At 35.2% G+C, this 53,095-nt stretch overlaps 2 protein-coding genes and 1 long non-coding RNA gene across 6 annotated transcripts; 1 reads left to right on the forward strand and 2 right to left on the reverse strand.

Moving 5' to 3' along the window:
• Positions 1 to 431: 431 nt before the first annotated feature.
• Positions 432 to 14,768, forward strand: LOC100893200 (cell growth regulator with RING finger domain protein 1). Of its 3 annotated transcripts, none has more exons than XM_011667089.2 (6): positions 433 to 592; positions 7,370 to 7,506; positions 7,818 to 7,986; positions 8,826 to 9,012; positions 9,853 to 9,960; positions 10,378 to 14,768. In XM_011667089.2, the coding sequence occupies exons 1-6, from the start codon at positions 474 to 476 to the stop codon at positions 10,801 to 10,803; spliced, it is 1,146 nt and encodes a 381-aa protein (XP_011665391.1). In that variant the 5' UTR covers positions 433 to 473; the 3' UTR covers positions 10,804 to 14,768. The 3 variants fall into 3 exon arrangements, with proteins under 3 accessions (XP_030855375.1, XP_011665391.1, XP_030855376.1); XM_030999516.1 differs by lacking the exon at positions 433 to 592 and adding an exon at positions 667 to 761; XM_030999515.1 differs by lacking the exon at positions 9,853 to 9,960 and having other exon boundaries at positions 432 to 592.
• LOC115929692 lies at positions 2,647 to 6,198 on the reverse strand. The gene is made up of 3 exons (XR_004066674.1): positions 5,831 to 6,198; positions 3,678 to 3,939; positions 2,647 to 3,350 (listed from the first exon to the last, which is right to left on the reverse strand). It is a non-coding gene; the product is annotated as an uncharacterized LOC115929692 (long non-coding RNA).
• LOC100892959 (protein Smaug homolog 1) lies at positions 14,341 to 47,442 on the reverse strand. Of its 2 annotated transcripts, none has more exons than XM_030999513.1 (11): positions 47,253 to 47,442; positions 38,288 to 38,690; positions 32,470 to 33,027; positions 31,904 to 31,966; positions 30,688 to 30,797; positions 29,890 to 29,976; positions 28,649 to 28,904; positions 24,652 to 24,853; positions 23,153 to 23,357; positions 20,343 to 20,550; positions 14,341 to 18,967 (listed from the first exon to the last, which is right to left on the reverse strand). In XM_030999513.1, the coding sequence occupies exons 2-11, from the start codon at positions 38,490 to 38,492 to the stop codon at positions 18,930 to 18,932; spliced, it is 1,932 nt and encodes a 643-aa protein (XP_030855373.1). In that variant the 5' UTR covers positions 38,493 to 38,690; positions 47,253 to 47,442; the 3' UTR covers positions 14,341 to 18,929. The 2 variants fall into 2 exon arrangements, with proteins under 2 accessions (XP_030855373.1, XP_030855372.1); XM_030999512.1 differs by lacking the exon at positions 47,253 to 47,442 and adding an exon at positions 41,337 to 41,652.
• Positions 47,443 to 53,095: the final 5,653 nt, after the last annotated feature.

The raw sequence follows: 53,095 nt of genomic DNA on the forward strand, positions 1-53,095 counted from the left end.
ATGGGGGTAGTGAGCTTTTTATAAACTTTTTTTTGTTGTTGCCAGGGTTGGGGGCCCGTCTTCTTTTGTTTTTTTTAAAAGGTAAAATTGTGGTTACCATCTTTGTTTTTTACTTCTTTTTTTGCGATGGGGTGGGGGCCGTGCCCCCCACCCCCTTACCATGCCCCCGCCCTGCAATGGATCCGCCACTGGAGTGCCCGGCCCCACGGGATCCCTATACAAGAAAAGATAAGGCTGTTATTTCAAGAAAGAAAACAACTTCAAGACATTTAAAAAATAATGTTTGTAACTGGAAATCAAAATGATACAATCTTAAAACCAACATGCATTTTGGCGCAAACGCCATTGATCGAACAGGTTCCTCCTCCTCCTCGGCTTCCTAGTAGTAGTAGGCCTAGCTAGCTATAGGCTAGCGCTAACGCGCAGCGCGCGCATTAGGTCTAGATGAGAGATATAGCTGATCAGCGTTCGAGATGGGAGAGGCAACATTGGGTGATGAGCTCCTGAATTATTTGAGTGAATTCCCATCAGAAATTATTTCAGTCACCGGAATCATATTATGCGTGGTCATTTTCTATTTTTACATCCAGCGGTAAGTATTATCTCAGTATAATATTATGACATTGTTCAATTTTTCGTTGTTTCCTATAGCAGGACAGAGGCAGAGCTGAGATCGAGTAGCCAGCTAGCCAGCCAGCCAGCAGCTGAGGCAGAGATGCTCGCGCTAATGGTGGGAGACTACCGGCCGCGGACGTAACCGGGTACCTACAGCAAATAATAACAAAGTCAGACTCAAATTTGTTGGGTTCTTTTGTTGTTACCTTTTGGTTACAGTTAGATTTTGCTAAACTTGTAGCTCAGTCAAAGAGCAAATGACACATTTGATTCACAATAAATGCCCTAAAATTGAAATGTTATCCTTTAATTATGAAATGGTCAGTAGATCTAGACCCTATGGCCCGAATTCACAAAGGAGGTTTAGATTTAACCCAGGCTAAATCTAACCCTGGGTTATTTAGCCCAGGCTAAATCTAACCCACGGTTTAAACCTCGCTCGGTATTCACAAAGCGTGGGTTAAATAACCCATGGTCTAAATCTAACCCACGGTTTAACCCACGGTTTAAGCATGCCTAAGAGAGCAAAAAAATAAACTGAGCATGCGCAGAATTGAAGCATTGAACTGAGCATGCGCGCTCAGTACACTTGGTTACTCCACCTAGTTCACCGTCGTCTGCTAAGTCTAGATTTAGTTGTATTTGGGCTATTACTCTTCGCCTACAAGTAGAGATTGAAAACCGACCGATTCTAAGTTGAGATAAGACTTTAAACCACTATTCACATACTAAAACAGTGCTCTGACAGATGTCCTCAAAATATTACCGAATTTCGCATAAATTACCTCAATAATTCCTCACTATCGTTGTTAATTTATGGCCTATAATCGTCCGACATAATTATGATCAGCTAGGCATCACAACACACTAAACATCGACAGTTTTCGTGGAAGAGTCCACAAAAAACTTCTGTAAACGACCCTTATACCAGAGTGAACATTTTCTATGATGTAGTATTCATTTTACAGCTTTATGATCACATTTCCGTTGATTGTTACGATGATTTTAGAGCGTAGGTCACACTTTAGTTTAGCAATTAATCAATCCGAAGTAAGAGTAGACTCGTGTTATATAATAGCGTAGACTCCGTAGAGGCAGCGAAAGCGATCGATGACGTTTAGTCCAGAATGTGTTGATGATGTAGAAAGAAAGGGCTGAAAGGTTACGATAAATACTATCTGATAGAAAATACTGGCATTAATGCATAAAATGCTGTATTGAAGAAAAAAAAACCGGGCTTACTGCTCATATAAAATAGCAGGACAGCAAAAACAAGGCAGTCTTGACATGTGATAAAGAATTATTAGGCCTAATTCGGGGGGGGGGGGGGGGGGGTAGGGGACATTAATTGTTTTCTTAGTGGATGGGTTTTTTTTTTAGGGGGGGGGGAGGGGGGGGGGTTAATTTTGTTCTTAATTTTTCATAGAGGGGAGGGGGCATTAATTGTTTTCTTAGCGGGTGGGCTTTACTGGGGGTGGGGGTTATTTTGTTTTTAATTTTTCTTAGGGGGGAGGGGGCATTAATTGTTTTTTTAGGGGGGCATTAATTTTTTCTGAATTTGTTTATTTGCTGTATTAATTCTTTTCTTAGGGGGGCGTTCACTTTTTTTTCTTAATTTTTCTGCTTTATTGAATTTCTCAATGTCTCTCTTTTTTCACCAGCTCTCCACCCCACCTCTCTCAAATATCTTTTTACTTCGTTAGAACTCCATTTTTTAAAATCCCTCTCGTACCCCTTTTCTTTCTCTTTTTTCTCCACCTCTCTCTCTCTCTCACACATACTCTTTCTCCTTCTTTCTTCATCTCTCTCTTTATCTTTTGCTCTCTCTCTCTCTGTTGGTGTTTGGATTTAGCGAAACATACCGAATCCATTTAATTCATGGTGTGTACTGGGTAATTATAAGTAATAGATAACAGCAAATGGTATATTAATAATTAAACAAGATAAAGAAAGTACGTCATTCACTTGTAAAACGTTTACCTCCTAACTTAATGATTTCACGGCAAAAACCACACCATCAAACAAGAGAAATTTATATTTAAATATTGACGATTTAATATGGATAATCCAAACAAGTATTCAAGGTTATTGACGAAGACAATGTTGAAGTCGATGATGATGTCAGTGATGATAATGATGACAGCAATGTTGTCGGTGGTGATGGTGATGAAGCAGTCAAATAACGAATTCAGTGATGATGTTGATGATGATGAAGATGATGACGATTTCCCTTTCAAAGTGGTTGGTACCTTCTGCAAAAATGTTTTTGGGAGGAACTATATCAACCATTAGATTTCAAATCATACGGACTAATTGTTTCAGACCACAGTACTGCATGGGTGTACGTTTCGTTCAGAGAAACTAAAGGGTGACCCAATGCCATATCGGTCATTTAATTAATCGGATTAAAAGTAAATGGGGAGCATCTCCAAAAAAAGGGAAAATTTTCATTTCATTAATAGAGTATCTGTTCTTCCTATTAATAAAATACAGAGCTTGATCTCCACCAGGACTCCTGATGTAGACATGAGTCCTATCAATTGCACCTAGAAAACCTGGCAACCTGCAGTATTGGTAGAACTGCTGCGGTGTTGCTTCTACTTCTTCTCTTGATGTTGGGAACTTCATGAATTGTTTCCTTCTTCTTGCAAACGCTTCTGACACGTCTTTGATGACTCTGCATACAGAAGACTGTGAAAGTTGTGCCTCATCACCATGCATCTTTTGGAATGACCCTGTAAAAAAAAAAATCCTTTTAGTGAAATATCAACTAGTACAATTTCTTACAAGTTACATGGCCAGATCAAATTATTAAACTGAGAAATGTTTAATGTCCTTAAAATTGTAGAAAAGATTTTTTATTAAATCAGGGCTGTCAACCCTCTTGCATTTAGAGGGAGTCTCACGCCACCACACCCTTCCTCCCGCTTTGATGTAGAATCTCCCGGTTTATGAAAAAACCTCCCGCAAAACATGGTAACCGCAATTTTACCCTTTTGCTTTTTCGCTCAGCCCAGATTAAATAGAAATTTACTAAATACTAAATAAGGTAAATTACTCACCAACAGCATAGAATCGAAGTGCTGTCACTACCTGTATAGGTATTGGGTCGTTTCTGTCTGTCGTCCTCCTTAGCTCTTCATCCACCAAGTTGATGACGTAGAGCGCTGTCTCTTTGGAAAACCAGTACCTGGTCCGAAATGACTCATCATCATACACTTCAAAAGGGTTCATGGGTCACGAAGGCCTCTCTGAGGTCTGCCTATCAACTCTCTGTTCCGATCAAGCTGGCGGAAATGGTGAATATATTCAGTCATGCTGTCTCTGTCACAACAAAATAGAAAAAAGTGAATTAAAATTAGAACATGAAATGAAAAAATATCATTCATTGTTTATCAAATAAATCCTATGATATTACATGTTTTGCATTCTTTGTATTGTAGAAAATCTGATTTTGAATAGCTTTTGCAAACTCTAAAAATATTAACGATACTTTGATTGCATTAAAGAAATGAGTGCTATTGATTCATATTGGGTAATTAGGAAAGATGATGTCACTGAAGTGAACCTCCATAAGAACGTAGGTCGTAGGGACCAATTCCTGTCATGTTTTGTTAAAAATCTACTCATGCTTGATAAAATGTGAAATTAGATACATGTACATGTAAATTAGCATTAGATGTCCCATGTGAAAGGTTGAATTTGACTAAGATTACATGTAGATTAGGAAGAACACACATTGATTTATTGGCTATTTGCTTGCACAGATTTTAAACTTGCTTCAAAATTCAAGTAGGCCTAGTCTACAACAATGTATTGATGTAGACTCTAGGCCTAGACATGATCATGATGTAGTATAAATTTGTAGGAGACGAGTGTAGAGACATTCGACAGTCAGTAGGCCTAGATCTACTAGAGTCTAGTCTAGATCTAGATCTAGATGGGCCTAAAGACAAAGTACCTCTCATTCAGCTCAGACTTGTGCTCGAAATCAGTGACGGTGAGACACACAAACACTCAACTTCTCAAGACACAACACAACAAACCATCGGCGCGGGCTTGGCATGAATTTATGAAAAGTAGGTTTAGAAAGGTCTAGACCACATAGGCTAGACTAGATTAGATCTAGGTCTAGAGCCTCAGGTCTAGATCTATACCGGTAGACCCTACGGCCTAGGTCTGTACTAGTTCTAGATCTAGAAAGTCTAGAGTACTAGACTAGACCTAGACTAGACCTAGACTAGATGTAGGTCTAGACCCTAGGTCTATTTTGAGAAATATTTTATTCCATTTCAATTTCTAAATCTAGAATAGACTCTAGTCTAGGCCTAGATCTAGACTAGACTCTACATCTAGATCTAGGTCTAGATTCTAGACCTCTAGATCTAGACCTAGATCTGCATCTTTTACAATAATTTACAAAATCTACTTTTAATAAATTCATGCCATGGTTTGGCGTGCTTTGACTAATTTCTTGAGACTGAGGACTAGGCCTAGACTCTTGATCTAGATAGATCTAGGCCTAGATCTATCAATCATCTAGCCTAGGCCCACGGCGTGTTTGCGTGTCTCACTGCCACCGACTTCGAGCTCAAGCTCAGGTCTTATTCAGTCAGTACTGAGTGTCAGTGTAGGCCTAGTAGTACTAGAGACTAGTCTAGATCTAGGTCTAGACCAGGCCTCTGTATATAGTAGGCCTAGACTCTAGATCTAGACTAGATCTAGACTCTAGACTAGTAAAATCCATCAGCGTGGAAGAATTTTCATTTTCATTTCGGCATTTTTCGTTCTCCTCCGTTAGTCAGATGAGAAGCAGCATCAGCAAAGCAGAAAATACAAATGGAACTGTCGCTACCCCCCCCCCCCCCCCCCCGAGGCCAGGAATGTCTCAAATGTCATGATTAAAATATTTTTCTTCCCGAATCACACAATTGTGTGATGTTATAACTAATTTCGTATTGTTAGCTGGCACATTCGCAGTTATTGCGAAATTGCCTTGCCTCGCAGGATTACATAAACAACACAACACAAATACACACGCATGGGTCCGAGCTGCGTTAGGTTCTGCGACAATGTTCGCAAAGGCTGTGCAACTTACGATGAAGATTATTATTCGTGCACTTTTTACGCACATAAATCATGTTCAATGGGGCTTCCATTGTAGCAGAACTGAGAATATGGTACAAATATGTTGTGAATAACTAAAAATACTTACAATGTAGGCTATCAAAGTTGAAAAAACAGCAACTTTGTGAAGGTCTCTTCACTTTGTTTCACCACAAATTTGTCAACAAAATTTGTACGATCGTCTGCGCTAAAAAGCCAAAGCTCGCTGGTATGACGTCATATGACGCGTTAAACCGTGGGTTAAACCGTGGGTTAGATTTAGCCCGCTGTTTAAACCACCCTTCTGAGCAGGCTAAAAATATGACGTAATATGACGCGATTTAGCCTGGGTTAAATCTAAACTTCCTTTGTGAATACCAAAATAATGACCCATGGTCTAAAGCTCGGGGTTATGACGTATTATGACGCGATTTAGCCTGGGTTAAATCTAAACCTCCTTTGTGAATTCGGGCCTATATGTTTTGCCACTCAATTTTGCAATGCCATTGGTAGACCGAAAGCTTCAGTCTCTATACCGTCGGTTGTTCCACTGAGACTACGTCTGGCTCCACTAGACCTCCGGTTATAGAGACTGAACGATCGCCTATGCCAGCCTATGTTGAAGATATCACGGCTAGATTTTAGCCGTTAGGCCCCTCCCACAAACATGAACAAACTTGCCACGGCCGTATTGTTATGCCCCCAAAATCCCCCAAAAGAAAAAACTGTGATAACGCCATTACGAACGTGTAGATGGCGCACAGTTTTTCCTTCATAATCATTTTGCCTTCGGCGTAGACTAGAAGGGATGAGATTGACGGCAGCGAGAGTTTAACACGGCTTGCAAGATTTTCAACATGGATGTCGATTTTGACCCATAATTTCCTTAAAAGGGACCATTAAACAGATTATTTCAATCAAGTTAGTAAGTGGAACCGATGTATTATAGCCTAGGCCTAATGTAAAATTGGATATGCACGAGGTAAAATGATATTTTAGGGGATTTTGGGGGCATAACGATACGGCCGTGGCAAGTTTGTTCATGTTTGTGGGAGGGGCCTAACGGCTAAAATCTAGCCGTGATATCTTCAACATAGGCTGGCATAGGCGATCGTTCTGTCTCTATAACCGGAGGTCTAGTGGAGCCAGACGTAGTCTCAGTGGAACAACCGACGGTATAGAGACTGAAGCTTTCGGTCTATGCCAATGGTAGCTCCACCAGAATGATCCAAACAATCGCCAAAAGGAAAACATCTACTTTTATATGCAGGATAGTCCACTATCTTTTTCCAGTTTGTTTACTTTAATTAGCTCTCCAATAATGATGTGGTATTATCAGGCTGTTTATGTTTTTGTTCCTATCTATATTTGTTCCTTTTATTCCATCAGTTCTCTATAATTACTCTTGCATATGATATGAACGTTTGCCTGACTGAATAGCATTTGGATTTCAAGGTTAGACCCTATAACCTTGATCCTGTGTTAAACAACTCACAAGTGGGGCAATGTATCAAAGAAAGAGCTATAATGTTTCCTTACAAGGACATTTATATCATTTAACAAAATTAGCAAATTAATTTGGTAATTTGCTTATGATTTTGAACATAATGTTTTGCATTATCTTCACTTCATTTCATTGTGCCTTTAGGCTGGATATTCAATTTGCCGCAGACATCTCACACCAAGATGACCGTGCACCAATTTATGAGACAAAGGTCATGACCTCAACCCTTCCTTTCACAGTCAAATTTGCAGAAGAATCATCGGCTCCAGCATCATTAAAAGGTGATTTTTCTTCATCCTTTTTTTTGGGGGGGGGGGGGTCAGTTATACAAACATCTTTACTGGATGTATTATAATTTCTAAATCCACTAATTTTGAATCTTTTCATGAAGAAAAGTTTTGAAAATCTTTTAATTTCATGAGAGTATACCCACTATTTCAAATTTTGATAATTAAATTAATTGTCTTATTATGCTGGAACGAATGAGATTGGGGAGAACTTGCTGTTTAGTCAAGATTCAGAATTATTTGAAATATGGTTTCTGTATTTGTTGTAAATAATTGCATTATTTTGTTCATTCCACATAATATAGATGGAGTGGAGCTTACAGTGCAGACTGGAGTACCCTGCTTCCTTCAAGGGTTTTGGGTAGTTGACTGTACAGCCTTCTCAGAAATGTTGAGATCAACTAGAACTGAAAGGACAAGAGACCTAGAAGAGAAGCTGCAGGACATTTCATGTTCCAGCTCAAACAAATATTTGTATCCTTTGCATGTTTTCATGTCATTATTTTGTATACTGTTGAATGTATATCATCAGCTGCAACAATGGGCCTAGCTCTTTTTTTTAATCAGGGTATGACACCCTTGTGGATTTGTTCCATCTTGTGTAATCTGATCAGTGTAGGGTAAAACTTGTATGTAATCTGTTCAGAGCAAGAAAGGTGTAAAACTCCTACACTCTCATACAGAGTTAACACCTTCTGGCTCACAAGAGATGGCATATTTTCTCTCTTGTCGCTTATTTTTTGTTTGTATCTGCCATTCTTATTGCTTTAATATTCCAAGCATGGGAGACTTAAAGGCCCACTGCACTACTTGTAGCTACTTGCGCCCTCTATATAACAAGCCATGCCTAATCGGTGACCATTGGTCCCCCATGATCCTCTTTTTCTTATGTTAGCTGAGAGCTGAGTTGATGAGATAACCACCTGTCTAGTGACCTTGCAGGGCGGTCTAATCCCTCCTGTAAACTATGGCAGATACGCTTTAAGAGAAAATGATTCAAAGGGCAGCAGCTACTTGACATACTGTCTGCAGACAAGGGTAGTACATATATATGCATAATGCTTGAAGCCAAATACAAAATTGCTAACTTGATCGAGTCCTCCAAACCATCTACCTTGGATCCTAGAGGGAAGTGCATTTTACTCAATTTGGACCAAGGATATGCAAAGTCCTGTTGAGAAGACTGTGAGTAGTTATTCTCCCATGTCAGATCTACGATTCCTTCCCTCTTTCATATGGTTTGTCAAGGGGTGATATAATCATATTGATAAGAATATAGTTTCTTTAACTCACGACGAATCTATCAATAACAGCTTGAATGCAGATACATCCAAATCTATTCATTTGAAAATCAGTGATGACATCAGGGGAGACAAAGCAGGATCTGGAAGTGAGACTGACCTCGACCTTGGCCCAACCCCAAGGTCAAAGTATCCTCTAGTTATCCTTGTGAGTCTGCATGATGAAGACTACGAAACCTGGTCACACAATGTATCCATTGTAAGTATATGCATGCATGTGAAATCATAATTATAAATTATGTGTTACGTTGTTAAGTCAACTTGTTCCAAATATAGAGGGAAGTAGGTAACTGTTTCAATACCGGTATGTAAATATATGTTAAAGTTGCTCATGGGTGGTTATACAGAGGGCAGCACACGGACATACGTACGGGAGCTTTATACCCGTTGGCTCAGTGTTATGTAGTGATCGCCAAGTTGCCTACTTCACAAACGACTGCATGTATATACCACGTATGAACATCTTTAAGGTAGGCAATTAGTGTTGACTAAATATGGAAGTGGCAGCACTGGAGTGACTTGGACAGGGGACAGGGAATATTCCTATTCTTAGACACAATAAAGAATAATAGAAGATGAATAACATAAAATCAAATGCAATTATTGAAATTGGGGGTAAAGCTTGGGGCTTGCTTCATGCTATTTCCCGTTGACGTTGCAGTAGATACCCACATATCTGCATACAAAATGTCAACATTTCTATCTGTAGTATTCATTGTTTATGACTTTGGAATTAATTTCTGTCATGACCCCAATTATGATTAATAAATGGGATTATTATTGCTGTAATGGTAGATTACAATGCCTTTTTTCTCTCACCCTGAAGTTTCTGTTATATTGATTTCTTTCCATCTTTTTGAAGGTTCTGAAGTTTCAATTACATGTGGATCATTTTTGTGGAATGTCATTATATGGGAGACATTTTAGATTCCATTCAATTACATTGGTTTGCTTAGAGGGGCAAAACTGAATGTGTAGAAAACATATTTCAGATTTTGTTTGTTTTTAGTGTTCTTTGTTTGTTTTTGTTTTGGCACAGCACACCATGCTGTGGGTTGTCCATCTACCAGACAGCATAATCACCAAACCTCTTCATATCATCAGTCAAATGCTCATCACATCTCAAGGATTAGTTTGTGATGTACAGGTAATCTTCCACTCAGCACCATTCTTTATTATTGTCTATTTGGAAGTGCCTGAGGTCAATGGTTAGGTTATTAGTCTTTGAGCAGGCAAGTCATGGGAATTAAACCAAATTTATAGTGTGCTTTTTTCCTAGGGTAAGACAAGTAATCCTTTGTTACCAGTGTCTAGGATGCAATTAAAGATCCATTATAGTTTTGCTTCATGATTCTCTGGTTCTGGTGACAGTTAAAGAATAATTTACTTTAACAAAATCTGAAATCGTAGGATGAGACCACATGATCATTTTGGGAAGGTAAAAAGAGGTGAGTCAATTGAAGAAAAAAAGAGTTTCGCATTTTGTGTACATTTTTATTGATTTGTATTCAGAAGTCACTTGCACTTTATTTTCCCATGTTTATCTTTTTTCATACTCCTCCAGAAAATGTACATGGCTGCAGATGAGACCAGTTTGTCAGAGGAAACAGGAAGTCTTCCTGAGGTACAAACTCCAGGTGATGATGATAATAGTAGACCCTGCAATGAACACCAAGTTCCACCTGCTTCTCATGGTGGAGATTGCCCCAGTGATGGAGGACTGGATTTCAGTAGGCGCTGTATTGTTTGCCAGAATGCTCCCATCACGCGGGTGATCATACCGTGTAGGCATGCCTGTGTATGTGAGATGTGCCTGGGAGTCTTGAATGCTTGTCCAATGTGTCGAGGAGTCATCAGTAGCCATTTTAGACTTGACTGCACTGGAAACAGAGAGGATGATAGTGATGAAATAGAAGATGGGGAGAGTGACTGGAAAACAAGACTATGGAATATGAATGAGACATTGAACGCATGGTTTGGATTCAGATGACACATGGTCAAGTGAATGTCTATTTTGCAAACTACCAACCATTGAAAAGGCAAACTGAAAGTAAACTGAAAACTGAAAGTAGGAGTGAAGAATAATCAAATTTAAAATCTTGTGCAATTGGTGAAATTCTTATATATTTTGTATTGTAGTATCATATTTTTATGTGATTAAAGAAATACAATTATGGACTTTACTTCATGAAAACATGATTTTTGTTGTTATCATTTTAATAGGAATGCTTGTTATGCCCTTGTGTGAGATGCCTTTACTTTGAAACTATTTCAATTTTTAGCATTGATCCTGCATATTTCACCTCATTTTATCAACAATATACAACCCCCAAGAAAAATTCATCCCATTTCCCTCTCATCCTAAACTTATCTCCAAGCTTTATATAGAGAAATACAAACACCAATTTGTGTAGTTCGTTTGTAGGATTTGATATTAGTTTTCTCTCTTACAAAGCTCATCTCGAGTTCTGGTAATTTAAACACATTTCAAGACAAATTGGCCATATTTGATTCTGAAGATGTACCCAAATTGAATTAAGACATTAGTGAATAGTCCACATCCATTCCTGACTACATCATCATCATCATCATTGGTTTTACAAGATAACACAGAGGAGTCTATACAAAGTTTCTTTAGTGATGTGTTTTTATTAATAGAGGATCCACCTGTATCCACATGACAATGAAATCATTTCAATTCAATAACAATCAAGAAGCAGCATGGCATGTTGAATATCTACATTGTATCACATGCATGTGCACCAATCATGCAATAAGAATTTACAAAATATACTTTTCTCTCCTTGAAATTTAGGGAGACGACACAAAGCAAAGGGTATATCCTATAGGGTGCATTACGAGATATACACGAGAGAAATGGTAAGCAGAAAACAGGATCATTAATTTCTTGAGGATTCTCTACATACATTTATCAATAATTGTTTGAAATGATAATATAACATTTTCCCCTCAAGTCGGTTTTATTGTTAGTGGAAAGAAATCAAAGTACACAACATGACATTGGAAATGCAAGAAAAAGCAGAAATTGTCTGATGTTAACCTTGGGTTCTGATTTTCTTGAGTTTCAGCTGATTGTGGAAATTAGATGTACTTTAATAATAAATCATTCTTAATGTGAAGATGATATATCTTCTATAACTCCTACTCACAGTTTAAGTCTTTGTTTAAAACGTTTCTGTTCTCAACATATTAGTTTGTTTAATTATGTCTTACATTGTACCACCCTTATATAACTTTTATTATTGTAATATGCTTTGTATTGTATTATTCTATTATTGCAAATTATGTCCTGAAGTATGTTAAACTTTAACTTATGTGTATTTTACTTTCTTTCTTAAACTACTTTATGGTCATATGCCCAGAATTATACAATTTCAAAACAACTGTGCCAGGAGTGTCATTTTTGACAGACATGGTGCATTATAAATGTTCACTATTATTATTATTATTATTATAAAGACAAACTGGTAATCGTATTCCAGTCACAATACCTGAAAGGATTGAGTGTGCATATATGGAATACATTTAACATTCATAATATTTAACAAAAACATAGAATACATACTACACTAATAGCATGTACGCATGTATAGTAATATACCTATGATGAAATGTCAGACTACTTGAGAAACACTTGGAAATGGGAGATAAGGGGCATTAGGACTATTTAGCATAAACATGTAAATATGTATCTGACTTGTGAATATGCAGTTATGTACACGATGAAGTTTTGCTATACTTATTTGTTTACTGAGAGCCACAGTAGATTTACCTCATCACATTTTCCAATGATTAATGCCCTTCAATCTCTCTGCATACAGTTAACACAATGTTCAGCTTTGTAATCATGCAATAATACAATATTTCTTTAAAAAACTTACTAGAGGATAAGTGATGAACAAAATATTCTTGCCCAGGAGGCAGGAATTTCATTTGTAACTTGTCCTCCAGTATGTTTTTTTTCCATGCTGGGAGGAAGTATGTAAAAATAGTAATTCATATAAAATAAGTATATGCTTGTTTATTTTTTGCTCCATCACAACTAGACAATTGAAGTTGTATATTTTTAATAGACAAGGCCAAGCCTCCCCCACCCCCAAGGAAAAGATTGGTGCAAGTTGATCAGCATAAAAGCAGATTTCAAAACAAGTATTTACCCTACAAGAGGGGAAAAAAATTGCCTGTCCAGGTTTTGACACGTCAATAATTTGTTTGTACCTACAGCAAACCTAGCACAATATAAGTAATACTACTACTATAGTTATAGTTATATTTAAAGCTGAATTTCTATTAAAGCCTTTAAGCAGCAGCATTTTTATAGAATCTGTCAAAATCTCAGGATACACACCATACATTCACCATTGCTTCAAAGTTCATATAAAAATAAGATTTTTCACTGACCAGTATTCATTGAAAATATAGATCAATTTACGTCATACATGTATATGATTCCTATATCAGACATATTAATAGATTGAGATAAACAATACAAAGACAAAGCTCTCCTGAGTATGATACATTTGAGGTGATGCAAGCGCAGGGTAGGTGACTAGAAATGCAAAATGGTACAAGTACGTATTCCTTTGAAGTGCATTGGGAGCTAGCTATACAGTTATATTCTAGATCATGATGTGATATGTAAGATGTGCGTGAAGTGCAAGAACAACCAGGAGTGAGAACTAATGGTGAAGTGCTGGGACCGAATCATATATCAACACCTCTGTTTTCAACTTTAGAACAGAAAATGTAAGAAACTTAAATTCTCTTTGATTTATCTAAAACATCAACAATTTTCCTTCAGTCTGCTTAGATTGATTTCATTGATGAATAACTTAATATGGATGTTGGTCAACATATACATATATAGTTATCTCGGTTACTAGTCAACCAGTTCACACTTTTGAATTATGGAAGAACAAATCACTTTATACCACTGTTTTTAACCACATATTTGTTTTTCAATAACCATTTGGAATATGGAAAAGGTTTACTAGATCATGGCCAAAAAATGTGACATTGACATTGACTATAAGTGTTCCCATCATATGCCTCAGAAATAAGGTGCATTATTTGTTGGGCAAGTGAGACAGGCTGTGCACATTCTTTAAGCATTGCAGATCAAGCAAGGAAGTGGCCACACTCTGTCATGGTTTTCAATCTCAATTGTCATCAAATATGAACACTCCTTTCCCTAAAATTCTCTTCCATTCTAAGTTACGCATAAATGAAAGAAATATGAATTTTCTAAGAGAGAAAGTAGTAATATTTAAGAAGAGACAGGCATGCTGACACTATTTGGCTAACATGACCTTGGTCAAACTTCAATAGAATTGAGATGTTCAGTGTGTTAAGGCAAAATGTTGAGATTGTCTCCAAAAGGATGAGCCATAGCAAAAGATGATGAATAGGAGTACAAGAGAATCGCATCTAAAATATGACAATGTCTTATTCAACAAACTCAGAAGGAAAATGAATAAAAACAAAACATCAATAACACAAAGATATAAAATACGGGGAATTTGAATAAAACCTTTTTTAATTCTTTAATCAGGATTAGAATATAAAGAAGTGAACATAGCATTACAGTGGGAGAATTATCTTTTGTTTACAGCCAGAATATAATGTAACTGAAGGTCATTGTAGGAAATAGCATATAGAATACATGTACATCAAAATTAGATATGGACGGGAATTTGTTTCGAATAAGATGTTTAAAATAATCTCAATAATAGATAACGGTGATCTTTAATGCAATATCATCATTGATATATTTTGATATTACTTTCTAAATATTTCATTTGGGCACTGCCTTGTTGATTTTAAATCGTTCTTACATTTAAATAATTTTTCTGCCCAAGCTACTTTTTCTTTGCTAACTAATGCAAAATTGTAATCATGTGTACCACTACTCAAATAGATTGAATTCTGTCCAAACAGAGAATATCGAAATTATATGAATGTAGTTATAGAGTGATATATTCCTGATAAGTTTAATGGAAAATGCATTTTTTGGTCGGCACCAATAAAACTAAGAGACAGGACTGCCACTGGGTGAATTTGTATTGTTTACATAGCTATAAGAATTAGTCTTCCTTTAACAACACATCATATGACTGAGAACTTTGAACCAATGGTTACATGAAAACCACCAACATACCTTCCTATTGCAGACATGAATAATATTGATTGAATAATTCTTCATCATCGCGGATTTGCAAGAAGAAAATATTCATGTGTTTTGACACAGCATTTTAAGGTGTGAATCATTCTAATGTCATGTGTCTTTCAACATCTAATGGGAGTGGAAGAAGGTTTAGGTGGTTTTATTCAAATGCTTCTCATCATTGTAACTAATTCTCTGCTAGCAAGATAGTTTGATTAATCTTTTTCAAGACCCAAAGCAATACTTTTTTATCATTTTCCCCAAAATATAAGAATAGGTTTCAATGACTCACATCATTTATTGTAAGAAAATAAACAGTAACAGATACTTGCTTTTTTTCAATATCTAGTTTCTATCTTGTTGGACGTTCCTTACTTTAATTTTCACTTTTTGGTGTCCAAATTGAAGGGTTTCTATTGTCTTATTTTTACCCCTCCTTTGAAAACAAGAAAAATATCCAGATAATGTTCAACATTACTCAGGTGGAGAAAAAAGTGACAAAATCACAATGATCACATATTCCACAAAAAAAATTCTATCTATTTTTTTTTCTACCAGCTTGAGTTTCGAGGAGTCCATCTGCTGTGTCAAACAGCTTTTAAAAATGCATTGTGTTGAATATGGCATCTTCTGACAGCATATGCCTCAAGCATAGCTGTAACCAGCAGATTGTATACAAGAAAAAGAATGCCATAGTTCGGTTTAGACAATGATTTCACAGAAAAAAAATATAATTTCAGGATAAAATCTTGTAGCAAAACATCTGTAATCTGATCTCACAAAGTGCTTTTGTCAGCTGGTGAAATTCCTGCTACACGACTGAACACAATTTCTTCAAGAAATTCACATAAATCGTACTCTATCGTCAATTTTAAAAAAATGCAACTCAAACCAGTTTGGGTTTTTCCAGCATTTTCTGTAAGCATATGCTCTACATATACATGCATTTTTTATACACATTTTATGTTTTATATATATATCATATCAATACTTAAACAATTTTTCTCTCCAAAATAGCACTCTTTTCAAAAGAAATATAGAATATATCATCACCTTTGACCACACACCATTTTAAGTATTTTTCATTGGTTTTGAGATTCAATATCAATAAACATCATTTTCAAATTGTCAAATACAGATCAAATGGTAATGTACAAACCTTTATCTCTGTAAAAATACATTTGCATGTCAAATTTAGCGCTAGATTTATGAAAATAATCAATGAAAGGTATTCCATACATCTCAGACAGACTATTCTAAATATTGTGTATGTGGTCTATCTGATGGCTCACTTTCCATTGCTTGTAGACTGGTTTCATATTTTTTCTTTAATATGACAAAATACTGATTGATTCTTTTCTTTCCCAATTACAAATACAAATCATAGTCTATGATGAACCAAAAGTAACGGTACTCAAAATATGAATGGAAATTTCCATGTGCAGCATGTGAAAAATAAAAATAAAACAGTTTGTGGTTTAAAGGATATATATATATATATATATATATATTCATATATATGAAAAGAAAAAAAAAATGGTAATGCATTCAGCTTCAAAATTGTTAACTTCTAAATTTGTAAGGGTTTCCAGTAACCTTTTGCTGGGTTCCAAAGTTACTAGAGTAGACTGCATGGCCATGACATTTCTTCTACACACTTCTTAGCTTCATGCAGTTTCCAATTTTGAAACAAGTCATTTCTTTCAACGTTTCAATAAAGAGACACATTACATGCTGCCATATATCTATAATAAATGGATTCGCTTATTTTATAAGAATAAATACAAATATTAACATCTTGGTACTCTTAACCGTAAGTGACTGAACAAACAATTGGGAAATAAATAGCCACAAGGAAAATTGAATGCACTACCTATGCATTTTGTTTTCTTCTTTGAACAAGTGTCCATTCACCACTACATGCAATGAAACTCATGTTCACATCATGCACTGGCAAAAAACATATTATAAAAAAAGTAGACAATAAATTTGATACTAATGACAGCATCTTATATAGATATATATATTTACACATTTATTTGAAATCACACATTTCAAATGGAATACCTCTTTGTCTTGTTCTTATCCAAAAATAAAAAAAAATAAACTGAGAATAACCGGCTTCTCTACAAACATCATTTTCCCATACCTTTAAATTTTTGATTCATAAAATAGAAGAAGAAGAAGAAAAAAAGACATCTTGAATGAATATCACTGTATTCTACTCAAGGGGAAAACATAGTAATTCACTTTATATCTATACAACAGGTAAATACTATTCTAGTTCTAGAATATACTGAGTCATTTTTCTATTTGTCAAAAGTTAGGGCCACAAAAACTTTAACCAGGTCAACTTATTGTTGCTAGAAATTCTAGCTGCCACACAAAGAAAAATTAAACAAACAAACACACTATACCCCAGTGTATTTATCAAGATTAGATAACAAAGTAAAAATGCATGTCTGAATTCAAGATACGACGTTCTAGACCTAAATAAGGAGTTGGATTCCTAGACAGTAATTACTGGTAAATGCACATACCGGTAAGCACACTAATTTCGTCACAAAGTCAGAATCCTTTTTTTTTAAATCATAAACAGTGATAGATTACCCTGATCTTTACATAGCACCACCTAGTCAAATCCCAAGGGGGTAGAATTGTGCTGAATTGAAAATAAGCATCTATGCACTATTGCATGTTGGTGCGTTTATTGTGAGATTTAAGACCGAAGTGCAGTGCCCTGATGAGTAGCAAGGGTCCTCTTTCTTCAGTCACTGCTGAGCTCAGTGACTTATGAATGATAAGGACATTTGCCTACACAGTATACACCGAATGAGTCGACTGTGTAATCTGTATACTGCACGTTCACCAACGTGTATTGTCTTGTGCTGGGTGCATGACTTTGTCATAATCCAGTTGCATGTGGGTGCAATGTAACGCTAGAGTTGAGCAATCTATTTTGGTCTAGGATTTATGATTGAAAATTTTATCAAACTGTGCTGGCAATGAGTGGACGATAAGTGTGCTAATTCTGAGATATTAATTGGTTAGAAAATGATTTTCTATATTCTGAGGCATGTTTAATATCTCCTACACAATATTACAAAATACTAAGATGCTGTTACCTAGTTGAAAATTTCTCATAATATCACCAACAGGTAGCACAACATCTCTAAAGTGTCCGGTCCTTTTCTATCAAAGCCAACCATTTTGATCAGCTGGTAACAGTTATATCATACCAAGGATTGAGAGGGTGACTTTTACAGCCTTGTGAACACAAAATGTTGCAAACCTCTCACTCAGGATAGTCACATTCTCCACTGAAACTACCCCCTGAGTTTCTTTGACACGTTAAATCTCGCCTAGGAGGAACCAAAGATGGCCTACAAATAATCACCCTACAGTCTATATACTCTTCCATGCACATATCTCACACAGCTGCTTATTTCCAAACAAAGTTAATACTGCCACCAAAAATATAAAGTCTTCTGAGACCTCTTGCTCAAAGAAACTACTCTCCTATCTAAAAATATCAGGGTGGTGTTTCACAAAACTTGTCATCAGTGACAAATGTTATAAGCTACTGAAATCCTTGCTTCGGATTGGTTATCAGCAGATTTGTCACAGATTTTTGTAATTTTTCATTAAAAAAAGGCTTTGTGAAACGGGTCCTAGATGTCTTGCCAGCCAATGCCCAACATTGTCTTCATGGTGCAGAGTTTTAGACCGCTTCTTGGTGTCATCATGAAAAGCCCTTGATGCCCATATTCCGTGACCGGCAGACATGGAGAGGTGGTTTGTATTGAAGCCACCTTGGGTTCTGATAGCCGGAGGGCAACTGGGAGGAATCCAACTCCTGATGCAGTCTTTATTTGTAGTTCTATCCCCATTATCCCGCTCTTTGTCAGTTCCTTGGTGAAAGGGTAGGCATGTCAATGTCCAGCCATTTCCCCATTGTGATCAGCTTCATCTGTACAGAAGGAAGAAAGAAACAAACAAACAAACAATGTGAAAATGAAACAAAGAAACATATGGATCTAATGAATGTTGCACATCAATGTAAATGCTATAAAGCCCCAGTCCCATATAAAGCCGGACCAGCACGGACGAGCACGGACCACTCCGGACCATCCCGGACCATGGTCTGGGGTGATCCGGGATGGTCCGGGATGTTTTGTTCAAAAAAGTGTGATGATTTTAAGCTACAGTCCCATATACGTCCCGGACCGTCCCGGACCATCCCGGACCCCATCCGGGGTGATCCGGGATTCGGTCCGTGTTGACACCGTGTTGGCACCGGGGTGGTCCTGGATGGTCCTGGGCGGTCAATAACTCACTCCCGGACTGCCACGGATCAACACGGACCGCCCCGGCGCCACTACGGATGACCCCGGACCCAGCATGGTGGCTACACGGATCACCCCGGATCAAACTATTGTCCCGGACCGTCCCGGACCGTCCCGGACCACCCCGGCAGTTTTTGACCGTCAAAAACATCCGGGGTCGACTCCCGGACCGCCCAGGACCATCCAGGACCATCCAGGACCATCCAGGACCATCCAGGACCACCCCGGTGCCAACACGGTGTCAACACGGACCGAATCCCGGATCACCCCGGATGGGGTCCGGGATGGTCCGGGACGGTCCGGGACGTATATGGGACTGTAGCTTTAGACTACGGTAGCGCGATCATGAGGACCTCCCCCCCCCCCCCCCCCCTAGTCTGGATAATAATTTATTTCATTTCCCTTAACCTTTTGGTGATGGATATCAAGCAATCTTCATTTAATCCCATGGAGCATGATTCTTAACAATGAACTTCATATCAATACACAGATAATTGTTATCAAAATACCCGATCATCCAAGGCTGTTTATCTTTTTTTCATCGAATTAAGATTCTATTGAAAAGAGTATCTGCCCTTTGGAAAAGCAAAAACCCCTTAATCCTAAGAAATATGTCTTGAAAATAATTGGAAGTGACATTTACTCCAATACCACTCACCAACAGACATTTATGCCAATCAAAAACACATTATTGTGGATTAATAAGGCTCGCTTTAACATGTTTGGTAAATAGATAAGACAATGGACTTATTAATTTCTTTTTTTAGTAATAAATCTAAAGATTTGAGTGGTATGTCTGGGAAGTATCATGCCTATTGTATCAATAGTCAGGCATAATATGGAACATTGTGAGGAAAACAAGACCACAAACTATGCAACATTCTACATCTATACAGTCTGATCAATAGAGTGAAACAGCATGTAAATATAGCTTCAAAGACTTCAACTGTCATCAATATGAGTTTTAAAAAGCACCTAATCAGATGACCATCTCCTTACCTCCTAACGCATGCTCCGTGACACTCCTACAGAGCATCTCTAATCTATCTGTGATGTCTGGCTCTCCGAGGGAGTGAAGAGGCGTCTCTGCCCTGGTTAGGGGCGGGTGCTGGGGTGAGTAGGTGGGCGGGGCTGGTTGCGATGATCGTCGATGGTTAGGGGCGGACTTGGTCCTCTGCACCAGGGAGTGGGGGTTGCCACCAAGAGACTATGGTATGGGAAGAGAAAGAATCTTCTGTCAGTACTCATGATAAAAATATATATGCGGACAATCGTTCAATAGTGAAAAAGGATGACTTAGCATTTAAGATAATGTAAAGCTAGATCGGTTCAAAGTACTTTTCGTGGCAGGAAAACCAAGAAACAAACAGAGAAAGGTTATTCGCAGTAGGAAAACCAACAAACAAACATTGAAGGAAAGCTTTCAAGGTAGATCATTACTAGATTCACAAACTTGAACACTCTTCAAACACACCATAAGGTAATTTTGTTCTCTTTTTTCCCCAAAATAATTTCCCACAACGTTTTTCCATCATTTCCGACAAAATTCAACTAGAATTCAACCAAAAGATAATGTTTGGAAAAAAAAGCATTTTCTTCATTTGCCGTAGACAATAAAAACTATGCAACACATAAGAGATAGCAAACTATGATTATTGGCAAATGAGTGACACATTGTATTTCATAATAATGGACTGTCAGGAGAGTCATTTCTCTTCTAACTTGTAATCCATCCAATCCCATCCCAGTCACTCTCTATCTCTCTATATCTCTCTCTCTATATATATATATAAATCACTCAAACACGTCCCCCCTCTCTCTCTCTCTTTCTTTCCCTCTTACACATCTACCGCACTTATCTTTAAAGTTAATCATTTCCACTATAATGATTTAATGAGAATTCACATTTTGTAGTCTCCACGCGTTCCCTGTATGTTTCCTGTCTATTCTCACTGGATGGCTGCTCATGAGTTCCCCCCTAATAGCTTAAAGGGATACCCTAACAAACGTTTACAACGACAGCAAAATGCAAATTATTTTCTTAACGAAAGAGTGAGCATACTCTGGTCAACGATGTGCTGAGTAAGTGTAAATTTGAACATAAGTATCAGAAAGTACCAACGGATTGGTGCAAAAATATACCTTCCAAATTCTACTAAATGCACTTCTACTGACGTATAAAATGCAAGACTGACCCCTTATAATGTATGTTATAAGTGCCTTTGTTCCACTTTGTCACTACATGTAGGTCACTTTCTGCAAAATGAAACAAATGCTCATATCACGAATAGAAATGAGTAATTATGTAACTTAAGCATGTATGAATGGTTTCCTATTCTAACGAGGTGCTAAAACGGTTAAGTAAATAGAAAGGGTAACGATATGACTTCACATCTTCCCTCACTATTTTCCTATTTCACCCTTTTCTCTCTTTCATTGTATGCTTTATTTAAGTTTTAAATGGATTAAAATGGATGGATGTCATATCATCTCCAGCAATAAAAATGATCACCCTTCAGTGTGGATAAACCTATATTCATTCCATCATTACCAAATGTTTATTACAGCTACAATCCACATGTTTGCTACTACCCCCAGATAATTTCAATATTTTTTCTACACAAAACTTTATAAAATGAGAGATTTCACTTCAATCAAGTACAAAAAGAAAGTTCTGTTTCTTAAAGTGTGAACAATAGGTGACATTAAAAAAGTAAGATGAGTGACAGACAGACAGCTTTTCTGCCGATATCATTGGCAGCTGAAAGCCTTAATACCACAGAGGTGTAAACTGGGACGTATTTAAGCTCTGACAAGTTCACATGCACAGAGAGAGAGAAAGAGAGAGAGAGAGAGACAACTTGAAGAGAGGAAGATGATTCACATAATACTGGGTATTAGTAATTTTCACTTCCACATTAGCAATGAAAGAGATCCTGTGTTGCTGGGTAGTGAGTAGAGAGTCACATGACGCGAGAGTGCATGTGACATTACTGTCTTTTTCTTTCATTACCCTCCAGGGGGAGCATGTGAGCCCTCTTTCTTAAAAATATAATTTTGCAATTTCTCTGGCATCAGGATTTATTGATTGACCCAATTATTAACCTCAACCATACTCATGCTGTGCTGACTAGTGAAGGGGAAGGATAATGGGAAGGAGGGGAAAGGGGGGGGGGGGGTATTTGACCCTCCTTCCCCAGATCTTGGCAGATAACTTTTTGAACTTTATGCATACAGCATAGTTCATGTAATTTATGCTGAAATCAAGTCAGACTTGATGTAATAATATCAAGTCTACCTCAAACAATGCATTAAGAATTAGTAATATTTAAGACTATCCATTCAGTTTATCAGACTTTTGAAAAGTTTGAAAATAGATTGATCAAAAACAATGCCATGGAACCTGATTTTCTCACATCATAAAACTTCATTGGTTTTTTCATTGTTGATATTAATATATATACAGAATCAAAAAATCTACAGTGGCACAATATCACTGCAATTTGATCTTTAGACTCCCCTTCCCATACAAAATTGATGTGGAGTATAACATGGGACTAATAAATCTGTTGTAATTGTTTTGTTTTGTTTTTTTTTCATCCTTTTTTCTTGTCTTGGCACATTCGGTCAAGCTCTAAAGAGCTCTACCTCTATATCATTTTTTGTTAAAAAGCATCGAATTTAATAATTTCCAACCCATTCTTGGTCATCAAAAGAGATAAGAGCCCATTATTTCTGACAAGGCCAAATTTCAATCCGCACAAAGAATTAAGAATCGAATTGTAATGTAAAGACCAAAGAGGACTTACCTGTCTGTGAAATAACATGTTACTACCCGGTGATTGTCTGTATGCCTGGCTGGGGCTTCCGAGGCTACTCATAGATAGTAGCGGGTTGAGATGTGGTTGTGACAGACCCCCAAAGGGTTGTCGACTGACTGGTCTTCTACCCCCTACAGACACACCCGTGCTACCCCCGACGTGCTCGTTGAATGCTCCTGAATAATGACTCCATCTGTAACAAATTACGAAGGAAATGAGTTGGAGTATGGTCTGTTGCTGGTTATGTGATTTTCAACCAATAAGATATTTCATTTGTTTTCCAGGAATAAACAAAATGATATTCAAAAGTAACCGCCCAATGCACTTAAAGTACTGGTATTAATATCCTGGTCACTAATTCAATCGTGATGTTGTACCTAACATTGCACACTCTCACTCCCATGGAGTGCATATATTATCTTGGGTTGATATCTGATCTTTACTTCATTACTAATTTACCAGTTAAGAATTTGCATGATATATGTCACGAGGTATTAGAAGTTACATGTCTTTGTATGTATTGTTATGTCTCTGCCTCTCGATGACATAACACAAGTTTAAATTTTAAATAGTACAGGGCAATCAATGGAAATGCTACTTAAGGCGTTCCAGAGTTATGTCAAACTTATTCTGACATACTCATGAGGTCCTTCCATAAATGGACGAAAACATTTTCACAGACTAATTACATTCCATGGAAACCTACAGCTCTACATGGAAGTGGAGATCAATTTCTATGATGGATGTGCATTCTTTAGGAGAGCCTCTGCATAATTGGCAATTAAAAATATTCAGCGAAAATAAGACAAAGAATGAATCCATGAACCCTGCATTAAAAACACACTCTATCCAATCCGGACACTCACTCCATAGAATCTCAAGACACACATGCGCACATACACTTCGGAGAGCCTGTAAATGGTTTATATATGTAAATCAGGATAAATCCCCCCTCTCCCACACAATTTGCCTCCAATCCTTTGATCCCTTGCAAATCACTTGTTTATGAGAGTCAGGTAGCTGGGTGAATTGAAGACACTACCCCTGGACATGAAGCAGAGGTGATAGCTAATACATGTCTGATTCAGCATTATATACCAAGTTGCAATATTTTGTTAGGTTATCAACCTTCAAATATCCCCTTGTAGTTTTCTAACAACATTCATATATGAATACCCCAGAACCACAAAGCATTTTAGTCTGCAAATTCACAACTATGGAAACATTTTTTTCCAAGGGTATAAGAATATAAAAAATTGAGTGCATTGATAACTGATATTGTATTAAAGCCCCACTGCACTACTTGCGCCCTCTGTATACCAAACAATGCCTTAGTGGTGACTGTTGGTCTCCCATGGTCCCCTTTTCTTATGGTAATTGAGAGCTGATTTGATGAGATAACCACCTGTCAGTGACCATGCAGAGAGGTGTAATCCCTCCTGGCTAAACTAACGCAGATGGGCTTTAAATTGTACTGTGCAGCTTACCCTCTGGTCTGCTTGCTATCGATAGATAATTTTCTGGCGTATGGGTTTGGACTGAATTTCTGGCAGTTCTTTCTCCATGACAATAGCTTGCTCTTCTGTGCCGATGTGAATGCCTCATGGTTATAGCACTTGTCTAGGAGCTGCAAGTACTGCGTTATCGTTTCTTCATGAGGTCTCGGCGTCATCAGCAGCTGAGTGCACACTGCATGGGGAGGAACAAAATATGACAGTCACTTATTAAAAAGATGAAGACAGCAAACCCAACGCATGCTCATTTCTCTCATGTACATACATGTAGTTGCGATTGATACTAATCGCAAGTTGCGATAAGTATCAACTCGTTATAAAAAGGGGCCCAGCCTGGTGGAAATCGAAATACTTTTTTTTTACTTAGAAGTGGCCCGAACATATACAAAAATACAGTTTATGTAATATGTACAAAAATTTTTTTTTAAAATATTGTTTATGATTTAAGAATTACCCAGTTTCTACCCTAAATACCTTTTTTTAACCTATTATAATTAATAAGTATAGAATCCAAATACCCTGAAGTCATTTTACATGCAATTAAAACGTCTGTCCATATCCCTGTGTCAATAGCTTTTATTGTGCAAAAGATTCACATCATTTCCTTCTATTAAAAACAAATAGCTGTCATTTTGATGTACATGCATTGTGAGAGCTATTGAGTGTGAGGATATGAAGCTCACTACGTCAGTATCCTGCCTGAGAGTAGTACAGGAAACTAAATACTCTAAATATGAATGTTACTCATCCAAATCACATGTCTCCTTATTTACTGTTGTTGATCTTTATCACTATGCTATCACCCACAGCCCCCTCATTAGCATAAAGTTAGATCCTTTGTTTAATAAACAGCATCATTAACTCACTGTTCTTTCTTTACTAGGGGGGAAGAGATGAGAGGGGTTAAATTAGGTAGTGCATGGACACTTGCTTTACTATAAAAAAAAAAAAAGGAAACTAACAACAATAGCGACAAAAATAGAGGAACACCAATCGGGGAAAGAATAATCATAAAAGAGAGGTCATATAATATTTCATAATTAAAGTTCATACTAAGAAGGACAAATAAATAGTTGGTGATAATCATCAAATTTGACAGACTGATTACCATATAATGCTAAATACAACAACAAAATGTTTTAAAAAAAGGGGATTCTGCTTCATGTTCATTTTGTAAAAAAGTAAGTGTTGTAATAGAGTAGGGGGCGGGGCAGTCATTGTAAATTTGACTTGGTTGTTTGTAGTATTGAGTCATAAACAGTATTGATGAATCAAGACCTTTTTTAAGCATGAAAGCCACAAAAGTTTCATTTTGTCTTTAAACAAAAGGACCTCTTCAGGAATTTAGCAACAATTTTGAGAAATAAAAACCAAGACCTTCTAAATAACCAATAACAAAAGTTATGGAAGTACCACACACTGAAATGAATGAAAGAGCATAATCAATGCATGAGCATGATCAACAATTCTACAAGTACTGCTTGTTTCAGGTACCGTATCAAAACCAGTGTAAATAGAGATATCACTTTTTCACAGCATCCAAATCCTAATGTCAGCTCTAATTTTAGTACAATTCAATGTTGTTTGTTTTGTTTCAAGATGAAAGTAAATGTAAAGATGCTGAGATGTTGAAATCTGTACTTTAATAGGTAGTAAGGATGTATATTCATGACACAGCAGTTTACAGCATGCTTTAATCACATCTACAGAAAGCATCATTTCATTTTGAAATACTCATCACTTGCATGTTTGTCTAGATAGTAAAATGTTGGTGGTCCATACGGTTGCCAAGAACCTGTTTTTGCCTTATCTTAGAGTGAAAGCTTTTGGATTTTAGAAATATCATTTCTAGAAGGATAGAATTGATGTCTCTAGGGGATAGAGAATGTATACACAGGAAAAGGAATAATTCAACCATTGGATAAGGCAATCGGATGTGACAATCAGTCATCTCTGAACAAAATTCTGATGAAAAGGCTCACATATCTTCACTATTGCAAATTATGCATTTCAGAATCATTCAGAATAAAGTTTCTCTACATATAAATGAAAGAATTCACATTTTCTTACAATCTCGAATGAATATTGGTTCAATGGTTTGTTTTTAACTGACTGCTAAGAAAGCATGTGTATGCTTGTAAGTAAGTAAGCAACAAGCATCTAATATTATTCATCTACCCATCCCAACCCATCCTCCCCAAAAGATAATGTAAAGAAGGTCAAAATGATTTAAGAATAATTTATAAATTTGATCTAATTTATGAAAAAGAAAAGAAGTCTGAATGAATTTTACCTAATTAATGAAGGTGAAAAGCAAGATATAAATATTAATTTAGATGAACTAATCATTAAAAAAATCATTTCAGAAACTCTGTGTGGAATGGGTCATCAGCATGAATTTACTGTTTTCATATTTAAAAAAAAAAATCTTTCCTTATCAGGTTAAGTGCCAACATTCTCTATCACTAGAGCTCACATGAGGAATATCACGTACACTTGATATAGGGATTATTCTGTCATGAAAAGGAAACTTCGTAACTTAATTTAATCAGGCCTAATATATTACATCCATACCTTTTTGGCATGACTCCCATGGCATTCTATATAAGGTACTGAGCAAACTTTTTGAAGGGGAAGTGACAGCAACACAGTTTAACATACGAGCATCTCGTTTACGCAGTATGGTATGCTCCATGTGTTAAAGAGAGAGGCTGGGGAGGGCTGGGTATAGATAGCAATTCAGAAATGCTGGATAAGGGTTCCGTTGCAGAAACCTAGATATATGGCTTAACAAATCATGGGCTTCATGTGGAAAGATCAGGAGGTGTATGAATTGGAAAGGTTAAAGAGTTTGATGTACTATGTACTAGAGAAATATCATGTCTTTTAAGAGGTACAGACATGTACTTCATGATGAATGCTGTCTTTACATTGGGATGGTTGTTCAACCCTTTGGTTCTTCTCCTGGGTATTTGCCCTGTCATTGAACACTATTTATGAAATATATGTATTCCTATGAGACAGATTTTCTAATAAGACATTCATTTTTTGTAATAAATTTGTATAAATTTCCTCATTGTTTCCGTTTGTAATACTATCGTAATGAATTGCTCTTTATAATGTAATATTATATTTTCATGCCAACCTTTAAGCCATGATACACTATGATGATCTATTAAACCAGGGTGATATACATTATATGAGTATTTCAATCATCAAAGAGGACAGGTCATTATGATAAAACTACTCGTTAATTCAAACAATTTTTTCATAAAAATCTGTATAATTTTGATACTAGAATTTCACACATCAAATCAAGTGCCTGGCTTGCTTGTTCAAACTGTGCATCAGGTTTTATCCATGTTGTTATCAACTCTCTATATTGGCATGAGATTGCAATTATGCAATGTGCCTCTTGGTAATGAAACCAAAAATATCTTGGGCTGGGATCTAAGAAAAAAAGTGTGTCATACTGAATCGAACAAACTATTTTTACGAGAAATGTTTCATGCAGTAATTCTTTCACATTTACCTAAAGCAAGAAGTCATCTCCCAATTTTCTTTTCATACTTATCTTACACGTACCTTCATTAAATCTATGATACATATTTTCCATGGTTGAAAGTATTCATGCATTTTAAAACCTGTCAGCAATAAAATAGACAATTTCCTTCTTTTTTTGCCACTTGGACAATGTACTTGGTACACAAAAATTAACTCTTCTTTGAGTAACTTATCAAACTCTCTATTAATGAACTTCTTCTATACCTTGCACATATCATCATTTAAAAGCGGAAAGGGTTTCAACTCTGTGTTAAAGTATTTGATTTAACACCATTCTGGTTCTCCGGAAAAAATATCAGAATTCCTACTTGGACACTGACAATGACTAGACTGTAGTGGCAATCTGTGGATAAAGACAATATACAAAGTCCCCATGCCAATAAAAGAGAAAAAATAAACAGCTTACTTTTGCCCATGAACCTTGTGATCTGTCCTGGCAAGTCTCCTTCTTGGACCGGCATGGAGCCTTGTTCCGAGTCCGTCCCACTCTCTGGCCTCATGTCCCCCACCACACCGGCAGGGTTGGTACCGATGTCCTCAGACTTGCTGCTGCTGCTTCGGTACTCTTTGGGGTTAAAGGCATGCATCGGTGTGTTGATGATGTTCTTGATGTCGTTGAGAGCGTTCCTCAGGTTCTTGGAGCTACCCGTTGACATGATGTCCTGCATTAGGAGATAAAGTATTCTAGTTACAACCATTCAAAGGGAATTTTCATTTTTAACTAAGTACTCATAACTTTTTTACCAATAACTTTTAACAATACAAAGCAAATGATTAAATATATTCAACAAAATATAACCGATTGAATAGTGCATACACCTATCTGAATTTCACTAGAGGCATATGGGAAAGTTCTAGGAGAATGATTCATTGTTTATTATTAGTGTTAAAAATAAATATTGCTATTCTATGACTTATAAATTTATTTGGCAAATGCATCTATTCTTGACCCTTTCACTGTCACCAACAATGCATAATACCTTTACAGTAAATTAAATATTGTTTAAAGAGGGAAATACATGAATAAGAAGTACACATGCATGACCAATTGAGTGATTGTTTGCCAAGTAGTTCATTTGTTAAAATCAATTATGCTCACAGTGCATTTCACCAACAAGTATTTTTTAATATTTACAGCAGGTAATACATTATTTATAGCGGAATAGAATTTAAAGAAAGGCCTAAATGTTGTTCACCCACAGTAAACTTTATAATTTTACGATTAACATTTTTCAAACTTTCAAAAAAATTATCCCTTAACTTGCTCGGGTCTCCAGCCATCAACTGTTCTTCCTCTAATGTATCGAAAATATAATTGATCACGATGAGATATACTATTTGGCAGCAGTTCCTTAATTACATGAGTGAAATGCACTTTCTGAATTTTTGGCATTTCTAAGACTCTCATTGACTTGAACAATTTGAAATATGCCTACATGTAATTACAAGCTCTTAAAGATTTTGACATCCCTACTTCAAGTGCCTTAATCATCCCTTGGTGTTTATTTTGTAAATATATGTAGCATTGAAATAATAACCTAGATATTAAAATAGAGTACTTCAGAAAACATTTTAAATGAAAGTTACAGACAAAGCGAAACATGAATGCGGTTGACATCACATTTTATCAATTCAATCTTGTCTGACCTTTTCTAGATTTCTGAGAATGGGTTGCCTCTCTTTCAACTTGTGTATACTGAGCATGATCTTATTCCTCGCTCCTTTCGTCACATCCTGTGATAATATAGACACAATCACCATTCAATCAGTTCCACATCACATGATCATGTTGTCAATGATGTACGGTAATGTACATGAGAAAGTACAGAGTAAAACAAATACCTGGAAATACTGAAGGGTATCATTCACTAGGTTCCACATCACATGATTTACTGAACAACGTTAAGAACACCACATGATAAGGTATTAAAGTGAATTAAATATACTAGATACCAACACACAAGGATATCATTCTTTCACTGTCAGATCATATGATGTATTCAAGGATGTACATAGTATATCAATATACTGTAGTTTATATAGTACATGTACATTGCAAGATAAACTATAAGTCAGAGCATAGGTCATTGAATTAATAGTTTGATACTTGGGGTTGTTAAAGCTAATGGGTGTGCCTAAAATTCTTTCAAGATATTGTAACATAAACATAACTTTTTTTTATCAATTAAAAAAAATTGTGATTATAGTATTTATTCAGCTTCACATCATTTCCATACACTGTACAACACAAAGTAATCTTATGAATTACTCTATGAAATGTGAAAATAAATATCACTAAAATTTGCAAACTGATAATCACAAGGTCTAAATATTAATGAAAATCACAAAGTACAATTTAAAATTAAATCCCCCCCCCCCCAAGGAAAAAAGGTAAAAATAAAAGTAAGAAAAATTAATGATATCTATGGAGATAAGGTTCTTTACCATTTCTTCCAGCTGCCTTTCAGAAAGTGCCATCATTTCATTATAGTCTATACTTTCAAACAGACTGGTATACTTGTGTAATCTCAAGCTTTTCAGCCATGTTGGTACATCTGTCATGATAAATCAAACATCAAATGTTAATGCACCAATGCTGAAATGTGAAGACCAATAGGAATTCAATAATTTTCATAAAGATATACAAGTGTTACACTGAAGTAGGTAAACAGAGATGTAAGCTAAATGCTTTAGAGATACAAATGCAAAATCACATTGAAATATAAATCGAACACTCAATTGTCAAACTTGCTATAGTTTTTTTCACAAGCATTTGTTCTTCTTTTAACAACAAAAATAAGAGTGTCAGACATGCAACGCCATTTAAAAAAAGAATATAAGTATAAACATTCCAACTTGATGCCCCTTTTCACAGGCCTTTGTTCCTCATTCTATTGGATTAAAATTATCTGATGTGTAATCATCTGTACGTATTGTGAATGAAACTTCTATATCTCCATTCAAACAGGAAACTATCAAGTGACTCATCAATTTGACCTAGCCATAATACAATCAGCCATGACCTATCTATTATACAAAAATACTACTGTTTGAGGCAATCGTTGTCTATAAAAAAAAAAAAGAAGGGATTTTCCTCATTTGTGTGCATTGCATATTTTTTTTTATTGTGCATAACATAGTGCAACATACAAAGCTACACAACATGTGCAAATTAGACATTCATGTAAGATTGACAACATTGACCTTTTACAAGCAAATATAGATTTCAAATTTGCTAACAAGGTCACAGATTAATTCATTCATAAAAGTAAAGTGTCTTCATAAAAACAGGTGCGTGTACATGACTAAGCTTCACTAACCCCTCAATATAAATATTTCCATGAGTTCAATGCTCATTATCAATAAGAAAAGAAATCACAAACATTCCTTATTTAGATTTCTAGAGAGTTTCTAAATTTTAAGCCATATAACCAGGTTATTAAAGATTCAATTTCATAGTATTCAAATTAATAATAGAGTAGAGTTCATCATGAAAATACTAATAAAAATGTGATTACAGAACCTATGGTGTTAGAGGAGGGTTTCACCAAAAGAACTCGTATAATATATCAAGAATTTCTTGTACACTGTATGTACATGTATATAGGTTATGGAACCATGAAGATCAGAAAAATTAGAAAAATTAGAAAAATAAACTCACCTTTCATTCCACTCTTTTCTTCTAAGAAGCTATTCCTCTTTCCTTTGCCAAGAAGGCAATCATCTGCAAGATAACAACAACAATCCTATTTGGATGAAATATGAGTGATTCAACCTTCTTCCTTGGAAACAGCTTGAAATAATTGACGTATATTCAACTAACAGGAAAACATGACTAAAATTAGACACAAGAAATGAAATAGGAGCAGTGTACTTCTCAAATAAACTGCAGCTGCATTCAGGATATATACAAATTTATCGACCAAAATAAATGGAAAGTGCATCCTGACAGGTGGAATCTGGAGAATATCCCCTTAATATCAAACATTTCATTTAAGGATAAGTAGTAAAACATAACATGAATGCATGTAAATTGTCATGGTTCTCAGTAACAGTCCATTTACTGTGATGGTCATAAAAACTTATTTTTATTACAGGGTTAAAGCAGGACCCATTTTTCTCATGCCTTAATATAACCCCTGACAACATTGTTATTAGGAAGTCCTGAAAGAAATTATTAATATACCAATGATTAATGATTGAACAAACATGAAATATGTTACATACCTGATGAAGGCCCTGTTACATTGACAGCTGGTGGTGCAGACATGGTTGTTGTGAGAGGTTGATGAAAGGAGTTTGACCCCACCAGGAGTCCCCCTCCTCCTCCTCCTCCTCCACCACCCCCATCACCTCCACCACTCCCTTGATACCAATCACCACACATCCCCGTTCTCAGGAGCCCCGTTGAGGACCCCTCCGACCCCACCTGGGAGGCGTAGGGGGATGGTTTCAGGAACGGCGACACCAGCTGGTCTGAGCCCAGCTGACTGGAGTAGCACGATGATGGGGAGAAGGACTGGTGATCGTCAAACTGGTTGAAATATTTGCTCCTTGGGAGTTGTTCCTCGCAGCTGAGAGCAGGGTGTATGACTAGGTATGTGAAGAGTTGGTGTGCTTCCTCTAGGAGGATGCCTTTGTCCTGCATGTAGCTCAGGATCTCTGGGATGAGCTTGAGGTACTCTGCCTTGGCCTCCGTACTGCTGGGTTGGAGGAGTGGTAGGTGGGAAAGAACCTGAGCCATGGCTTCCTCTTTGCTCTCAAGGTTCAAACCTCGTACAAAATCTGCGGGAGAATTACAAGAAAGAAAAAGATCATGTTTAGTGACAGTATCATGATTGCTCAGGTCCGGTTTGAAAAAGAACTGCTGCATCATAGCCATATGAAAATTGGCAAATTAAACTTTAAAGATTACCATGCTTTTCCACTTTGTGAATATACATGTACAAAAAGCCCTTGTAAACATAATTTGCATTAACCAGTTTAGTATTAGAAGCCAAGAGCAATTTCAGTGAAATTTAGCCCTCAAAGTTAAAATCTTCTTCTTATCACCATAATACTTTCACTTTATTTTAGCTTTCTATTGTAACCTCATGACATAAAACTCTACTGTAAGCATGCACATAATGTACAAAACCCCCATCAACTTGTGGTTTACTTTGCCACATCAATGAACCAGGATAGAAAAAGACAAAATTATCCTCTACATGTGTACATGTAATGGAAATTATACACTACAAAAAAAAGTAGAGTTACCAAAGCCTGAAGCATACTTTAAAAATATCACACCAAGGACCTGATATTAAGTATTAAGTAGCCTACACATATTAGGGCTGTAGTCCTTGGGGTCTTCCATACATACATGTAGGCCCCTCCATTTGAAAATTTGTCATATATCTATAATTGTCTACAGTACAATTACAGCTAATATTGAGTCAATATCAGACACGTACTCATACATGTACAGGTTATTACATGCATTTTGTAGACTGCCAGATTTTAATATTTTAAGTCTATCTTTACATATATGAGTATATAGCATTACATATAATGTTGAACTTTACTAGGTTCCAGACGTGCATGAGCGGAAACGTGAATAAATTGCAGAGGAGGTGATTAATATCAGCAGGAGGAGGCTTGCTTCTCGTTCTCAATTCAACTCAAGATACAGCTCATAAGCCTATAGTTGTCTGATTGCTAGCTATAACTTCTGAAAATACCAGGCATCTATTATAGAACCCTGGAAAACCGTGATTTGAAAAGCCTTTCAAACTGAGCTTTTGTATCCGCAGCAAAGGATGATATGTCAACAGCATGGGTTCATATGTAATAAGGATGCAAAGATGCCACGAGTGAGCAACCTACTTTATAACCATCCAATCACATATATGCATATAAAGCCCTGATTTTAATTTGAAGATGCAACTATAATACTTTAATAACGCCCCTGCAAAAGAATCAACTCCCATTTTTTTCATTCCCATGGTATTAGCATGTATTGGCCTTTTATACATCAGTTTCTAATTAAATTGTTCACACTTTTGATTGCACTATATTGACTAATACAAAGAGAAATTCTGGCTATAAATCCAAACCCTGATTAACTGAAAAACACATGCCTGGTCATTGTAGGAATCATTAATGTAATAAGACTTTACTAAAAAGACAGTGATATAATTCAAGGGTACATGTTTGTGGTACGGTATGGTATTGTGGTTTCATGTTTGGATTACAATTGGAGACCTGATTATCTTGAACCCATTTGAAATGCCTGGAGAACAGCCCATTTCTACAATGAGCCACGCTTCATTTCTAACCGCTAAATCTCTGTTTCCTCCATCATGCAATTACTGTCAAAGCCCCCAAACTGCACATGTATACAGCCACATGTGCATTCGTATACATGTGATTTATTATATACATCCTCATTACGGTAAGTATGGCTGAATCATGAAATTCCATGGTAACTACATAGCTACAGGTAGTTTTACTTAAGCACACCAAAAGGACCGATAGTCACTGGCAAAACAAGCTATTAGAATCAGATGCACAATGACTGCCTCTAACAAAGCTGGCCTTGCATGATGAAGATTTAAATTTGTTTGACACAATCTGATTAGAATTATATCTTCATCTATTTTGCTGTCAGATACCTTATTATTGAATACAGAGCTAAGGGTTATACTGTCCAAGCAAACAGAGAATGGACAGTGATGCCCATCGAAAGTATCGTATCTAATCTAACATAAAAGTGGAAGTGAGAGTACTTTGTATATCTAGCAATTGAAACCTCATTTATCAATTCAAATATAAACAGAACATTCTTAGAAACTCTAACAATACTTGAAAGTAACCTCATACATTGTATGCTTGCAAAATACTTTTTGTTTTAAAGGGGGATGGGTTGTGGGTGACCAAACTCCTGGTAAGTCTAGATTGATGGTTCAAATTTTTCACACCTCATTACAAAAAAAATTGGGTTTATTTTTTATTTCACTATTTTTAATTTGTATTCATTTAATATATTTTTTTCAAATTTGACTGGAATTTTGTTATGTAACAGAGTATGAAATGTTTTTTTCCCCATTCTTTCACCCATTTTCCTTTAAATTACTATTTTGATATTTAAATTTCCATTTTTTTCTCCAAAATTATTTTCATCAGTTGATTTTTGGTGGGGAGGGGGTGGGGGTAAAAAGGAGTATGGATGTACAAACCTAACAACAATAATATCAATCTTAAATACCACCTACCCATGTAGGTTTCAAATCTTTAAAGTTTTCAGTGGTTTATTAAAATGAATTGATTTGAACAAAAGAGTGTGGGTAATACTGGGTGTGGGATTGCACAGTGCAGTCTGGCTGAAGTGAACTATTTCCTGACTGGAGGTCATGTCAAAATGAGTCACACTCAACATGTCCTGGCTACTGAGGAAATAATAATCAGCCCTTCAAAAACTCTCTAAAAGTTTGCAAGAGGTATTTTTGTCCAACAGGTTACAATCAAAGTATTTAAGAGCCAAATAATAAAGATAACAATGTAAAAAGAGTAAAAATACATCATTAAAAAATAATTACAAAATACATGAAAATATAAAACTACATTCCTTTCTAATTCCATGTGCATCTCCTATTTGTATGAATGAAGGTAAACAAGTAGCCTGGGTCACTAGGAAGCCACCTATGCATAATCATGTAGAACAAACATAATGGAATAACTAATGCAATAATACCACAACAAAATTAAATTCCAATCCAAACTCCCACACAAATGTAGATTTAACAGACAAGGATCTGATCACGTTAAACTTAATTTTATTCAGTTTCATCTGTAGATAGATAAAAATCACATGACTGATTTGGTGACACAGTTTCATCCCAATTAAGTTGCTCAGAATGCATAAACTTTTTAATTCATGTGGGAATTGTACTGTTATCAAATTTATCAACAAAATCTACAGACATAATTTATCACCAATTATGATCATATTATGTATGACATCCCAGTCCCTGGATTCCTAGCTATTAGTGTAAGTCAAATCTTAAGATATATATATATGTCTGATTATCTGGACCTAAGATAACTGCACAAGGCATACATGTCAATGTACATACAGGGTAACACAGTGTAAGAATGTAGATTAGCTCCAGAAATTTGGCCTACAGCTTTTAATTGTACCAGTACTTTTCACTGGTCTTCAAGAAAAGAGAAAACATTATTCAACATTGTACTTTTGAATTAGTTGCCTCACGAAAAAACCCAGTTCATACGAGGATCAATTGATCCCTTAAAAGTATTTGTAATGTCATCCACCTAACCTGAATCTACATATAACACAATTGGGTGAAAAAATCCCTAATTTCTAAAAGTTCTGTCATTCCTTTAAAGGGGGATTTCCAGGATGAATATAGATAAAATATGAATTTCGTGTGTAGATAAAGAAAGAAAAAAAAAGATAAGTGAATCATTATTAAGAAGATGTACCGGTATGCTACATGTATATCTGGAACAACACAATCACTGAGATGCCCTGAAAAGAAACTAATTGCAATATGAGGTCAAAAGATGCTAAGTAATCATAATTTGGGTTTGCAAAGTTGAATGCTCTGAATTAGTATGAAACTTTATATTTTGTCAATTAAGGTTACTATGTAGTACCGGTACAAAAATATTGTGTACAAAATACCACCCAAATCTAAAATCAGGACAATTTCATGATGTATTTATGGAGATAGAGGAAAATGATTCAAGAGAGTCCTATAACTGAAATAACCTTTTAGTTTCCAACATCTTTTTATATGCGAGTTCACTGTTTTCTAACCCCCCAGTCTGGAGCAACTTCCCCTTGCTAAAGGATCCCTCATGAACCCAGATGCGACAATATCCTGTTGAGAAAACTTGTCATGACCGTACAGAAATAAAGATGGGAGACTACATTGGAACCCCTGCATTACCAGGTTTAGACCTTGAGTGAGGGACCTGCTTCTGTCGCATGATCGTCCCTTTGGATCACGAGCCAATATCCTCAAACTTTTTATAGAACTAGCCAGTATGCATTGTATTGTATTGTAAGCAACCATCTACACTGTATGTTCTACATGCAAGCTTCCTATATGCTTATTGCTCTTACCCTCATAGATTTTATAGTTAACATAACGACATCCATGCAAAGGAAATCTCACAATGCACATTAACAGAAATATCCTGCTACCTGAGAACAGAATATCAAATCCTAGTTTAATATGGGCGAGTGTTCAATATTTTTGGTCATGCAAATTTATTAATTGTAGTTTTATCTTGATTCTTGAGTCAATCAAACTTGTTCAAGAATACGAAGGTAGACTAGTACAAATTGGTAAAGCTCTCATTGAATGTAGATTTTTTTAAATTTCTTAAAGAGCCATTCATCAATTAAAGTGTAATAAATTAAGCTAGATCGATTTAGTAGCATCTTCACTTGGTTACAAGTGTATTGCCAGAGGTAAAAGTTGACTTTTTGTTTACAAATTCATTTTGGCAACAACTACTTGATGAAAAGTTAAGCACCGATACAGATTAGTCACAGCCCTCTCCCTATATCCTCTCTTTAAATTTATTCAACAACAAAAAATCAAACACTAAATGTACACAAAGGTATTAAGTTGTAACAGTCTATTCACAAGGAAATGTGATAAGGGAACAACAACAATAACAACAAAACTAATTAATAGCTAAATTAAGAAATTCAATTTAATTCAACCATCATTTCATTTGTCCTCTTAGTTAATGAAAACTTATTAGGGTGATTCTGTGTAACGAGTCCCCCCCAAAAAAAATATGAATTATTTCCATTTAGTTCATCCAAAAATAGAAAAATCTTTTGACATGACTATTCAATAATGTTAGAGATGTCAGAGAGAACCATTATCCAATAGTCACATCAAGAGATTCCCATTTTTAAATTGAAGAAACGAACGAAAGTCATATGTCATAGTGGACAGATTGCACATGATTGCCCAATATATGGTTGACAGAAATAAAAGATATAGGTAGAGTATATACTTACCAGGATCATTTGCTTCTCTATCTACATGTTGAAGGTCCGACTCTGCAAGTGCCTGATCTAGCACCAGGGACAGGAACTTGGCCTGGGTTCCAGAGACCCCTTTGAGCAAGGAGTAGAGGACCAGGGTCTGCTCGCATTCATTCCAGTCCTTGAAGCAGGACCATAGAGCATTAACCTGATCCCTGAACAGGTCTGTGGGTTTCATGCTGCTGGTGGGATGGGCAGCGGTAGGCTTGGCTGTGGGGGTGGTGGTGTTCGTGGGCGAGGACGCGGTCGTGAAGGAAGTGCGGGGATCAAAACCCTTCACCTGCCTACCATCGTAGCTACCGAAGGGGTTCCAGTGGTCTACGATAGGGAATAGGCTGCTCAGTTGATGCTGCTCTGGTAACTTCTGTATGCCTTTCTGCTCAATAGCAGGTAGAAAATAAAATGGGAAACTTGTAATAACCACTTGAAAGCTCAGAATCTTTACAAAGACAACGATCATAAAGACAATAATCATAAAAACAACAACAAAAGTATAGTTTCTCAGAGAATGCCAAGAGGTGAAATATTGTTAGAAAAGTTGGATGTGATGCTCGACCTCCTTGCATAAATTTATATCACAAGAATTTAATACAAAGCATGAGATTCTGAAATAATCAATAAACTTTTAATAGGAAATAGCCTCAGAGATTACCTAAAACATTATTAGAAAACTGATCTACATTGGATGTTAGAATTACTTCAATATAAGCTAGAATTAGGCAATGTAAAAATAATATGAAAGGAGCACAAACATTTAGGACTACAAAATGTCTTCATTTACACAATGTACATGTACATGTAGGTCGATCTACATTGTAAATTATGTAAATGTATAAGTTCCGTACTTAGTAGATGAAGTGTGATTTCCAATCTTTCAATCAACAATATAATGAAGCATTATGTCAATGTGAAAAGCAAACAAACTACAATGTATAATACATTGTAAACACGTCCAATGCAGTATACATGTACATGTATTGATAAAGAATGCATAACGGTATATATAGCGTCACTGAGGCCCCTTTTGCCTTAATAAATCTTTCTTGGCGACAAATATTATGCTGAATCTTTTTCTTTCTACCACAAGTAAGCTTCACAATGGCTTGCTTGAGCTTGGCAGTTGGCAAACTGTATTTGTCATTTGGATGGAACAAGAAAAATCTGTACAGGGTGTATTAGCCTTTATAATCTACAGCTGCCATTGTTTACTAAGCTAACTAGTCATTCAGACTGTATGCCTACACTACATGTATTTACTTGATTACTGTATGATATTCTTGGTTGTGGGCAACTCAATAAATTTATTTGAAATTTGCTAAAAATTACTTAATCTACATGTATCCTAAAAATGTGTTTGATATGTCAGATTAATGAAATAGTAGGCATGATGTAGTCAGGGAATATATGTCTCTTTCATCAATGACTGGTTACTTAGGAAGCTACAAAGACAAATTTCAGGCATAACATAGAAATTCAAAAAAATACTGGCTTTCAGGAAACAAAAGAGGTACAGGTACAGTGTAAGGCAAGAAGATTGAAACCCATTATAAATAGCTCTGAATGACTCAGTTGTTGTATTAGGGTTCAAACTCCTTTCATAATAGGTCAGGGTGGTTATCATTATATAGAAAATGATAGTAAATCTAAACACATGAGACACACCTACAAAGTGCTTTCACAATGTGTAAAATAGCTAAAATATCCCTAGTTCCAATTCCGATTAAAAAGTCATGCAATGTACGATACTTATTAAAAGTTATTTCACAAGTATTTGTTTTGTTTTGTTAACGACTGCTAAATGAGATGTAGAAGTCAATGGTAACATTTGATGTCCAAAGTTTTGACCATTTGTAGGCTTAAAATACTGATATGAGGTATACAATTATAATAATCATGATCAGTAATTTCCATTACTTATACCTCATGAAAAAAGTCATTATATACAGTATGTAATATGTCATACACAAAGTAAATTGTACATGTATGATAAACTTTCAACATATCAGAACATAGATTGACAACCCTTGTAAAGATCAAAGAACTGATTATTTTAGGAAAAATCAAAATAAAATACACAAATTTATGAGTGATTGTAAAAAGTTGTACATGTAATAGGAAGTTAAAATGACTGTCACATATTTAAGGAAATGGGATCAATCATCAATGAAAAACTAACAGAATAAATGAAGTTTGATATCAAACAGTTTTTCTCACTGGATCGATTTGCCAACCAAAATGTGATGTTTGCAAACTCGAAATAAAATAAAGATTCATGGCAGTAAGAAATAAGAATCTTAACTTCATGTATAGCCTTAATGTCTACTACAGATTACATGTATAGTACATCACTTTTAGGCACTGCTGAAATTATTATTATTCAAAATTAAAATTTTAAAACAAACATTTCTTTTGGTATATTTGTGCATTACAATCTGAACATGAGCTATCAAAGTAACAGGAAAGGAAATATATCAAAATAAATAAAGAGCAAAAATATATTAATAACAAATTTTGGAGCAATGTCAGTAAAATATTGACATTCTGAAGAAAATGCTATTCTACTTGATTTATCTTGAATACTACATCGTTTTAAATATTTAATAGGCCTACATTTCAGAACTTACTCAAAATCTGCGCCCCTTACAGTGTACGGTAACCTCATTTCTCTACTACATGTACGTCATCAGGATAAAAGAGTAATGATCAGAACATAGAACTTTGTCATTATATGGTAGCAAATTGTATTGCAAATACCATCTACCTTCGAAAAATCCCCCTCAATGTCAACAAACAATATGACTGACGTATATTACAACTATGCGTATGGATGATTTCCCACTTCAGTGGTTCTGTTGACAATGACAACTGAACCGTGCTTTCAATTTTTATCTTTTGTTGGGTAAATTCCCCTAAAATTTCTGCGAGCAGCGCTGTCAGTGCACGTTGACACATAAAAAGAACATGCAACAAGTATTCAAACAAGATTCTACAAGCAAAGATCTATTAATTGCGCTCCACTCACCATGACTGCTCAGGCACTTCTGTCATTCGGCAATGGCAGATAACCAATGATTAAAAAAATACATATAACTCTCTCTCCCTCTCAGTTTCGCACTCACTTACTCTCTGCGCTTCATGCCTAGCCGAGACCTGTGTGTGAATTATACATCATAGTGTGTGTAATTTCCTATGAGCAAGAGACAACCAGGAACTAACATATCAAGGAAGTTCCCCTTGAAAAACTCTTGGTGCCGAAAAGAATCGTGACTGTCCTTACAGTGAGCAATCTGTGCACAGTTAGTGAGAGGGGGATTCATCCAGTGGCATCCTTCCAAATTAAAAAAAAAAAAAAAATCAGTAGGGGCGGACGGACTTGCATAGTTCTTGCATATTTTTGTTTCTTCTCTTTTGAGCCACCCCCCCCCCCCAACTCTTTTCTTTTGGAAACTAATAGAAAAGCATACACCACCCAAACCCCTAAAAGTTAGTCAACAAAATCAATTTTCAAGTTAAACTAAATATGGATCTAAAAGATATCCTAATCGAACATACTTATGACCTGAAAAACGCATAAAAATGGACTTTACATTCCTCTCATTCCATAAGCAATATGTGCAATAGGTATATGAACACATTTCATGATTTGGAATTTTGGATGCATATAAGTTGTTCATAGAACTGTTAATGTAATAATATGTTCACCACTATAATGGAATAGTATCATTCCCCCATCCCCTAAGAAAAGAAGGGTAGATCAGTACGCCCACCTCTTACAACCTAATTTGGTCTTGCAAGATATAGCTGAGCTGACATCACAAGTTCATCAAAATAGGAGGCAAACACTACACTCAATTCATGTACACTCTGATGACAGTGACATTATTGTAGTTAATCTGTTTTCAAATTGCAATGAAGCATACAAAGGAAGCATGCATCCATCTGAACATGAACCAAAATCACTGGTCCAGAGCATACCGTACTGTTGTGTTAGGATTTTAGTTTCTTTGCTCATGATGCAAATATATAAGTGAAGTGGTGAGCAAATTTTCTGGAAAGATTTTTTGTTAGTGAACCTTTTCTATTTATCATCTTGAGCATATCTTGAGCATATTGTAACAATATTTCTGAACTCGTCATTCAATTTTTGTTTGTTTAAAAATCTGAGGGTGTTTTGATGATTCTATATTATTCATTCTTTAAATTTTTGAACAACAAATTAGACAAACATGGGCACTGCATACTTCTCAATATTTTCAGTGCTGCTGAACATTAAGTTTGTTTATTTATTCATTTTTTTAATTTTAAATAAAATAAAATAAAATTAATGTTATTCCAGATTCACATTTTGTTGAATTATCATTTCAAAAATAAATGTAGGTCCAAGATTGTAGATACCATAATCATTAAATAGACTACTTTAAAACAAAATTTAAAAAATCATTTCCAAATGCAATTAGACTGAGCTATTTCCCCCAACAAAATAAGCATAGTGTTACAAACTAGAGTTCGCAAAAAAAATAGGATGACTCAATGAAAAATGTCTTTTCAAGTAATATTGATGATCAATCAATGTTTGCTCTTTGACCAAATAGTCCATAAATACAGATGTAATCTGGGCCCCATAACACAAAGCTTAGCTATTGATCGCAAGATTGATTGAATCAATTGCAATAATCAATTGTGCGATCAATTGATAAGCTTTGTGTTACAAGGCCCAGACTATCTAGATTACTTTTGACAACATATTCTAATTCTTTTGTAAAGAGGTTCTGTATGTATTAGGATTAATGAAAATAGTATTTTGTGATTTTCTTCTTAATCTTTGATCTAATCACCTCTACGGAATGTGAAATGACTCATAATACATTACTTTGCCTAAAGCTAGAACTACATTTGATTCTCTAACTGTAATTGCAATAAACAATAGAGAATTAATATCTTTAACTTTTTTTTACAAGAAATGGATCTGGATACATGTACATGCTACAGGTCTTTAAAGGGCTGTCAGAACAAACGTATTACATATATGAATACAAGCTATTTTTTTAAAGTAGACTCTACATGAAAAGCCCGCATGAAACATCAGACATACTTCAGCCGGTTCTGATCCAAATTTGTTATAAAATTCAACTTAAGAAAAAAAGTTGCATTAAAAAACAGAACTACCTATTCCCTACCCTACATTTCTATATATTTATATACCAATACAACAACAACAAAAACAAACAAAAATTAACCCCCCCCCCCCCCCTCCCCTCTAAAGAGATTAATGCATATGTATATATATATATAGCCATCTCCATTTACATACAATGTAGGCCCATATGCATTGTGTCCATGTATACATGTACATGATATCATTTTGAACAACCCTTCACTGTACCCTCCAGCTGTGTGACACATTAGCAACAAACTATTTTTAACCCTCCCAACTTCCTACCCTCTCATCTACAGGATCATGTGCATCTAAAGTGCATTACTGCCTAGTACGCAACAGACGATTCTTCCGAAACAATTATACGGAAAGCGAGGGGGGGGGGGGGGGTCATTAAAGATTATGAACCAACAACACAAGAGGGCTCTCTTCATAATGAAAAAATGTAGACATGCATTTGGAAATGACTTACACTGTAGCAGATAGTACTGAGCCAAACAAAATCTACATGTAAACAAAAAATCAAATTAATTTCATGAATGGTAAATTTTTAGAGTAAAGATAAAATAAAACAAAGGAAGCAAATTTGTAAAATAATTGTTTAGCACTGCTAAAGAATCTTGATTTGTTATGCATACCGGTATACCGAATCTTTGGGAAAGATATGAAATTCGCTATTTTCTAATTAAAAGCCTTTCATTTCATATTCAGTCTAGTTCCTTTTAAGGACCTCCAATATTATGTGCATACATGTACATGTACATGTACAACTGTACATGTACACATACTTTGACTTTAACGGTTTAATTTCATCTCATCCAATAGGTTTTTTTTAATGCTTAATTTCAATTTTTGTAATAGAAATGTTTGTTTAGCAATTGTTAAATACTTTCTCAACTCTTTCGCTCAAACAACTTCCTTTTTTCTTCTCCATTCTCTCCTTCCCACCGTCTTGGTCTTTCAACATGAAAGTATATTATCACATTACACGTGTAACTTTGTTTTGCAATTTCGATTTCATCTTACAATGACTTACAATATGTATTTTAGTTTTGTATATGTTTATATCTCTCTATATTTTTAACTTGTTTGTAAATTGAACATTTTCAGCCTGCGGGCTGCTTGTTTGATGTGATTTCTCAATAAACCAAACCAATTCAATTCAATATATTTAAAAGAAGTTTAATAACTTACATGGTGTCCTAGGTACAGTATATTTTAAAAGCAAAATTTCATCCAGTCTTCTCATGACTTTTGCAGGACATCACATTTTTTATTTGAGTGCACTAGCTATATTTTTGTGCTTTTCCCTGCTAAAGCCAGAGCATTCAAAGTGTTTAAAAAATTTAAAAAATAAGAAAAAGGAGGGATGTCTTTCTTTTTCAGTAGCGAAACCTTCATGTTATTAAAATGGTGTTTCCATGAACTTTTTTCTACTTCAAATGTTTCACACTTATGCTGAATGTCACTTTCATGGTAAGGGAAAATTAATTGTCAATTTTCCTGAAAATTCAACATGTTCAGTCAAACTCATATTTTCTTACTTTTTGTTTTCAGAACAAAAGATGCAGAAGTTATTTCCTGATCATAGCTCCATACAAGTCTCTGTCAATGTTTAGTCTCAATGCAGAACTTTGTGTTGCCAAAGCAAATTAACGATTTTGGCTGTCACACTCCTAATATAATTGCATATCTACTACCATCTAAAACCCTAAACTCCTGTCTGAGGCCTCTACATGTACAGTCAATGAACCGCAAGGAAAAGGCGCTATATCAAATATCTTTTGGATTGGATTGGAATTACACACACATGTATGGCAGCGACTTTCTTTATCATCTCAGCTATGGTATATTACAGTCAACAGTGTTTTTAACATGAACAAATACGATGAGAATATAAACATGGTTTTAAACCATCAAACTTTTCTTTCACATTATTTGACTACATTTTCAGCTTACATTATTTTTTCACAAACTACATTGCACTTTAAATCACCTTATATTCTAAACGTACAAACCTTCTCCCTCTAATTCTCATTCTCTCCTGACGATGTCCATCAGTCTTTTTCACTTTCCCTTCTACCATTCTTTTCACTTCCACCCCCCCCCCTCTCTCTCTCTCTCTCTCTCTCTCTCTCTATACCACTACAATGCTCTTTTCTTTCACAAAGCATTTACCATGTACATTTCAATGCTCTTGTTTTGTTCTGATGATGATTAATCTACCAATTTATATTCAAGCCATTTTAATTCCCAAGAGAGGCTTACCTTTATAATCTACACTCTTTCAATTTCAATAAGCCCCTTATTTACACATGTCCTAGAAGTTAATTTAAAAACAATATCCAAGTTTTTCAGTTCCATTTCAGTTTCCAATTTTATAAGAGAAAAAAAAAACCTTAAGTTAAAGATTGTAAATCTTGTGATAGATCCAGATCCTGTATTATAATAGACAAAATTTCCCCCTGTTTTTTAAATGTATAAAATGAGGTGGAAATGAATGATAGGAAAAAAAAATTAAATTAAAGGATTACAGGGAACATCCGCACCTACATGTACAAACAGTTCAATACATGTAGGTAGATATAATTTTACCTCGAGCCTGTAACACAAAGGTTTGCGAATGATTGCAAAATTATAATGGCTAAACAAGATCATTGCTGCATGCACTGTATGCACATATTGTTTGAAAGGCTGACCAATAAGGATTGTTGATTTAAATTTGCAATTGATCACAGACCTTTTTGTGACAGGCCCTTGGTCTGCATTACATGTATGTAACTCTGCGAGAGAGACTCAATGAGATTCTCTTTGCTCAGTCACATGATTCATCAGAAGTTTGGTGCATGTGTGTCTGGACAGAATGGTTTTCCAGACAGGTCAGTCAATCTGACAGTGGCAGCGCATCTTTACATTTTGATCTATTCATTCATTTCCTTGGCCTTCCATGGAGATATTCATGAATGATAGGTTTATAGTCTACATGTATACCCAGACGTTGTATGTCCGGACAGGTTGTATATCCCAAAAGTTGATTTAAACCAGCAATTTGAAGAAAATTACATGTGCTATTTTGTTGATCCTTTCAGACTTGTTAGACAATAAAGAACAAACATTTATGACTGTTTGTACTATTTGATGCATACTTTTTGTTACATTCTTACTAGAATTATTTAGTGAATGCTTCCTTTTTGTTCAGCTTCCAGACACACAACCCCCGGCCCCCATTTGCATCATACTTGATCATTGATGCAGATTTGTAAAATCAAATGGCAAACATGATTCTGTCACACTCAAGATGTGTGTGACGAAATGAAGCAGTGCGACAGTAAACTAGTGCTTAAAGAGGCTATCACCCATTCGCTCATGAAATATTAAATCAATGCAATGCTAGCACTTATCCAATTTCATCACACAAACTAAGCTAGACGGCAGGCCCATCTTCTTTCCCCTCCAACATGTCCAAAGCCCAATCCATGGACATGATGATGGACCAAGAGGTTAGTTTGCACAAAAGCAAGTCAAATGTGCATGAGTGCACATGCACACTGATTACGAGGTTTCCCATTATTATACCCCAAATTAATAGCAATAATAATAATAATAATTTTGGTCGTCGTTTTTTTTAATTCACCTTCGATCTACATTAATCCCCCGGCGCCCTGCCCTGTGACCCAATCCAGCTACTCCGTCAATACACGAACGACTGCAGATGATACAGTCGGGTCTAAAATTAGTTGCAATGAAACTTGATCTTATTCTTGCACATTAAATTGGTCTTACCAACGACAGAATCGTTCTCCGAACCGGACAGATATGTTCTTCTGACTATGACAGCGATAATCATACAAGTACATACAATGATCTTTACAAAGTTCCCACATAAAATGCTGACATGTTGACCATTTCGGTTTGGTAATGATGATGGATACCGGATCTAACGTGTGTAAATAGTAGTGTGTGGATACTATGTGTGTACGTGTATCGCCAATGCAATGTAATATTTTGTTCAGTCTAGTTTTCAGGTGTTCCTATTTATTAAGAATAAGGATTTACTCCCTCCGTGTACGGTAACCAACTGATCTCTGGTTCCAGTTTGTCTTGAGCTAAGTCTAAATTTTAACAAAATCCGGAGATTATCTCAGATAATGACAAATTACAACAGAAAAGTGAAGAAAAAAAGGACGTAGATCTACAGCTGTATTCTTTGAATAAGGTTGAGTTTAGCAAATTTAATGTTTCTTAAAAACAAAACAAAAATCAAGATTGTTACTCATACTATTGTTTAGTAGTCTTTTGTACTTGTAAGTCCTAAATATTAATTTATCCTTGTTTTGTACTTCTAGCTCTTTTGAAGGAAATTCATATCATTATTAATACTTTTATATCACCCTTCTTATGTGTCTTAACTACTAACATAAAAAAAGACTTGGCCAGCATATTGGACCAATCTTCTTAATGCCGAAAAGGAAACTAGATCCTGCCAACTGCAACAGTAGGCCTATATCAATTCGCCTCCCCCACCCCCTTTTAGTATAAAGTGCTGTGGTATTTTGTAATTTTTGTTATATATTGGCCTAAATATTCCATTGTTATTTTTATGATTTTCGTCATAATCATCGTCATACATCATATATCATTATTATTATTATTATTTTCATTGTAACTATTATTATTATTATAATTAATGTCATTGTTACTATTATTATTATTATAATTAATGTCATTGCAACTATTAATATTATCATTATAATTATTGTCATTATTATCATCATTATTATTATTATTGTTTTTATTATTAATATTGTTATCATTATTATTATTCTCATTATTTTTATTATCATTATTATTATTATTATCATCATTATTATTATCATTATCATTAGTATTATCATAGTCATCATCATGATCAGCAGCAGCAGCATCAACAATGAAATTTCTAGATTAGTTTCACAAAAAGTTTATATTTGATCAACTTCTATTCATATTCATGCCTTGGCATACATATCATCAGTTTAGAACCAGCTAGAAGCTAAGAGGGTGTTATAACTCATACCATTTCACCACTTCTCGCTCCAAACAGATATCACATTAATTCAAATCCAGAATAACTTGCTCATAATGCAGTATTCACACTTTCATTTCAAAGTTTTAAATAATCACGAGTCAAATACAAGGAATCTTATGCATTTTATCCAGACATTGGTTTAATTCATATCATTATTGCAACATATACACCTACCTAAATCCTGAGTTTAACTGCTACACAATGGAAAATAAATATCTTCACAGCGCTATTCATCTTCAAATTAGAACACCGAGCGTTACCTGTTTACAAAACGGATTATCAGTGCAGAAACAATATAACAGCTGAAATAAAAATCTAAATAGATATCTGATATGATATAGGTGAGCTCAGTACATTATTTCACGTCATTCTCATGTCTTTCACTTTCCACATATCAATCTTAATATAAGTCATAACTTTTCAAGTTCAATTTCAAGGTAACGTACCACTTCATAGACAATTTTCAATGAGTATTCAATAATAATTTTGGAGGCATAATCCCCATTTTTTAAATGATCATGTATTTTGTACAGAAAGTCATCTCAATGAATTAACCTTTAACACTAATACTCATCATGAAAATGAAAATGATAACAAAAGTCGTCAATAATGAATCATGAATAGATCAATGATACCTCCTGTATTCTTTAGATAACCATATAGCTCCATATAAATGTACATGGCAGGAATTGCTAAAAAGAATATATGAATATTGGATAAGATAAAGCAGTTCATTTCTGAAATTCCATCAACAGACTAACATGGAAAATCTATTAAAGAATACCAATCACCTGAAGAAAAAAAAAGCATTTGTGTATGGCTAGAAGTCACATTTATGTTGAATGAGATGCATCTTAACTTGCAATATCTCTTTAGATGTAACATTTGAAGCTCATATTTTAAATATAGTATAGCAACTTAAAACCCCTATCATACATAGCAAAATATATTTGGTGATTGGTACATTTTATAAGCATTTCGCAAGGAAATTCACGCTTTCTTTTTCCTCCACTCTTATAAGATTCAATTATCTTGGATTTGCACCATTAAATCCTGTCATACATACCAAACATTTTTTTTCTAGAATTATTCTAGAAAATAGTATGACATATTTTTATTTTTCTCTTCAAATAAAAATCCTTGTGATATTTTAGAACTTGTTGTTGCTGTTTTAAATAAAATCAATCATTTACATTCTCTAGTAAACAATATCAAACAAATTGGTTCTGAACACAAAAAAAAGAGGGTTTCTATGTATACAAGTACATTTATGTTACCATACACTGCTCTTCACATTAGAGGATTGGAAAATATTCACACAAGATTATTTTTTTTTACAAATCCACTTCCACATTTTATTATCTTATATACAATATTATCATCTGCAGAGAGCCTACAGGGCCTCAACTGATACTGTTTTACACATATACCCTTCTGACTCTAAGCAGACTTCTCTATGATGTAATGCCACCTTTCTCCCTCATAAACTTCTTGGAAGGTACAGAACGTGAAGCATTTGCAGAGATGAAAATGAGTATATATTTTTAAAGTTTTTTCTAAAGCAGTTCAAAAGAAAAAGATTTACACTCAAGCTTCTAATTTTTGAGATCAAATTCACATGATTCACATTTGCTTAATTGTTAGTATTAAAAGTATGATTTTAACATTTGGACATGAATGTAAATATAATTTCCTTGTTTACTAGTTTGCCTTCAAATTATTTGAAAAAAATTATCCATGAATACAGAAAATGATCAACATTTTGCAGGATATTATTGATATATCTATTCATATCACATTTCAAATAAATTGAAAAATCATAAATCTTCCCACAACCCATGGAGAAAGTGCAAGAATTTTCCATACTGTCATCATCCTCAATATCATCTTGCCTCTCATAACTTTTTTTAACAGATTTTACATGTTCTTTCAATTTTCAAAGCTAATTAGCACCTTCAACAATTTATTTAAATTTGTAACATCAATTTCTTGCCTTTGAAAATTAGATTGAAGTTAATGCCTCATACAGGCCTGTTTTCAGTTCAGCTGTCTGTAATTGCTAAATAAAATGCCAGTCAATACATGCCAATAAATCAAATGACAAACAATAAATGCCAATGAATAAAATACCATTCAATAAATGACAAGTCATAAATGCCAAATTATATAATGACAATCAGTTAAATTCAATTTAATAAAATGACAGCCAATAACATGTCATTTTTTAGTAAACTGCCTACATCACACAGGAATATAACATAACATAACAGACTGTATAATCACACAAAACGTATCATAGTAGTACAAGAGAATTATGTAAATTGAATTTCATTTATTTGCGACCTTAGGTCTAATCACCAAATGTCAATCAATCAGTCATCTGTCTTGATACCCATCTGGATCTCATCACATAAATTTATAAAATCTACCATACAGCATACTTGCAATAGCATGGAAACCTTGCAAAGTTTGGTCAAAATATTCTTGCAAGTTGGTCACATTATTGTTAAAGAAAATAAAATTGAGAACTCGAATATGTCCTGTATTACATTTCATCTATCTATTACATATTCAATAATATATACGAACATACATGTATCAAACTACAGCCCATAATACAAAAGGAAGTAGAAACTGGTTTATTCAGGTTTTGTTTTTACTGTTAGTGGTTAAACCCATAGCATATTGAGAGAGACAGTTGTGAAAAGGGCACATAAGCTTACACGAGATGGGTCATAGGTTAAATAATGTTGCTCCGAATAGTTTCCTCCTGTGTACAATCTCTATGGGAGAGAACTATTTGAAGTTTCATGAAATGACTTGATCACTCAAAAGCAACTTCCGGTTATATAACTGTCTCTCTCATGTGGCTATGGTAAAAACTAAATATGACAGGATTTGCTCAGGCCAAATAAAGCCTATTAAATTGCATGATAATGCCCCATATAAACACAGAGCAAAGGTCTAAAAATGATAACAATTTAAACAATGACACAATGTAAAGATTTGTGAGTGCACCTATGCATCAAATGTAAATAGATAATTATTTGCATAATAAATGAATACCGGTACCCAGTAATTGCACCCAACCATTATTATTTACTCTGCTTATTATTTCCTTAGTTTCGATAGTATGATTCTAACTATCATCAGTGATGACTCTAATAACCTCACAGCAATCATTTCCAAAACTTCAATTGTCAATAAATCATTCTAAAATGACTGACTACAAAAATAGCAAAAAATATATTTTCTAGTGAAAAATAATTTTGAAATAAACAAATCTGAAATATGTAAATAATGAAAATTAAATTCACATATAATTAAAATATAACTTAAACTTCAACACTTCAAATAAACAATTTTTGCCAAATTATTTTGTAGATAATGTTATTAAGTTAAAGTAAAGGGGAGCAAAGAAAGATAATTGAATCAAACTCATTGCAACACCCACGCATATTTGTCGAGTTTGCTTATGAACCAACTATACCCCTATACGAACAAACAAGTAAATTTAAAGCAAACTGAGGCCTTTCATAATCATAAGTATCTTGCATTGAATCCACTTCTATTACAGAAATCTGACAATTTGAATAATGGGGCTAACCAGTACTCTCATTGGCTTTAAATCACAAAACTCCTAGTTTAAGACTTCACATTCGATGCCTGCAATGAGCACCTTCCACATGTACAACATCAACACTCTCACTCATATGATTTTACTTCAAACCCGTGCTTTCTTCAGTATCTGAGTTGATAAGTAGACTTGTCAAGTTGCTTGATTGCTCCTCCATTATTACACAACAGTTAAGAATTTGGCTAAACTAAGAAAAAACTTCTAATATGAGTTGAAAATAATACTGCAATATTATTGTCTTTTCAGCTCCTGGTTATCGAGAAGCTGCCAGTCACAGATTATGAACAGCTTGTACTAAAGCATAAAATTCAAAGCATAATTTTGAATCTTATTCCAATTTTCAATTGTTATATAATTTTGCAATATCATAATAACCATTGAACACTATTCAAATGCACCACATAATATGATAAACACAAAACTGTCATTGTATATATTAATAATCAACTATGTACAGCTTTTAAGCTAGAAAAAAAATGTACATCACACGATTATATAAATATTCATCTGAAGTGGCAGTTGAACTGACACATGAATACCTAATCAATTACACACACCTACAGGTAGTGACTTGATACTTTATTAACAAAATGAGCGATGCATCTACTTTCGAAACAAATGCAAAGTAATATATATATCTGACATTCACTAGTTTAATTAACAACATGGAACAGGGTATTTCCCCAAATCAAAGTACCATCATTTCAAGAATATATTATTTGATACATGTAGCTTCTAGCATCTTAAGTACTTTACTTCATAAAGGTGATTGTAGACCATTAGCAAGGGTGACTAGATAATAGATATTAATTTTATGAAGCATAATATACTAGAACATTATTCTGTGACATCATCCAGGCCAATATAGGATACAAGACAATCTGACTATCACAGGAAGGAAGGGAAGAGCTTCTGCTACAA

The sequence above is a fragment of the Strongylocentrotus purpuratus genome, unplaced genomic scaffold (assembly GCF_000002235.5).
Source record: "Strongylocentrotus purpuratus isolate Spur 01 unplaced genomic scaffold, Spur_5.0 spur5_scaffold_5, whole genome shotgun sequence".
In the NCBI taxonomy this organism is placed as follows: Eukaryota; Metazoa; Echinodermata; class Echinoidea; order Camarodonta; family Strongylocentrotidae; genus Strongylocentrotus; species Strongylocentrotus purpuratus.

What these genes read in the sequence shown, in the direction of transcription:
- LOC100893200 (XM_011667089.2), top strand. Translation starts at nt 474, where the DNA reads ATGGGAGAGGCAACATTGGGTGATGAGCTCCTGAATTATTTGAGTGAA. An exon ending in GGCTCCAGCATCATTAAAAG is followed by an intron (nt 7,507 to 7,817) that starts GTGATTTTTCTT and finishes CACATAATATAG; the next exon opens with ATGGAGTGGAGCTTACAGTG. An exon ending in GGTCACACAATGTATCCATT is followed by an intron (nt 9,013 to 9,852) that starts GTAAGTATATGC and finishes GTTTTGGCACAG; the next exon opens with CACACCATGCTGTGGGTTGT.
- LOC100892959 (XM_030999512.1), bottom strand. An exon ending in TAGAGAAGCAAATGATCCTG is followed by an intron (nt 33,028 to 38,287) that starts GTAAGTATATAC and finishes ATTCTCCCGCAG; the next exon opens with ATTTTGTACGAGGTTTGAAC. An exon ending in TGTAACAGGGCCTTCATCAG is followed by an intron (nt 31,967 to 32,469) that starts GTATGTAACATA and finishes GTTATCTTGCAG; the next exon opens with ATGATTGCCTTCTTGGCAAA.